Below are 72089 nucleotides of genomic sequence, written 5' to 3'. Positions count from 1 at the left end.
CAGCTTCCTGTGGCAATGGGCATGGTCCAAACTGCTTCTTGGTGTCTCAGTAGCTCACTTCTGGAAGGCCTTTTTGTATTGATAGCTGAACATGGTGAAAAGTAAGCATTTCAGGTGAGCAAAAAACCCAAACCCAAATCCCATCAAACCAAGTTCTTTTAAAACAGCAGGATACATCCCAGCCATAGGCTTACACATTTCTACTGTCCTGAAAATAAACTGGAAAATTGTACATGGTGCAGGACTAGCACGAGCCTGCCCGTTCTTGACAGTTAATCCAGCTGGCCTTTCAGACATTGACAGCATCATGCAAAGAAAATCAATTACCCAAGATAATCAAATCCACTGTCTTCATCTCAGCTCTCTCATTCATTTAATCTAATTCTTGAGTATTGACATTATTCCAGGCATAATGGGAGCAAAAGTGCTTCATTAAAGGCAGTGCCTGGACATATTCAATAGTGTAGCAAGAGCTAACAAAGCTCTGACAAATGCAGCTGTGCTGTTGTGAATAAACTGACAAGTGGTAAAACTAAAAATATGTGCTTCTCAAAACAACCTCTAAAGAAACAGTGGTTTCAGGTGAAGGTGCCTTGCTCCCAGGAAGGTTTCATCCCAAAGTGCTTTATCACCACACGGGAAGATAAAGGTTAGCAGTGCCTTGAGCACAGTCTGAGCTGAAGATGTTCAGGTTAAAGGTGCAGCCTGGCTGCTGTAACAAACAGCGATTCTTGAGGTAACACAGCCAGAGTGCTCAGATTGAGGTAGGGTAGGAGACCCCGGTTTCAACAAGAATATGCTTTGATTTTGGCATGAGTAATCCTACAAGATATCAGATGAACATTAAAATAATTAATTAATGATAAAAGCAGCAAGTAGTGAAATAAGAAAGGAAGTTCACTTGACAAGTAAAGGCTTATCAAGAGGTGAAAAAATTTCAGTCCAAGATGGATCTAAACCAAAACCAAAACATGAAATACTTAATAAAAAATGATTATGTTTTATGTGTGACTCCTGATACAGGTAATGTTTAAAGGCTTTGTTGTGCGACTGCACACCAAAATACAAAAAGGAAAGGTATGAACCTTAAATTTGAGCCGTTTTATATCCTCATTATTTTCCACTCAAATAATCTGTAAGAGCTGCAGAGTATGTAGCCCCCAGGTCACTGAGTATTATTATCATAATTTAAAATGCAACTATTCATTCAGTATAAGAATGCAGACTTTCAATGAAAAACTTTTCTATTAGAAAGTAGACCTTGTATTAGAATGCTAATTGATTCATCATCTACTTCACACATAATTTATAATAATCAGAAAGCTTTATTTCCTAAAGAATTCTAAAGGTGGAACACATTTTATAGTGTTAGTATCACTCTTTCCATTACATCCTCTGGGACACAGAACACTGAAATAGAATTGTTATTTAATTTCAAATCAATGCTCTACTATTAGTGGATTTTGAAAGTCCTAGACAATAGTGTTACCTGTTACCTCATTAAAATGGGAACATTTAAATAAGTATGATAGAGCTGTGGGTGTTTCCTCACTCTTCCTTTGCATTTTGCTTAGATATATATTGTATTATTTGGTCTAATTTTCAGGTCCTCACTCAATACTGCATTTATTCAGTACTCATTTGGTCAGCATTCCAAGCATTTTCAATTACTTTAATACGTCCAAAATAATATCCACTAAGTGTCAATGTAGTCAAGTTAAAAATGGGGACATTTTGATTTATGAGGCATTCCATTTTATGTATCAATATAATATTTAGGTGGTAGTGCTAATTTTGGCTTATTTATAAGGGTTATGTGTTATTGGACAAGCAATTCAAGCATCAAAAAAATCTCACACCCGGACTGAGGACCAGAATTTAATGTACGTCCAGGAATCTCTGGAATACCAAAAGCTCAATGTGTTTTGTATTATGCTTGGCATCACAGTTGCTGAAAGCCATTACAGATTCCAATGTTTTTTAATCAGTGCTGTGAATGTTACAACCACCCCCTGAGGTTACAAACTGTGAGGAAAATCTACTAAAAACCCCCAACTTACCCAACATGGGCTCCAATATGGATGCAGAGGACTAAGCGCACAGAGGAGTTAAGTGATTTCCTACTGTGGGCATCTAGATTTTTATGTTCAAGGAGTCTTTTCTGCAAGCTGTTCTCTGAAACAATTTCATTACTCTTTACCAGCCTGAGGATGAAGTCAGCTGATTTTCCCAGCTGATGAATAGCTCTATTCAAAGACCCAAGCTTTGGGTTAATAATTGAGCTGTCCCCTTCTGGGAGTAGCTTAAGGGCAGGAGGTGGGTTTGGTGCCTCAGAGGTCCCACTGTGCCGGGAGCACAAAGGGGACAAGGGCTTCCAGGAGCTGACTCTTGAGGTGACAGGGCAGGTTTGTGCATGGGGACAGACATACCAGCCAGTTGCTCCTGAACTGGAACACCCCTCGATGAGGCTGCAACAGCACCAGCAGAAAATTAATAAACAGAGAACCATAGGCACTCTGAAGGACCAGTATGAGCTTTACAACAAACCAGCATAAGTTTTAGTTTTATATTAATAGGTTTTGCTGACAGCCTTAATATTACAGGCCACAGCAATTAATTTTGAGTGCTGTCATTGACTTGCTTGTCTCCAGCAGCCACAAACCAGGTGCTGCTTCAGGTGATCTGAAATCCCAGTGACCACTTCTGCTCAGGGCTCTGGTATGAAGAATGTGCCCTGCCCCAGACTTTCAAATGCATCACAGCTGCCTTAGAACCTTAAAATGCAGACAGGTGCTGAAAAATTATGCCTTAAAGTGGGAATTTAGAGTTTTTCAGTTGGGCACTGTGAACTGAAACAGGCAACAGCACATTGATGCTTTGAGTTTTCAAACAGAATATTTTCATTCTATTTAAATTATGACTTGCAATTAGTGAGAACTTGAAATAGGTTTTTAAGAAGTAGGTAGAAAGAGATCCCTAGAAATTTGAGGATTTCTGATATAGTGCATTAGATAAACTTGTGCTTGGAGTTCCACTGAGAATAGCAATCAGCATTGGTTCTATGCCAGTTGCTTATAGAATTGTCTTTAAAGCTGTTTTCTTAGTTCTATTGCTATGAAAGGCCACATGAGACCAAACTTGCTGATTCTCCCACTTACAGCTGTTCTGCAATAGAAACAGCCAGGGATTTTTTTTTCCACTGGGTTTCAAGATTCTTTCTGCTTGACCGATGAATGAAAGATAAACACTACATACTTTATGCAGTTAGACAGACTGTTCAAATGAGATATGAGGGGAAGTATGCCAGAGCAGGCACACTCAGCACATATTCTTGACTTATAATTGGATCAACATTCAACATGTGCGGGAAAGAATGGTTTTTACATTTCTTTAATTTCCCCTGCCTACAGATGCAGTACCAACTAAGAGCTTTAGCAATAACAATAGAAAGGCAAACAGCAGTAGAGAAATCTGCTCCATTTTTTGCCATGGAGAGATGTGTTTTTCCTCTCCTAGTCTGAGTATCAGATCTTCCCGTCTTCTATAACCTGGGGGGAGCTTCCAATGTAGTCACAGCAGGTACATGGTATCAAATAACCTCTTAGGACAACACGTCTGTAACTAGGTTTAAGATAAAGTTAAGAAAAAGGGGTAAAGGTTTTTAACTAAAAGGAAGTTGATTCAGGCTAAAGATAAAGAAGACATTTTTGTGGAAGTAGTGATACACGGGCACAGGTTGCCCAGATGCAGTGGATGCCCTATCCGTGGAAGTGTTCAAGGTCAGGCTGGATGGGGCTCTGAGCAGCCAGATACAGCAGATGGTGTCCCTGCCCAGGGCATGGGGTTGGACTTGATGATGTTTAAAGGTCTTTCCCAACCAAAAGAATTCTATAATTCTGTGAAAAAGCAAAAACATATGCTTACTTCTGACATGAACTGAAACTAGAATCTTCTAAGAAGAAAACCTGCTAGAAGATACAGGATTGAGACCTTTCAGCCTTTACCTTCCTCAAAAGTTATCAACTTTTTAATCCCAAAAAACAACACCAAGAGTTGAAACTGAAATAGTCAAAATCATCTTCTTTCTCCTCCTTCACAGCTTGCACCAGTACTACCATATTTTACTACTGGTGGCAGCATCACAGGTGTGTTCCTGTGTATCCCCCCATCCACAATATTCTAGCCACAGGAAATAATTTCTGACAGCAGATCTTAAATTTTGTCTGAAGCTGTTTTTCCTAACACGACCTTTGTTGGTAATCACATTGCCTAAGTGGTTTCCTTTATCTTTTGTGGAATGGTGCTTTCCCATAGAAAGTGGCACTTTCTTCTCTCTGAAAACTGCCAACAGCTCCTGAAGCAAGAGGTCAGACAGGAAAGCAACATCTGCAAAACTACCACTTTTCATTTCTGGAAAGGCTTGAACAATGTTACCTACAGGCACCCATAACATTTCCACATCAAGTAGAGAACAAGGATGGAAGCTTCTACCCGGGGTATCTGGGATATGACAATTGCAAGAAGGGAAAAACAGAGGCAATCAGCAGAAAGTTTCATGCAAGCTCTGTTACAGGGGCATGGCAGAAAAAGAAGCCATGGGAAGTGTTGCCCCGACTTTCGCCTGTCAGGGATCCCTCGCCACTTCTCTGTCTGGCATCCATTTCCCCGAACACGCTTGAAACTGAAAAAGGGTGTAAGCGAGATTAAGCAAAGGAGGAGTGGCAAGGAAGGGGTAACGCTTAAAGGCTCCTATGGGGGCTTAAGCGAGCAATAACAGGGGGACATCTCTCTCCCTGTGCCGCCCACGCCCGGCCGTGGGCGGGCTCGAACCCGCGGCGCGGCGGGCGCAGAGCTCGGCCGGCTGCCAGGCTGCTCGGAGCTGCCTCCGCCGCGGGGCCGCGGCTCCAGGTAAGGCGCGCCGGCCTCGGGCATCGCGGCACCCTCCCGCCGGGACTGGCCCTGCACCGCTCTCTCCCTCCCTTCTCATCCCTCCCCCTCCGCTCTGCTGTCTTCGTAATTAAAAAAAAAAAAAACAACAAACCATTAGTATTTCCTCTCTGGGGTATCATTATTCTGCTGGATTAAAATAACCCAGAATAACTCAAATTTCAATTAATAAATCAAAGCGAAGAGGTGAGTGCCTCCCCTCAAAGGCTGCAAAACCTTGCTTTTAAAAGCAGTGAGTGGCAGATGGAGAAACTTCTCAAAGAAAGATAATGTAAGAGCCAGCTCCCATTTTTCCCTCCAATTCCCCATCAAATCTGCATCTCACCTCAAATGAATACATAGATGAACAATGTGCTAGTACTTAAAACAGTATACAAAATTTAAAGTAAATCACATTGATTAAACCTGTTGTTGAGCACTGAGTAATGAAGAAAGGGAATATTTGAATTTAATGAAAGCATATTATTTCTCTAGGAAGCTCTTTTTTCCTAACTCTTAAAACAAAACCAAATTCCTATATACTCACTTTCAATGTCTATTCAAACTTCGTAAACAGGATTCTTAAAGGTTGCTTGCCATCATGAACACTCCAGGTAATTCTAATGACCTGTCATAGAAAAAAGCTAAAGCAGTTTGTGCTGAAGGAAAAGGAAGATCCTGCAGCAGGCACGCACTTACAGATTTAACTAATCTTCCCAGGCGGTAACTGTGGAAAAAATTGGAAACACATATTTTATTGGAAAAATGCCTCTTGCTTTCAAAGCCCCTCTTGTGATTTCCCTCAGAACAAATTCCTGATGACTTTGAGCTGAGCTCCACATCTCAGTTGGAATAACTCCTCTGACTTCAACCTTAGCAGGTACAAAAGCTTGCAGCTGAGCCCAGGACACTCAACTTGGACAACATTCACATTTTTGTATGGTTGTACAATTAAATGCATTTTATCCTGTGATTATTATTTGCTAAAATATGTAATTCTACTGAGTACTTTTAAGTGTATTGATTTCTACAGTTAATTTCGAATACAAAAGCTTTGTAGATTTTTAAAAAACCTGAAGTGCTTTGAAAACCGATTTTCTCCCAGTCTTCATCCTGTTGCGCTGCTCAGAATGGTTAGTTTGTAAATCTCCTGGTTATGGGACACTTAGCAATTCACTGAGGAATTTGAGTCTAAGACCTTGGACCCAAACTGAGAAGTAGATATTTGGTGACGAAGATGAATGAAGTCTTCTCTGGAAGGTTTCAGATATGCGTAAGAATAATCAAACCCAGAAAGGTCTATGATTCAAATTCATAACTTGAATTGAAAAAAAGGTGCATCTCTGGGGTATATTCCCTTCCTTCTTCCCCTTTGCCCCCAAACTAACAAGAATTTGCAACTGGAAACAAAATTAATTGCACACCAAGGGGCTGTTCTCTGTCATAAATCTCAAAGGCACGTTGCACAAAATTCAGCAGGGAGAGAAGATGGATATGGCTGACCCTAATCTGCTACTGCAGGGCTCTTATTTCTCCCTCACAGCCTCCAAGGTCTGTTCAGTGACTGAGTGAGATGACCCTCATTCTCCCAGGCCGGAGGCTGCATGAGGGAAGCTGTAGGAACATTAGCTGGGTCCTGGATAGGCTCTACAACGTGAGAATGCTGAGCAAACCTCACAGTCACCAGGGTCTATGTGGGGAGACTCTCCTCCAGGTTAAGGGCTAGAAGATTCTAGATCTGCTAACTTTGATAAGGAACAGGAGTTTAAACTGGCATAACAAAGGCAGGATTTCATTTGTCTTTCCAAATCAAGTTGTTATTTTCTTAATCTGAACCAGCATATCCTGTCCAACTTTCTGGATTTTCAACTATTTAGCTTAATCATATCTAGTCTGATAGTGCCCAAACAAAACTGTCTCCATTTTGCTGTAGGTGATAAAATCACATTATCCTGGTCTGTGTGAGTAGTGGAGGTATCAGTGCTGCAGGAGCACTCTGTCTTCCTTCAGCCTACATTTGTGGGTGCCCTTTGGAAATCTGGTGACCTGAAGTGCTCCCCCAGGCATCCATCAGGTCTCACATGACCGATGGGAGACCACCCAAGCCATCAGTGTTTGCCACACTACGGCTGTGTGCACCTTCCTGCACAGTCAAGACCTTTGCAAAGGTGCCTTTGGGGGTTCATTCATCACCTGCAGCCTCTGAAAGTTCCCTGCCCCTCTGACCCAACTCAAACTCATTCATTCTTTAAATTGCACAAAACCTGAGCCTCGTGCCCTCTTGAAGCCAGGTGGGCGGGCTGTGAATTGTGACTGTAAAACTGGTGTGGCAGAAGGTAATCCATTTGAGAAACCTGTATTTTGGTACAAGAGGACCCAAACATTTGCAGATTTATGTAGAGGTCCAGCTGCCCAGATAGCAGAACTGTGGTGTACAGAGCAAAAAATTTAAAAAGAGTCTGTATGCACATAAACCCAACCATTCACAACCCCATAAACCTCTGATTTGTTTGGGTAATTACAAATGGCAGTAATCATCAGCCATGACTCAAACACCACTAATATGCCAGACTACTGAGTGTCAGCTATCTAAAATCATATTTAGGAACAAGGGGAAGATAAGTTACTTAATTGTCTACCTTTCAAAACTAGGAAATAGCCTGTGTGGCATATTTTCTGTGGGTTTCCCAGTAGATATAAGCAGAGCTTGTAATGGGCACTACATTTAAGCAGTCACATGAACATATTAATTTCTTAAAACCTGTTCTCTGAATGTTTATTACTACAACCATTTCTGTGCATTGTTGAAACCTTTCAGTTCAGTGTTGTGCTGGTTGGAAGCAGGACATCTGGCACTTGCTCCATGAAGTTAACTCCTAGAATTGTATTGTCATCCTAAGCACCCATTTGTTAGAAATCTGAGATTAATTTTCCAGGAAAACTGTATAATGCTAACAGCATCTCTGCCGGTTATTTCCCAGTTAATCCACAATATGTACTGTATTTAAAGTGCACAGAGTGAAAACAACAGATAAATGTATAAAATAATCCTATCATAGGTTATGTAACTTACTCTAAGGCTTTGAGGTTCATAAAATTGATAATACAGGGAACTTGGTGAGAAATAATTTGGTGCCCTCAATCCAGGGCACCAAATGTCTCTCATGTACTTAATTATGTAAGTATTAGCAACATACTGCTAGTCCCTACTCCTTTGGTGTCTAGAAGTGCTGATACTGAAAAAAATTTTAAAGGCTGCAACAATAGATTTGTTTGACTTCAATTCCAACCTTCCGTGTATTTTGAGGACAGTGATTTTACATGTTAACTTGTCCATTATTTGGGACATTGAAGTAAATCCCTGAGTTGTTGCTGATACAGTCTGAAATCATGCATGCTATGCTCATTTTTTAAAAAATAAATGTATTTGTCATACAGATTTATTTGGCATAACTTTAAAGATTCTCATGTAATGCCTATACCTATATAAACAATTTCCAATTATGAAGTTTCAATTACAGCTCATTTTGCAGAGAAGCAATTTTCATTTTTGGTGAATCTTAAGTTCATTCTACTTTTTTAAGAGTATGACCTTATGTTATTGAAAGATATCTTTGACAAAAACAATTCAGAGTACAGAACTTGAGAAGATGCTCTCAGACTGGAGCAACTTCCCAAGCTTTTCATTGAGAAAAATGACACTTCTCTTACCTGGCACACGTGACAACTGTATTGATCAGATCATTGCATAACTGGAATCCAGTGTTTCACTTTGAACTGTTGACAGATACAGCAGCAGTAGAGACCTAACAGCCATTCAATTGCTGACATAATACTGTCATAACAGATGGCCCCTGTACTGCCTGTCTGCAGAGAAAACATGAGAAGACAGCTACTCTCTATGGACCAAGTAAATCTAACTTTGATTACTTGCCCGGGGAGACTTGCAAGGTTTATGCTTATGCTAGGCAGATCAGATGTGCCTAGGGTTTAGAAACAAGCTAGCTGGTATGCCAAAAGCCACTTTGCCAGCCAAGTAAGAGGGTGCCCCTTATAACAGGATGCAGACACATGCATTTGTCCACTTTCATCCATCAGTTCCCCAGTTAAACCTGAATTTTTGCTGCCACTGGGTTTTATTCCTTCTTTCTAGTTTGCCCCATTAAAAAAATCCCTCAATACTTTTCACTCGAGCAGTACTCTGCAGAATTAATCCTAACATGAAAAAATATTTGAATGTGTGAAAATTTTGCATTTCTTTCTCTTTCAGGAAGTGTTACAAAGTATCATGAAAGTACAGCTATTACAGACAGGCATCCAGATTAACACAAATACAGATATCATGGCACTTTATTCCACAAACTGCTTTGTCTTTGACTACTGTCAATCTGTTTTATGCATTTGACTTTTCCCAGCTGTGGTGGTTTTGGCTGAAGTAGAGTAAATTTTCTTCACAATGGCTGTGTTTTGGATTTGTGCTGTGAACACAAGTGTTGATATTTTAGGGATGTTTTAGTTACTGCTGAGCAGAGCTTGAACAGAGTCAAGGCCTTTTGTGCTTTTTGTACTACCCCACCAGCGAGGAGGCTGGGGTTGCAAAAGAATCTGGGAGGCGACACAGCTGGGACAGCTGATCCAAGGGGTATATCCCCTCCACTTCCCAAACTTGTGACTGTCTTCCATCTACACACTCCCTTTCTCCCACCAAGTCCTTAGTGTTTCCAGCTTTCCATCGTTTCTCCTCCAGTTGGTTCATTTCAATCTAACAAACAGAGGATTAAGTCAAGAACAGATGAGCTCACTGGTTACTTTGCAATTCTAGTGGACAATGCCAGCAGAGAATCCAGAGCAGGGGAGGCAGCTGTATGTCTCTGGCACTCTGGGTGAATCCCTCCTGAGTTTCCAGCTGCTTTTCAGTCAAGCACTTAAAGGCACTGTCATTCAACAGTTTGGACGTGGAATTAAAATGCAACTGTGATGCTAATTCAGTTTATATTCTAAAACTCACCATCTGCTTTTTATTTTAAGATAATTCTGCACACAGTTTTAGATGCCTGCAGTAGTAGCCATGGGAATTCAGGCATATGGCCACTGCCATATGACAAAGTGTATTATCTAATAATTTCTAGTCTTCCCCATGCATCCACTTGTGCATAAGGTACTTCAACATAATAGGCATCTCATCCTTTAATTCATTCACACAAAATTCACTTGCAGTGAAATCTTCAGATATTGCTACTACCTCTGCCAGCTGTCTGCCTCACCCCATTTCAGCCTCAAATGTTTGTGAAACTTGCATAATTCACTTTTCCTGTCATGCTGAAGATAATAAATAACCGAATTCCCATGAGAAATGTCAAAACATTGGATGGCACTTTACAGTCCTAATCTGATCTGAATAAAAGTAGGAAAATGTTGCCTCATCATATGAGAAACTGGGGCAGATTTGTTACCTTCACCTCAATTAAATGTTTAGAACAAGATGTATCAATATACGCACAATGATTTGGACAGCATGTAGCCTGTCTAGTTAAACCAAAAGGCTCAATATTCTATGCAGAAAACAGGTTATGCTTATTTTTCTAGGGTGAGAGGAAAATGTTATGAGTTCAGCTGAACTAGTTTTAAAAAGCAGTAGTTCCCTAGGTACATGCATGCAGGAAGGAATCCTGCTGTGAATGTGCAGTATTTGATAAAGAAATGCGTGACAGGAAAGGTCCAGATGTGCAAACATACCAAGAAGCAGGCTTTTCAGCAGAACAAACCAGCTCAGTAAGCCCCATAAAAAAGGGGCAGCAGAGAAAATGTGTGTGTGCATGCAAGCATGTACACACATGCAGCAGAGATTTATATATCCAGCTTAAGTATTATCTGTGAAACCGCTTAAGACTCCAGTAGTTACCCAGTTCTGATCCTTGGCTGGCATGCAGCTTCCCTTTGCAGTGATGGCAAGCCAGTTGACATGGCAATTAGATCTCTTGATTAGTATTTCTTATACAGAAGTAGAAGATCTTCTCCCTTATGAAAGTATATGTACCGTAGGATGGATTTGATCTTTCACGTGTTAAAGACCAAAATTCTCCACCCCAGCCTCCCATAAAATTGCTACCTTGGATATTCGTGAAGAACTGAAGGTAAACCAGTTGCCTTAGAAAGAAATCAGTAATAAGCCCACTCCATCTTCAGTAAAAACTGAACCCAAACAAGTACAGAAATATCCATAGGTTTCCTTAATCTGTTTATAAAGGATCTTCAGTCATATTAGGAGCTCATAGTAGCAATTCAAAAGCTAAATATAAAAGCAGCTTTGTGAAGTACTTATAAAGTCAGTAAGAGGCTTTTTATTTTTAGCGTATTTTCCTGTGAGATAAAGATAATGAATGTAGAAAGCATCCAAACCCAAAATGAGATACGCAAAAGAGATCCCACGATCTGCACCAGGGGTGTTACAGAATCAGCGTGTAGAGAGCAATGTTCTGACAACACCATCTGCTCCTTTGTGCTGTTTTGCCCTTTTACCAGCTCTCTTAATGTCTCATGCATGATTTTCTGTGGAAGTCGGGAGGAGTGTATGATTTATTTTGACATTAATATTTACCAGGCTGGTGTATGCTTAAGGTAGCCCGGATGTTGAGAATGTTTGCTTGTTTAAAAAGCCATTAAAATGGCTTTCCTTTTTCTTTGGAGACATTAACAACTTATTTTGTCACTTCACTGTTGCATAAAAGTCATACCCCACTCACATGGCAATTATTTAGGTAAATACCACTAGTTTTGCTCTTACTAGAACTGTAGACTGAAAGAAAAATTACTTTGGTTTTTAAAAAGCTTGCTGGCATTTTACATTGGTCGCTAAAGAACAGTGAAACAAAGTTTCAGGTTGTGAAACTTCAAATTCTTTACTATAAGCAATTTAGTGGGAAATTAAAATGCAAAATACTCCTGCAAAACCCATTCTGGACACTGAAAATATTATGTTTGATTGCCCCTTCCTGAAACCTAAAACAAGTATTTCATTTGCCTTTATTAACATTTAACAGCTGTCTTGCAGATCCTGGGTAGGTAGCATTTCTGACATGTAGGGTTTTTTAGTTTTGAAGCAAGTCTTACAAATAAGGTTTCTATTCTCTGATGAAATACAGCAAAAGTGTGCACAGCCTGTGCATTTCAGATCTGTTGCATGGCTGCATTACACTACAGATTGATACTCTTCTCATCCAGAAATGGATTACAGAGCTGACAGATTCCTTAAAATAACCATGATGGATGTGAATCATACTGACAAAAGCAAAGTCCCATTCAGAAAAGACATCTTGCCTCAGCCAAACATTTTCATGAATGTGGATGGTTATATATGATTTATATACAAAGGATTTTTTTTTCAATAGCTATAGATAGAAGCCTATAATTTCATTTTTTCTCATTACCAAAAAGATTACCAGAGTTACTTATCAGAGGTGTTGATCTACTTGTGTACCAGAGAGGTTGTGTTTAAACAGCTCTGTGTTCTAAGATGGGGTCATGTGTTGTTCCTTAAGAAGAGATGCTGATATGCCAGAGATGCACTTACTCACAAGCATGAATAGCAAAGACAAAACTCAGTGTTTGCAATTCTCCTGCACAAGAATACATTATTTTTTCACAGCAATTACTTTTCCTAGTATTTAAAGGACAGTGACAAAAATGAAAGAGCTGTAGTACACTGGAATGCAGCTTCTGCTGGTAAGTTAAATTAATCCTGGTGCCATCTCTTTTCTCAAGTTTTGAGATTTTCTAATCAATGTAGATATTTCCTAATACATTTATAGTAGAAGTTATTCAAGACACAACATCTTTAGTGTTGGAAATTCATGTGTTTAAAATGCATATGTGCTGTAAAACATTACCTCTGCACTTTTTGTTTTTTAGGAGCTACAAGAACTTCTGAAAGAGCTTGTGAAAATGTGCAGTCTTAAGTGCTGCAGTCTCAGAGCCCTTTTCCTATTGCTGCTCTATAGGTAAGAAGTATTTGCTAAAAATATAATTTCTTCAATATATTATTATATCAGTTGGTTTATAATAAACTTACTTATAGTTAGAAACTTATCTGACCTGGTAACAAAGTAAAATACTCTTGACATTTGAATCTTGCCTCTTACAAAAATGAAAGAACCTGGGTATTAATAACAGAAATGGAAGACTGAGCTTCATGAATCTCAGCTGCCTTGATTAACAGATTTTTTTAGTTGGAAAGATTGATGAGGAAGAAAAAGAATGGAATTTATGAAACACGTGAACCCTCAAATGAAGGATTACTGGGTACAGAGTGAGTACTGTATCAGATGCTTAAAAAATTCAGGCAGGCACGCAGTCCTTGCCTGGAGCACAGTGCCTTGCCCAAGGACAGAAGCACACAGTCCACCTAGATTTACTACAATCTTGAGATAGTAAAATCATTGTTGTACACTGAAAGGAGAGTATCTTAAGAAGAATTACCTATTTGAAACACTGTTTCCTTATTCTCCATTACGAAATCATGAAGTCTTTAGGAAATCTGAGTTGGTTAAACTGGAAAGTGAAAATTATCCCCTCTGGCTACAAGTAACCCTTCTAACAGTGCAGCTGCCATGACAAAAAACATAGAAATGGAGTACTTAAAATATATTCCTTCTATAAAAACGGGGAAAAATATTCTTTAAGTAATTCTAATAAGAAAATGTAAGCATGGACAGGTTAAGCATCGTCACCACTACCTTCAACTGAAGTATTTAAAATCTGTGAGCAAATTCTCTATCTAGAATTGCCTAACCTGCTTCATCTCACAGTAAATTCCTCACAATAAGATTTTGTCTGAGCTTTAATTCAAGTGGGTGTGCAAACACACATTTAGATAAAGCCTTCTCTTAGTAGTGGGGACAGGTGGAACAGTCCCCTGAAAGTGAGTTTAAAGCATCCACCTCCCCCACCTTCTCCAGTCCTATAAAGAGATCTTTGTCCAAAAAAAACATTTGCTCTAATTCCACCTTCCTTCCTCATCAGCTGTGACTTGCCACACTGCAATAAGTGGATGACTCATGGCTTAGCAATAATAAAACACTGCTAAGAGACCAACAATTTCAGAAGCACTTAAGCAACAAGGAGGCAAAATTCCCCCAGGAGCTCAGCCTGTGGTACACAGTTCATTATTATCAGGCAGACTTTGTGACTCCTCTTAGAGCTTCATCTGGCTGCGAGTGTCCAGAAGCACAGGCAGTTCATTCCTGAGTAGCATCCATGGGGGTTATGTGCACACAGAGCTCCTGTACAAGTGCTTGGATACAAGTGCACATTGAACTGATGTGGTCCTGTTTCACCCAAATCCAGAGACAGGCTGAGAAGCAGCTCTGGCCCTTGGTTCTCACAGATAAGATGATGCTTGGGTACAAAAATTCATTTTTCCAGTGCACAAATCAGGAGGGGTTTGTGAAAACTGTTTAAAACAACAACTATCCTGCTTGGCACTGAAACAGGGAAATATTTCTAAGCAAAACCCAAGGGCTGAGGTGCACCCAAAGCAAGGGCCATGATTTCTTGCCAAGTGGTCCCTTAGACATTCACTTGGATAAGCCCTGCCCAGCATGTGAAGGGAGTTTCTTCTACTGAATAATTTACAATCAATAATGTTGTGAGGTTGTTTTTTTTCTTTTCTATCTCTCCCTGCCTGATGACAGTTCTTCACTTTACTTAACACTAAATTTCATTACAATCACATATCTGGGGAGTTGCCTGGATGATTCCCTTCCCAGAAGTTTGTTGGTTTTATTTTTTTAAATAGTAATGACAAAATTGAGGCAAATTTATCATTACCAGGAATCAGCTTAAGTAAATGTGTGCTATTTGGTCTGCAGAAGGGTTCCCACTTGTTTCAGATAGGGTGTTTTTAACATAAAGAATGCTAGCCTGGGTTTAAGGCATTAGAGACAGAAAATTCTGTGGAATGTGTTTGTTTTGGTTTTTTTGCTGAGCTTAAGAGCACTTAGAGCACTCCCCAGTTTGTTCTTGTATCTGGTAACATAATGCTACAGTTTCAACCTCGCCATTTAACAAAAAAATGGTGACAGTACTGTGTTTCAGAGCAGAGAATTAATCAGTGATGTAGTAGGTTTTGCTACAGTTTATCTGCAAAGACCATATAAAACCCTGTATCATTGAGCACAAGTATGAAACCAGAAATAACACCTTTATTTGCATCTGTAAGCCCGCCGCCCGCCAGTGAATTGCCTGAAAAAACCCTTTTTTTATTCTTGTTTTCCTGAGGGGAGTGTTTCAAGAGCTTGTTCAGACTGCATCTGGCATTTTGTTTATCTTCTCGCAGTTCTAAGGTGTTCCTGTCTCTTTCATGATACATAACTTATGACAAAAAATAGCCAGAAAAAATATTCTCCTATATGTGTATAGACTGTACTATTGCTTAAATCAGTGATATATGCTACTGTTTAGGGCAAATGTTCCTTTTTTCCCCCCCAGTTACCCCATTCTGTTTAGACAATAACTTGAAAGTACCTTAAATAACAAGCGGTTGTTGTACCTTTCAAGTTTAGCCAAGCCCACAAAAGTTCTCCATTTTTGAGCCACAAGAATGACTTAGGAAAAGAAATAATTATAATTCAGCTTTTATAAAAGCAACCAGAGGGCATTGAACCTGATGAGTTAAAGCATTTATTATATGTTGACAGCCCAGATCAGATAGATATTCTCAGCTGAAAAATAATTATATACTCACAGTCTTGTTCTGTAAAAGCCAATTCACTCCTCAGTTGGAACACCTGTTGCAAGGCAATTCCATGCTTAGATGCATGCCAAGGTATTTTGCACACATCAGGAAATGTGTATTAACATACAGCTTCCTTTAACTGTAAAACATATATTTAACACAAATATAGGTTAAAAGAGATGTTTTGATGCATTGATGAGAAGATGCAGATGCATAAGTGGAATGAGTCTCAGCTTTTACTTTATCCTTTGCACATGTGTGCAGCTGTGAGCTCATGGTGGCTGAGCTGTGAGTGGAGCATGTGAATCAAAGAGCACTTTAAAGGAAACAGGGCATCATCCCTTAAAACACAGAAACCCCAAACCACTCAAGGCACAGAAGCTCTGTAGGTTCCTTATCTTTCAACATTGACAAGCTGCCTCTGAGGATCCCCCAAAGTTAGCAGGGTGGTAACACCATTCACTCATGTTTAGGAGGCCTCAGGTTCCTCTCACTTATTGCCTTGCTATGATAGGCCTTCTCCGAGGTTTTGTGGCCAAACAGCACACAGGGGATCATGCCTCATTAATTCACAGCCTCAATTACAGCACAACAGCTTTCCCAGGCTTACTTAACCATAAAACTCAAAAGACCAGTGATAAGAGGCTACACATCATGTGTTAATAAGGAAAATTATGAATTACCACAGGTCATTTAAGGGAAGGACTTCCATAAAACTTTTAAAGATACGTTTTAGAAAATAGGAGTTAATGATAATGAACCAGACCACTCTGCAATTGCATACTGATCAGCAGAACAATGTTATACCCTTGCAGTAGAAAAGAAACAAGTTTTCCTTTAACATTTAACAACATGTAAAACTTATTCAAGAACAATCCGGTAAAGCTGTGAAATTAAACTCATGCAGCTCACTGAACGCTTAGCTAAAATTTATATGTAATTAACAAAAGGAGAGATATCTATTCCAGGTCCAGTATTTAAGAAATTAATTACATTCAAATGCATTTCCAATTTTAAAACTTTAATGCAACATAAAACTGGCCTTCTTATTTATATTCACATCTCAACTCAACATGACTGTGTTTCTTTAGGAAAAAACTTACAGGATAAACTGTCTTTATTTCAATGCTGGCATTACTCAAGGGTATGCTTAAGTAACAACATCATTCTCTGGCAATATAGAAATAAAAACCAGGAAAAAATAAAGGAAAAAAACGGTTATTCAAATAGCTGAGATATTTGTGCTACAAGGCAGCTAATGAAAAACAGCTACTTCTGTGACAATAGGGTCTGGTGAATAAAAAAATTAACAGCAATAGCAGCTTTTGAAGCCAGTGGACACCACATCTAAAACCACAGTGTGATTTGGCCACGTGTATTCAGTGAGATCATGTTAGCATTTGAGCTTTGCCAGTTTAAGATACTGGATTATTCCAAGTGGATGGAAGTGTCAGTGTCCTGACAAAATGACTCAAGCTTTCTCAGAAACAGCAAAATTAAAATCAAAATATCAAGCTTTGGAAAGCTACAAGAGACCCAGAAATATAATGCAGAAAAGCAGAGTTTTCAGGACCAGCTCTAGAAAAAACAGAGACTAAGAAATTTGGTGAGGATTTAGCACTATAAGGAAAGACCACAAAACACTGGTAACCCTTTACCTAATGGTTTATTCTTAGGGCCTTCTGCTAGAAGCAAATCACCTCAGCTACATCTCTTGCACCTACTGTAGGAGAGCTAGTCACTCTTAGGGACCAGTCATGCCCAGAGCAAGGGGCAAAAGCCACAAACCCTTCTCCTGGTGATTTATGGGTGCCTGCTCTCCATCAGCAGAGACAGTGCCTCTGCCTGCAGCCAGCTGGGCTCCACTGAGTCAATCAGTTATGTACTTCTCACCTTCATAATTCATACCCCCCCTTTCTCAAATCATTGGGAACAAGTGGTTGGTACCATCTGTGCTTTAATTTCTGAAGAGCACACCCTGCTCACCTTCTTGGGGTGCTCACCTTCAAGGTTAGGCAGAGATGGGTTGTAATTATTTATATATGACTTCTATGGATTGTACTTGTAGTTGTTTCTGAGCAAAGGAACTACTCGAATTCTCATTTTGCTTCACTGATTTTGCCCAACTGGATTATTTCTGTAACCTGTTTAAACACAACCTGTGTTGTGAAAGCAGGATTTTAAGAGTGTTTTTATGCACTAGTCTCTGAGGTTGGTTTCTGTTTCTGAGACCTAAATATAATGTATTTCATTATGTGAAGGGAAGCTTAATTTTAAATGCTGAAAGAAACAATAAGCATGCCTTCCACATTCCTAGATTATAACCATAATGCCCAGTTTACAGATAAAGTATTAAAGAAGATTGTTTGTCAGATGGAGTGTTAAGAAATAATGGACTTTGAGGTATAAAAGTGATTTCTTTTCCAATGAGAGGCTAACACAGATTATGAAATCTGATATTTTATGGAATATTGTTCTTTTGACTATGTCCTTTTAAAACATCCTCCTTTTCAATTCTTTCTAGGTCAATGCAAATTCCTGAAACCGAAGGAAAAAGTGAAATTCTACCTCCAACAATACAAAAAATAATAAAAGGGTACAACAAGTATCTACGTCCATTTTTTGATAGTAAGTAGAAAAGCTCTTTCAATAAGACTGAGTCATAACAAAATGTGGTGTCTAAAATTCAGTAGTGAGAGCAAAAGTTCTTTTTCTGTACTTTTTTCCTCTGATTTCTGACAGCCACCAATCTCATGATACATGTTCTGCAATACAATAAGATAGAGTTTTACAGCTTTTGTGCCCTAAGGTGAAACTTGTATATTCCAGGTATTCTCAAGCTAAACTTCTGGATTCTGTTAGAAAACTTGACTACCATTGTACGTGTGCCCTCATGAAATAAGCTGTAACATCTTGCCTATTTAAAAGCATAATTTCCTCTAATTTCCTAAATAATAACTATAAAAAGCTTTGATTAAAGATTTGAAAGCTTTATATATCAAGCTGTTCGTAACAGCACAGGCAAATCATGTTACTATGCAAAGTCTTATGTGCATCAGCATGTAAGATTGCAAAATAATTATTTAATAAATGATTCTTGCCTTAGGTCTTAAAGGTCACTGAACAGATTTACTGAAAAATTATGGGGGGAAAATGAATTGAAAAGGGAAAACGAATCAAAAATGTCAGTTCCCTGCATCAGAAGGCAATGGTCACCAGAATGGAAGGCCCACACAGTCTACTGCATCAAGGCTGATTTTACTGCCCTGCAGTGCAGTCAGGCACCAGAAATCTCAGTGAAAAACATCTCCCTTGTCTGAGTCAGGCTAGTGCATGTATCAGAAATACTGAGGAGATACAAATGAAGATCTCTTCCTGGAGAAACTGCAGAACACTGAAGAAGAAAATATTCTGAATGTTGAAAAGAAGCTCAGCACTCTGTGTCTGCCAGAAAATAAACTCGAGGAATGAATGCTAGGCAATAGTTCTTAAGCTAGATGTTCAGAAATGTTAGAGGTATGAATGTCAAATGAAATATTTTACATCTCTTTATATCCTGCTTAAAAAATGATTGACTAATGAGTTTCTAAGACCATACTGTTACCTCTTGCCATTCAAATACCTGGTTCAATATGGATGCTCCACATCATGTGCTGTTTCCGAATTCATTTATAACAATTTTAAGATATACCTATATTTTAGGGTAAACAAAAAGGGGAAAACTATTTCATCTGTTAGTTTTTATTGTAGTTATCTTAGCTGATGATACAACTGCTATAAAATATTTAATGCTCTAAGGACATTTTCAACAAAATATAAGTAACTTTAATAAATAAACTAGCCCTTTCTCATTGGAGATGATGCATTATATAAAATAACTATGTGTTCAGTAGTCATTAATATATTTTATTCATTACCTCATGTTAGTACTAGAGATATGTTGGCACTGCCATGATGAATGTGCTTTGGTAGACAACAGAGTTTCATTTCAAAATCCTAAGAGAGCAATTAAGACCAATAGTAAAGCACATTTCACTTACAAAGCTCCCTTTTCTCCATCTTTTTTCCCCAGCTGTATCACAGCAATGCTATAGGTATTTTTTTGCCTGGATGTTTTTTTCAGAGGGATGCTAAGGCCTTTCTGTGTTTGCCTAGAAGTCCCAGAGGAGCTCAGGCACAGATCAAGTCTGTGTCACACACAAAGCCAGTCTTGCACCTCCAGACAGTGCCAGCATTGCTGCATATGCTCACTACAGCTCAGGCATGCAAACACTGCCTCAGTAATCTTTGATGGATCTTTATTAGCCCTAGTGCTGAAGGAATGAGATGGCACTCTGAAAAAAGTACATTTTATTGATGCCACTTCTAAATGCAGGGTTGGTGGTTTTGTGAGAAATTACTTTGTAGTAGTAATTCAGGTTAGGATAATTCAGGCAATGCTCCTCCTGATTTTTGAACCTGTAGCTTTTTGTGAGATCATTTGGGATCACTTTCCCTGTTATAGAGGAATGTGTGCTTGGGCTGGAGAGTGGTATCAGCCTAGTCCTGACCCTTCTCCGTTACTGATGGGCTACACTTTGCATGAGATTCAGGCCCAAGAGAAGCTGTTGCTCTTCTCAGAAGCACCTAAATCCTCAGCTTAACAAACCTGTGGAATATATTTATCTGTGTGACCACAGCTATGCTAGCTTGATTCCACGTAGTATTTTCCTGATTTATATGGTGTTTTTTTGCCTGCAGCTGGTGTACCTTGTGTCTGTTCTTGGTTAGAAAGATTTTGATACAACTGGCTTTACTCAGAATAACATCAGTGGCTGCAGCACAGCTGTTAAAGAAGCCAGAGTAGCAATTTAGTCATTGATACCTCTTCTGTGACTTCCCCCTGCACCATTCCCCCCAAATTCTGTTTCTTTGGGATGATATTTGCATGTTAATAGTGAGAGACAGACCACTTAGTTAAGGTCAAACAGCTGATTAGGCTCGAGTAGGCTGATGAACCAATGCATGTTAAAAACATAAACTGAGTATTCTGGTAGACATCATCAGCTACTGTAAAAGCCTGCACAGTCCTGATTGTGCAACCTATCAGTGCTGATGTACTCTGAGAAGGAAGCTTGTATTTCTAGAAACATGAACAGAAGAGGATGGATATGCACCTGATGATTTATGCTTGCTGTCTTGAATGAAAGGATTTGCATAAATGGGAACCTGGTATGTGTATGTTGATATCCAGAAATATCCTCCTAAAATGTGCCAAAGCCAGCCTTTTCAAGGTACTTGGCTTCCTTTTCTTTAGTTTTGGCCAATATTCCTTTGCTTTCAAAAAGATGTCTATTTCTGTTTATTGTGCAGTTAGATACACACATAAATATGCACAAAGTAATTTGTCATAAAATTAGATGGTATTATTTGTTGGCATCTACAGTGCTTTAAGCTTAATGTTAGTGAGTCATAATGGAACCCTGAAATGTGATTTTTATCAAGTGTGAGAGGGCCAGAGGTGAGCTTAAATTTTAGAATAATCTCATTTAAAATAATTTCCAAGTTACTTGTCCTTGAAAATTTTCTTCAGGCAGGAAATGGGGGTTTTTGAAGTGGTGATTGCTCCCAAAATACAATCATGCTCTTGCAAAATCAGTGAAAATGAACTCCTTAATATTTAGCAAAATGGGGTTTTATCCTGAAAGAAAGCATTAGGTATAAACAAACATTCATAAAATGACAGTTCCTTTCTCCTAAAGCCAGAAAAAACAGAAATATTTACTAGTCAAGTAAAATTTATGGCAGCTCATAAATTTTTAGTTTAATAAGCACTCCATTTGCTTATTAATTTGTGTTTGGTCCTCGTGGTAGGACTGGCAGATGACTGGAAATGTCCCAACCACATACCCCAACCTGGGTAGTGTCATTAACAAGGGGACTGTGAAGATCTTTTTCATTTGGGTCCAATGGCTGCATAACAACATAAAACCTGTCTTCTCCTCTCCTTGCATGGACTGAATCGACTGCTTTTCTAGATTTTCATTCTGAATTTATCTCACCTTACTTTAGCCATCTCCTCCCACACAGATAACCCCTCCAGACCCTTGCTGTGCAAATGCTGCCATTCATGCATAACACAAATTGTCATTCCCATCTCTAAGCACCTAAATCGGGAGCCCAAAGTCGGAGTAGTTGAAGCCAGTGTTAGTATGTCAGAGGCTTGCCCACAAGTTTGGCTGAGTGTTTCATGTTTGTCTGTGGAGGGTGGCACATACCAGTTGCCAAGTTGTGAGGGTACTTTACACACTGTTTAGCAGAGAGGAGTCTCAGCTGGACTGGTTATTTAGCTCTGACCTCATCTGAATGCTGCTATTAAGAATGTTCTCCTTCCTTATCTATAGCACTTTAATGTCCCTCTTTGAGCTGGTTCATCAAGCAAGTCTACATAAAATGAACAGATAGCTGCAATAAAGCTGCAATAAAAAAAGCCCCCTAATCTAGAATGATTTTAGCCATTCTTTGGACTGGAATATGAAATACTCCTATACTAATGTTAGTAGATATTAGTCCTCAATGCAATAATATCTATCCTACCCTTACAGATATATATGAAATTCTTCTACAGAAAAGCTGGCATAAGGGATTTAAAAATCAACACTTATTTCCCTTAAATGTGCTACATTACCCTGACACTTTATCTCAGCCATACAAGTAGATTTCCACCTTGGGTTTTCTGCTGGAACCATGTAGATCAATTTTATAGCTTTAGGTGCTGTGCCAAACTCTCTGAATTAATGAGCAGTTCCTGCAGACTTCAGTGAGCCTTGGACCAGGTTCATAGAGTTGTTAAGGGATGCATAAGATCTTGTAAATAATTTTATACAAATAGATTTTGTTCTGTGATTGAATGTGATAATTTAAGTGTTCTAATTAAAAAGAGACTAGGAAAAGGTCACAGCTAAGTACATTTGAATATGGAAGCTGCTTTCAAGTGGTACAGAAAAGTGTCATGTTTAAATCAGTTATTCTAAATCACATTTAAAAGATTATTTTCCTTAGCTTCATAATGAGTAATACATTTCATAGTCCTAAGTTTTAAATTAAAGCAAATCGATTTTTTGAGTCCAAACTTCTGTCTAAGACTAGTCGCCATGGTTTTTTTCCTCAAATGTTGTTTATATTAAGTTCTATATATTTAATTAGAAGAAGGCATTTTAGTCTTCAGAAGTGTACAAAAGAAACAAGGAGATATCAGAATGTTAGCTGTGTCTAACACCCTTTGGTTTAGTGAGGCAAACTCACAGGGTACATGTGAAAGCAATGCCAAATAACCATCATCTAAAGACTATTTTAAGTCCCAACAAGCCAACATCGAATCCTTTACAGAAAAAGCAAAAAGCCCAGAATAGGTAAACTTCAGCATACACATGGTAATGGAGATTTTCCCTTCTTTCCCAGGGAACTAAGAGACACTATGAGAATCCTATTGCCACGAAGCCCAGCTTCCTCCATGCAGGAGAGTTTGGGTTTTGGTTTGGGGTTCTCCCCTGCCTCTCCTACCCCTCCAAAGGCTTATCTCTAGAGACTCTAAATTATGAACAGTGATTATGTTCAGATAATAAGAAGATCAATTTATTTGAAATTTCCTGTTGTCTCCAGTCCCATAAACTGGGACCATGCTTTGCTTTGCCAAACCACATGAACAACTAACTGCTACACACATTTTCTGACACTGGACAAGTCACCTCTCTGAGTTCTTTTTGAGGAGCTGAGTAAACAATGCTTGATTTTTATGTTACAAGATTCGATATTAAGATTCCAGATTTTGTTGTCTTTTGGAATATTTCTCTTTCTGCCAACCCAACTGTGTCTGCTGTTTGCACATTTTTTTAAATGTGGAAAATAAATCTTGTCACAGTCATCTCATAACAGTCTTGCCAGTACAGAATAGATTGCAAGATACCTTAATTCTGTGCATTACTCCCCATTGAAATAGTGCTGCTGCCAAAGCATAAGATGGAGAGAGCATGTTAAAATGATTATCTGTGACAGCCTCTAAATCCTTCTCAAAGGCACTGCTTGCCAAGATAGTTTCCTATCCTGTATGTGCTGCCTGTCTTATTTGTCCCCACATTAATTGCTTGCATTTGGCTGTATGGAAATATGGGGGTTTTGACAAATAATTTAACAAGCTGTTATTAATATGGTCCCCACCAATTTTTGTCTTGTCCACAAACTGCACCAGCAAAGCAACATCACTGTCTAAAAATTATTGATGTGGACAGATAGGATTGAAACTGATTCATGCTAGAAATGGGTCTGTCTTCTGATGCCTTCAAATCAAGAATTACAGTTGAGATCTGTCAGAAGGCCTGTCTTAACCTGTCCACTTTCTTCGTGTAACTATTTGTCAAGAAAGATGTCTTGTGGAGGGAAGTTAAATGCACTGAAAAAATGTAAGCATAATGTATCATTATGTAAGAGTTCTGTAATACTCCAAAGCAAAGCTGGAAATCAGGGAGACAAAGTGAGGTTTTTAGGAAGCTATAATGAGCTATTCTAGTGATAATTTTGCTTTTAATTCTCTGTTTACTTGCAGTGTTTTATCCAGTATTGCTGAAAAGATGGGACATTCTTCCAAAAAGCCATTCCTTTTCAGGCCTTTCTGAATGCCAGAGTTATTTTGAGTTTTCTTAAACTAAATGGAAAAGGGCTCATTCTATCAGCTCAACACTGGAAGTTATTGATAGTGCTGATCCATTGCAGTAGGAGGTACACACATGACACTGTGGTGGTTTATTCTGCTGCTACAGACTGGGATCATTGCAGTGATCCAAACTTAATTTTTAGGTATGCTATCTGCCACTCTTCTGGCTGCTTTCTCATTTGGGATCACCATGAATATCTATAAAGGGTGTAGAGGAACAGTCTCTGTACAAAAATCTCAGTAAAATTAGAACGAGTGTTGCTTAGGCTGCCCAGCCACTTCTGTAACAAGGCACTCCCTTTGGCGATGCTCTGCCATGCTTTGAAGATTCCCTTCACTAATGCAGGACAGACGGACTCCAGTTTTCTTCTGAAGATCGGTAAATTTCTTCTGAAGTTGTCATTATATGTACAACTTCTGCCAAACATATGGAAATGTAGGAACTGACTGCTTCATCTGGTTTGCTGCCCAGTTTTTGACACTGTCAACAGGAGACCTTTCAGAGGAAGTTCAGAGGAAGCCCTGGTGAATAATTATGAGCAGACTCATTCTGTTATTAATACTTTACAATTTATGGTGCCTTACTAAATAAACATTTATCCTCACATGCAAAAAAGAAATCAGCATTTAACCATTAATTTTGTTCTGGTTTAATTAACTGTTGGAGCAAAGCTGTTCTCGGCATCTTGTATTGTGTTAATAAAGATCCTTTCCCTAACTGCTGTTTTCCTGCACACCTCCTGCCACACAGCACGTTGCTGTATCTGGAGTGATGTAATTTTCTACTGCATTTTGCTGGGCTGGACAGGCTGGGTGCACTTGGGCAGTGAGAGCTGTTGGCTGGGGCGAGTGGAGCAGGATGGCTTTGCCATGACTATGCTGCCAGTCCCGGGCACTTGAAACCCAAGGCAGGTCAGTGTTCAATCAGTTTGAGCTTGAAGCACATCTTAACCTGACCTAGGTGTCTTGTGGTGCTTGGGAGTCACCCAACACCAAAATGCTGTTGTGTTACTCAGTAATAGAAAAAGGGATCTACAATGTCCTGTTTGTCTGATTCCAGAGAAATTAACTCCTCCTCCAGTAATCTTTCTGGAAAGTCAGCTTTTCCCCTCATATGAGTAACAACCTAGCACTGATAAAAATGAATTGCTGCTCATGAACATTTTCCCCAACCTGCATCACCTTATTAGGCAAGGATCAGGTGCTGTTTCTACTAATAAATCTTGATATAATAGGAAGAGTCTGATTGTTCCCAGCCATGATTCCTGCTTAATCCTCTGAACACTGCATTGTCCTCTCCTTAGGATGGTTCATCAATAAACACGTGCCTTGCTGGATGAGGTTCTCCCCAAATTATCATGTGATAGTTGGCAATAATATGCTCTGTTACAGTCATACACGGGAATCTCTAGGAAGACATAAAAAAAAAATAAATCAGAAAATGGATTATAAATCACATTATTTAAAATTCAATGATTTTGAGGGTATGACATATCTTTTGAGTCTGGCAATATTGTACCTGCAATAGTACAATGGTAAGTGTAAGTATTAATTGTTGTACCCCAGGTAGCTGGGATGAGTTTCCTAAGGGTTGAGCTTTTCCTGGAGGGAGAAAAAGTAAATTTATTCTTGGAGCATCAAAACATGAAAAGACTGGAAAGAAGCAGAAGAAAAACCTGTAAATGATCTGAGAGCGTTTCAGTTAATTTTGTTCCAAAGTTAACTGCCAAAGTCTTCTTTCAGTATGTGAACACTTGCTTTTAAACCCAACATATAATTTAATAGTATATAATAAACACACATTTTGCCACCAGGGCATGCTGCAAACCTGCAGTCCTGCTTTAAGTTGGAGCTTCATATTTAAACTTTCAACCAGGTCCAGAACAAAGGACTTACAGATTTTTTCAGGGGTGACAGATGTTTAATGACTTTAACACATGTACTAGAAATAGAAAATATTTTGGAAAAAATAAAAATACTAATAAACCTTTATGTCTTAGCATGACACATTTTTTCTTTAGTGTTACTTGATGCGGGTAGAGCTGGTCTCCATGTTCTTCTGGATGCCATTTGGGGCCATATGGGAGATTTGTACAAAATGTATTGCAAGGAGCCAAGAGGGGCTTTCAGCTGTGTACCTGTGAGATAGGGGCACTGCCAGCTACAGAGATCTTACCTAAAGTATTTCTGCATTTCTCAGTACTGTGTTCTCTTCTTCTCAATTGCTTGGAAAGATGCCTGATTTAATATTAATTACCTTGTACCATCACTCTGTTAATTATTCTGCACAAATTCAACCAGGAATAATGTCATGTTTCCATCAAAGCTCTGCACAAATTCTGCATTTTAAAATGCACAGCTGGTGATCTTCCTTCCAACAGTGTGAAACACACATTCACAAGGAGTTGGGAATCTGAGCATACTGACATTACAATAACAACTACTTAGGTAAGGTGTTTAACCACACTGAATAAGCCTTTAGCTTATGACAAGTTTTCCTTTATAAATGCAAGTATTTAAATCACAAGTTTCCTGCTAGAGGTCAAAAGCAATACATTAAATTGCAATGATACAATATCTACCATAAATTCTTAAATGGGCAGTAAATACAGTCACTCAGCTATGCCACCTGGGTATTAACCATGTGACATTGCCAGGTAAAACTTCCTACTTCACCAACATCTGATGGACCAGATGTTGCAGCTGGAAGAACTCTTTCCACTGCTCTGCACCTCAGAGCAGAAGAGTGTGAGGTACCATGGGGATTGTGCCTTCCACACCTTATTGCGTAACATTTTCCAACGCACTTTTTTTCTGGAGAAAAGAAATCTTATAAACCAGGAAGTGTTTAAGAAATAAAGCCTGTTTCTTAAAACCAGAAAAATTTTAGCTGAGAAGTATGACATTTTGGTTAGGAATGTTAAAATTTTTGCATAATCTATGTTTGAGGAATATTTAAGGTAGCTTCTAAACATTTAGAAAAAAAATTGAAAGATTTTTTAGCCAGTTCTCCTGAACAGTGAGTATTAAAGAATTATGAGCTACGTTCTGACTTTCTCTTTTCTTTTGCAGATGGTCCTGTGTCAGTTGGAATGAGTATGGATATTGCAAGCATTGATACAATATCAGAAATAAATATGGTATCATAGTTTTTGCAGTCTTTTTTTATCCTGCTTGTTGATAAGCTGATGTCTTGTGCTTACAGCTGCTGGCAATATGAGTTTGGGCCTGTCTCCTTGTGAAGTCAATATGGGTTAGGAGATGGATTTTCTTTTTCACTACACACAGTGTTTATAGCACTGTAATAAGCATAGAAATGCAGCTGCAAATCCCACCGCTCACAGATACTAACAGAAATTTGCTACTGAGTATTAATCTTAATGAGAAGCATGTGGATCAGTATTTATTTTTCAGCTGAAATATCTAAATCTTTATACATTTCAGAAAAATAAAGATATATTCATGTGCCTTTGAAGCCACTCTCTTTCCCTGTGATTAGACACAGCTGAACTCAGACTGTTTTTCTCTTCTATTGTTGCTGTCACGCAGTGATTTATTCCAGCTGTCTTTAATTTAATTTGTATCATTTGTTTTTGAACAAACTATGAAATGGAATGTACTCTTCTACTTAAAGACCCTCCATTGGTACATAGAAATAAAAAGAAAAAAATCACTAATCAGATACTCAATATGAGTGTATTAGTAATTAGTAATTATTGGTTACTATTTAGAAAGGGAAAATAAGGTCAGAACTTCATATGAATTTATAATACTGATAAAAACACACTATGTAATCAAAAGTTGTTTTAAAAGTGTTAAGAAATAGTGTCATCTTAATGTAGGACTGCAAGGCATATCTAAATTGAAGGGGAATTGGACTGAGTGCTATGTTCAAGGTCTCGATAAATTTGGTACCACTGTTTCCTTTGTGATGCTAAAAGGAGAAACTGCGCTAAAAGATTCCTTCTCTGTTTCCCTAACTTCTTTTGTCTATCTGAATTTATTCAACTTTTTCCCATGTGTTCTTAAAAAATTCTTTGTTTATTAGCTTATGTGAACAAAATGATGTTTGGAACCACTTACATAAATCATTCTAAAACTTAAAGGTTTACAGAGCCAGATTATCTGCTTACAAATCTCTGATGACTTCAGCTGATTTATAGCCCCAGACTTAGGCCATCAGCTTTTACTGTAAATGACCATAAGAACAAAATCTCCCAACCTCACATCGAGCGCTAGAAAATTTGGCAGTACAAGATTCAGTACAGCTGCTCCTGGAGTGCCAGGGACATGGAGAATCACGGTTTGTGCCCAGCAGCTGTTTCCATATACTTCTGTAAAAGAGAATACAACACATCCTCTCTTTGCATGATAATGTTGGTTTTTTCTCTTTCAGGACTATACAGCTACCATATTTCTAAGGCAGCGATGGACTGATGAGAGACTTTGTTTTGATGGTAATAAGAGTTTGAGCTTAGATGGTCGACTTGTGGAAATGCTTTGGGTACCAGATACCTTCATAGTTGATTCAAAAAGGTCTTTTCTTCATGATGTCACTGTTGAGAATCGTCTTATAAGGATATACCCTAATGGCACAGTTTTGTACGCTATAAGGTATGTAAATACCACATATCAGCATTTATGATTGCATCCAGTTACATTTTAAACTTTACAGGTTCTGCTTAAGAAAATGGTGCTGATTGTAAAAGTAGAATATGCATGGTCTCGTAGTTTTATGAATGTGTAATATTATTGACCAATATGAATAAATTCTTAAATTTAATGATAGATCTTCTTCCCTAAATAGACCCTTTTGCTTTCATGTAGACCAAACACGGGAACTGCATGTTGCCATTCCAGTTTGCAACGAAGATATCACAGGGGAAAGCAAGCTGTGATGATTGACTTGCATGATTTATTGTGGATTACCCTTTGTAAAATGTTTTGATAAATATAACAAAATCTTAAAATATATTGCAAATAACAAAGGAAAATGTGCACTGTAAATGAGAAGGGAGCAAAGGGTGGCCTTTTTAGACTGTCACTTAACTCAGTTGTTCTGGAGTGGCTTCTGTTTGGGATACTATTACTCTTGTACATTAGATACCAGTAAATAATAGATTCCCCCCTCCCCCCCTCCCCCAATAGATATTAGGCTGAAAATATTATTTCAAGCAGGATGCATGGAATTTTTTTATTTTTACTGATGAACAATTTTGTCCCATTAATAATTAGCAAACTGATTTTTTTTTCCCAAGGATCACCACAACTGTTTCATGCAGCATGGATCTGACTAAATATCCAATGGATAAGCAGACATGTACTTTGCAACTGGAAAGCTGTAAGACACTTAATCCTTATCATTTTTATACAATTAGAAAAATAGGTGTGATCTTTTTCTGCTAGATATTACCAGACTGGCTGGAATTTTCACAGAAGGCAAGGGACATTATGTGACCAGTCCCTGTTGAATTACAGTTGGATCTGTGTGCAAAGATGTGTGCACACATGTGCACATGACATCACTGAAAATAGCGTGGCAGTACTGAAATGCTGCAGTGCTAATTAATGATTAAGCACAATCCCGGGAGATTCTCACAGGCTTGGGTTTGCAGTGCATCCTGCAGTTACTCTCTTGGTCTTCAGAGGGAGTTCTGTGAGCAGGCATTTTCTAGCACAGATGAGATTATTTTTTTTTCCCCTTTCAGACAGTATGTAATTTTTCCCCCTGAGATAAAATTCCTTTAGGAAAGAAAGAAATTAAAATAATGCTTATTTGTAAGGCATATACTTCATATTTAATAATTTACTGTTTTCATACTGAAAAAAATTATTGCATGGACGGTTCTGAGATGGATAGTAACAGATCTTGCTCTGACTTGTTTAATTGTCTCTGTGTCAGTGCCCCGGGAAAAAAAGTCATCAGTTGATGGACAAGAGTAAATAACCTTTTTCATTTTATCAAACAATATCCTCATATTTCCTTTGAAATAGGTTCTCTAATACTTTGTAGACATGATTACTTTGCAAACACCCAAACATGCATTTTTATAGTTAAATGTTTGCTATTATTCAGATGACAAGACTCTAGAAAAGGATTTTTGCATGGGATAACATAGAAAGATAATTGATTCTGTAAGACGAAAATAGATATTTAAAATATATGTCAATACCTGCTCAAAATATTTTGGAAGGCTTTTCAGTACTTGTAAAGTTTTTTTCTGTATCTTTTTAGAAGTGTGTGTGTGTGTGTGTGTGTTCTTTACCTCTTGTTGGTAATGACCAATTAGATTGCCACAAAATTTCATTTTAGACAGAAACACAAAGGAAATGAACCCAAAACCTTCTTCACACAGGCATCCCTCTAGAATAAGCAGTTTTATGAGATCCATTTAACAAACAGTTTAACAGTGATTTGAATTGGAATTGGGATTTATCTTTATTTTCCTTTGGAAGATCACATTGGTAAATCAATGCGTATGGATTTAAATCAACAGTACTGCCTAATGAGTCATTTAGTATTTTCTCTAGTTCCAGAATGAAATACATATCCCCTAGGAATTTACAATTTATTTGACAGGATTAAAAAAATTAAAAGGAGAATTCCCCATATAATTAAAACCAAGCATTTTTCAGATTGATTCCATCTGCTTTTTCAACAGCACACAAGTGTCTCCTGTCCAAGGGGAAAACACAGTCGTGTCACAACAAATGCTCCCATTACTTTGGTGTTTAGTTTGAGGAAAACAGATAGAAGCAACAAATACAAAAAGGAAAGAGTGTGCCCTGGGCTGTGGCCTTTTTTTGTCAGTGCACTGCAATCCTTTCTTTTGGGTAGGCTGGAAATGTTTTTTTTTTTCCCTGATGTGATAATCTGTGTTAATTTACAGATGAATAATGTCATCATCCTAGCATACTGCTTGCCAAGACCATCACCTGGGTTTAAAAATTGTGAATGCAGACATGCACACACATCTGCACAAATATTGATGTTTATAAATAAAATGTAAAATCTATAGCAAATATTTGAGCTGAAACAAAGTGTTAGGCTTTTATTAAGAGATTATTTATATAAAGACAAATATGTCATGATATTATGAAGTAATGGCTTTACACTGAAGAATCCCCAGTGACCTTTACAACATACTATTCTGCTATTGCTAGTTAGTAACTTTAATTATACTTTCTACATGGCAAAACGCATTTTGGCCAACATGCCTGTTGGTTTTTTGCCTGTTATTGCAACCCTTTAGAAGGTAATGCTGGCATATGTCAGGAAACAGAGAATTGCCACTCTGAGTCTCTGTTGATATGGGTGCTGTGACATTTGGGAAACTGGAGGGTTCCTGTCTTGGTTGGTGCTGCTTGAGAGGGGGTTCCTGCCCTCTGCCATGTGGCAGGGAACACCACCACACATCCTTGCTAGGCTGAAGGGCTTGTCCTCATTTTTCCCCCACACAGACCTCCAGATCAAATACATATTCACGTCTTGGGCCCATCTCTGGAATTTTATTTCCTTTTTGAACTTGTCCTTTACCATTTATTCAGTGAAGAGCCATGTGAAGGTACTTAACTTGTGCTTGACAATCAGTGAAAATTAAAATTAGCAACAGAAAGGTAAAGAAACTAATTTGTATTAGGCATTATGAATGTTTAATCCCAAATTTACTATTCCTGTAGTTAACCCTGTTGATATTAGCAGCTCATACTGTATCAACAATGTACAGGAATGAGACATTCTGGGCTTGAGGAATTAGTTAGGATAAAAACTCAGTGTCACATAAAGAGAATAGAGATTACTTGTAAAAGCTGAATAACATGGGCTTAAGGATTTTGTCTCTATAAACTTTTGAAATGTTTTATAATTAGTAAAATATTAATTCCCCGAATAAAGAACAACTTTGCACAGAGGGAGCACTGTGCTATTTAACTTTACTGACTATTGGGAAGGCTCTCTGAATAAAAATTCTTTTTAAGAGTTTTGGAATTATTATTCCCAAAGAATTTTCATAGGAAGTATCACCAAAACCTACTAATTGTTCAGCTAATGAGAATATTTTGGAACAAAAGCAACATAACCTCTGTTTCAAGATATGCTTGTTATCATTCATGTGGGCACCAAAAACTTCTCCTGTCTCATGCAACTTGGAAGGCTGAATATCTTATAAAAACAAAAAGGAATTTACTGTGGTACTTTCTAGTTCTTTGGACTTTTTAAATGTCTGCAGTTCATTTATACTGAAAGGAAGTAAAAGGAATCCATGTCTGGAGTCATGCATAAAAACTGGTTCTATGAGCCTCCTTGTTTTGACTAAGGACAATGCAATCGTTTGTTTATAGAGACTGTTACTTCTATTTTACATCTCACAAATCTGGGAAATTTCCCAGCATGTGGTTTTAGGGGATTGAAAACTTAGCTTGGATGCATATGCTTTTGGCTTAGTCTTTTGACACAAAATATTTTCGGCTTTAATTGCTATAAATGTGATAATGTGAGCAAAGACTCCAAGCCATGATACCTTTTTATATAACTGCCAGTGACAGTGAAAACAAAATATACATTTAAAGAATGAGCAGAGAAAGAATTTTCAGGTGAAATTATCATTTTAATAGGTAACCAGCCCAGTGTTTCCTTATAATAAAATTTCTGAAATCCTGTTTTTCCTACATGAGACGGCTGGAGAAATCAGTTCTGTTTTTATAATTGCAAGAAAAAGCCCCCAAAACTTAAAAATATTAAAAGGCAGTTTAAAAAAAAATTGAATACATCTCTTTTTTCTGCAATTCTAGAGCTTGCTTTGTTTTGCAGCGTATACCCTTGTGCAACGTATTGCATTATTGTCTCACTTGTAATTTACTTACAGTTGACTGAAGTCTAAAAATAATCATCTGCTCATGTTTCTGTTCCCTAAGCTGAGCTATTAACTTGCACAATATAAATCTGTCAAATACAAGAATGATTGATCTAAGTAAGCTAAAGAAAAAAGATGTTCAAATGCTCCCTGTTAACATGTAAATTACATTAACATAATCTTGAATTAATCATATACACTAGTCTGTAAAGTGGCTGCCTTTTATATAATGGGGAAAAGCTGCAGAGGTATTTTAGTTATGATTGTGCTGCACATTGACAAGTGTGTGCAAAATACAGTTGCCTTCTGATAGATGATTCATCCAGCTCCTAATTACTACTTGAAGGTTAAGAGGAAACCTCCTGGGGCCCCTGAAGCATGCCATGCTGTTGAGCCTGCAGAAACATCAGCTTCTAAGCTGGTGTCCTTGGCAAGCATCTGAGCTCCTAAGCCAAAACCTTGTCCCAAGTGATCATTCAGGCTCAGGTCGGAGCACAGCACCAGTGAGCAGCAGCTCTGCTTCTCTCCTCATCCCTTCATCTCTATGGGAATGGGGACCAAATGCACTGCACCGAGAAACAGCATCTTGGGATGCAACTCATGGCACATTTCATGTGTAGTCAAAATGCTGGCAAGTGCTGTAATTCATAAAAGCTCTGTTTTCTTAGAGCCTGGTAGATTTTGCCTTTAGCATACCAGGTGGTACTAATCTATTTTATTAGTTGTCATCTGTACTGAAATAGAAGATATGGAAAGACCAGCTCCAGTAACGTGAGCTTTTAACTTACAAGACAGCATGTTCTTGGACATTTTGTCATGAACAAGCATTACAGTCTGCTGAAACCCATCATTGTTTATGTCTAATTGTACTTTCAGGCACAAAAATAAGAAATAGCTGAACCGTGTGCCCAACACAAATCAATTATTGTGTAAAATAAACACTTTCGTTGGCTTGTGTGTCACTACAGGGGGTTATAACATCAACGATGTCACATTTTACTGGACCAGAGGAAATGATTCAGTTCGAGGTTTGGACACACTCCAGCTGGCACAGTACACAGTAGAAGACCACTTTACCTCTGTATCTGAAGCTGTGTATGAGACAGGTAAAAACACCCTTTTAACACTTTCTAGGTGCAGTTTGGACTATGGCTTTGGAAACAGAGCAGCATCAGGGAACTGAGCACACTGCTTTCTGTTAGGATTACAGTTTTGATGTTCTAATAATTACATTCTTGAAGCCATAAATACTTTTCCAGATGTTACTAGCAGAGACCCAGCTAATGTAAAGACTGAGCATTTTCTTGGAGGCTACACATTATCTAAACAATTATAAACATTAAACTACTGCTCCTTCCACATAATGTCAGGGAGAGCTCTTGTGAAGGAAGAGGAGCATATAATTGGGTATTTAAATTGGACACAGACCGGGGACGTCAGGAAACCCAGCTCACATCAGCCATTCTTTATAAGTCATTCTGGCTTTATAAGGCACATCACAAGCCTCTATTCATCTGTGGAAATTCCAAGAATATGCTGGGTGCTTTAACAGCTGCAGGAAGTTGAGTTTCATGGCTACTGCTTGTAGGAGTTTCTGTGGCAGCCTCTGCCCAGCCTGGTGGGCAGCAGGGAGCAGAGTGCCCGACCTGAGGTTCCTCTGCCCAGGGAAGGGTCAGGAGTGTTTCCACAGACCTGCTCGTGTGCCGAGCTTAGGAAACTGCTGCAGAAAGTTTCCTCTAACTGCAGGACCTAACCTCAGGAAACAGTGTGCTCCTGTTTGTTTTCCAGAGATTTTGAAAGGGATTTCAGAGAGTTCAAGACCTGCCAAACCTTTATGTTGTTTCAGTTGCTCTTAGGTCCTTCCTTGCTGCTCTTTAGTGTGTACCTGGTTTCTCTTCTGCCCAAGTCAGCACACCCACTCAAGGGGTGATCTTTAAATCAAGACACACACATCCTTCAAAACTGCAGTTTCCCAGAGGATATGTTTCCAATTCTGAAACACAGAAATATAGTTTCTCTATTTCATTATCGGGTATTTCTGCTTTAATAACACAACACAGAGAAACTTATGATCTAATTTCTGATGGTAATTCAGGCTAAAAAAATTAAAGTTCTCTAAATGGATGTAAAAGTAGAAATTAAATACATACCAGCAAGCTCTAGGGTCACAAAGTTTCTTGCTACTTACATAAGTGACATCTGCTTGCCCTGCTCCTCTTTACAGCTTCTGGGTAAGCAGCATCAGGTTCAATCAAAGAAGAAAAATCCTTTACTGCTGTTCTGCCCAGAAGGATATTAGGACCTGTTCACCATACAGGAAAGTGGAAGAAGAACTTGGTTAATTCATATCACATTCTATCACAGAATCAGGACTTTAAAGACAAAAAAAATTTGGTTGTTTTGTTTGGTTTCTTTGTTTGTTTTGGTTGGTTTTTAGTTTTGTTTTACCTGAACAGACCAATTGCCAATTAGAGTTGAAGAGGCATGATCAGATGAACTGTACTCTTCTTCCAGTAAGTGATGCTGTCTTCCTCCCTTTGTGTTGGCAGGAATCATATGTGTGAAGTCAAAAGCCATTTTTTGTTTAAATTACACATTTTAACACATGCAACTTAATTCGATTAAAATTTCTCCCACCTGCTTGTTTCAGTTCTCCTGTTCAAGAAAGCCATGTTATCAAGTGCTGTGCAGTACTTCTAAAATTAAATCTCTTAATCCTCTTAATTTTCTACCGAGTCATTCTGAACTAGGTGCTATTTTCTACAGATTTTTTTGGAAAGCAGTGCCTACTGTAGGCCATATTAAAAGAGAAAACAACCAGATTATGGAGCTGTGTAATCAATTTTGAAATGAAAAACTATGCTTTGCATTTCCTCAGCACCATTAATAGATATGAGAGTATTTTATAAATAACAATTACATGATAAATAACAGCTATTTATAACCACTACAATTCAAAGGGCTAAAGCTGAAGTTATGAGAGAAGAGCTGTGTGTAATATTTCCTAACACAGCAAAAAAAGCAATCAGGGTTTGATACTCTGTGAACTTGAACAGGCAGTACAGCTGCTGTGAAATATTGTACAGCAGTGCAAAACCCAAGTTCACGTACAGTCACTGACAGAGCCAAATTTAAAATGCAGTCAGCAAAATTCCTGCATAAGTAACTTCAGTAAATTTAAGAAAAGGACACTGTGGATTAATCTTGTTTGTAGAACAGCATGTATCACATAATAGTAATCACATTATTGTAATCACATAATAGTAAGTCACTTTGAATAATGTTAGCTAGACTGCTGGCTAGGGTTTGGTGTTGATTTTGTTTTGGTACAGAACAATTTCATTTTGGACATGGGTAATTTAATTGTGAGAACCATTCCCTACATGTCTTTAACTATAGTCCTCATTCTTCATACACTGATAAACTCTTGGACACCCAAACCATGTTATCTGCATCCGTGGCTGCTGGGTTTTTATTTTAGCTGTCCAGCCAACACCACCTGCATTCTCAGAGTAATCAATACTAATAGAAAAAGCTTGCTTTTCTTACTGGAAAAATATAAAAGCAATGAAGGACTGTTACTGTGTAGCTTTTTGTATAAATAATCATAGCAATAAGGCTGGAATACTCTTTAAAAATTCATTTAATCTATTCTCATGTCACAAGGCAAGGTCATCTGTATCTGCAGCCTACTTCCTGACAGATGTTTCTAGGAGTAAGTCAGACAAACCTCCAAAGTGTCTGCTTCACAGCCTTCCTAGATGATTTTTTTTCCTGGTTTTTATTATATGCATATTTTCCTCATGTCTAATCTTGATCTCCCTTGCTGCATTTCAAACCCATTATGTGGATATTGAAGAAAAATGTCCTGCTATTTTTCAGCAGTCTTTTCACAGTTTCAAGACTGTTTTATCTTTTCTTAGACCAACAATATTCCTCTTTTTAAATTCATATAAGCAATTTTCTAGATATACTGTCTTTGCTATTGTTTTCCCATTGAATTATCATCTCTTTGCTGATGAGCAGCACCCTAAAATGGGTACCCTGTTGCCATTAGATATCCCCTGAGGATGGAAGGGGTTACTTAATGTGTTCCATGAAATCTGTTCCTCTTTATCCATTCTAGGCTGATATTTGTCTTTCTTGCAGAAAATCATCATGCATTTTTGCCCGTCTTCAGCTAGTGATTCCTCCAAGTTCTCTGACTCCTTTATTGCCCTGTAACCACATATTCCCTGAGCTCTGGGAGCTGGTGATTCCTATCTGTGTGCAGGACCTCGTACTGGTTGAATTCCATTGTTTTACTTGGGTTAGGATAGTTGGTGAGATATTTTTGAACTCTAATCCTGTTCTCCAACATGCTAACATAACTCCACTCCTAACACACTCTTGCTATGTCATCATGTTAAGGAGCAGTTGTGAGCACAGAACAGACCCCATGTGTTCCCACTTGATAAATGCTTCTACTTTCACAGCAAGCAAAAGCTAATTAATCTCAATTTCTATTTTTAGTTGGAGAAAGAAGCAAAAATGTAATTTCAAACTTCGTGCTAATTGGCTGTTGATAGCTTTTTTTACAGCATCTTTCCTTAAGTCTTGCTCTCACTCCTCAGCCCTCCTGTCAAGTCCTCGGCAGCAGCAGGAATGAAGAGGCTCATCTTGCTCAGGTCTAATCTAATGCTGAGTCTTCAGCCCAGAAGGCAGGGAGAGACATGTCAGGCAGGCAGGGCTCTCAGTGCACATCCCCACTTTAAAAATTTCAAGTCAACAAATTGGCATATTCAAATGGTATTATTTTGGCAGAACAGAAGGAAAGAACAGACAGAAGCATAAGTTAAGTCTCTACTCCTTGATGCATAAAGACAAGATATTTGCTCTGTTAAAAAGACTGCAAAGGGAGCTGGCTGCTGTTCTTGTCTGCAGTCACTGCCAGGGTTGTCATGTCTGTCTCAAATCCTGCTTTAGCCTCCTTGGGCTAGAGGCCTGTCAGCCCTTGTGTGGCTGTGCAGTGCTGGGGCTCTGTGGTTCCCTGGCCACTGCAGGTTATCAGCTTCTCAGGGGGGATGTCACAGCTGAGCCAGTGAGGAGTTGTTCTCATTTATAATTATTGGTCTGAAATCAAAATGTATACAAACTGTACATAGATTACATAAAGTTTGTGTTAAGAGTGCATGTTCATCAGTTACAGTCTCTCTCTAAATAGAAGCACTGCCTTGCTTTGTCCTACAGGGTCGGTCATCTGCAATTTCCCAAGGTTCAGGAGATTATTTAGTTAATCATCAAGTTTTTCTAGGTTTTTCAGTACCTCTTCTCTTCAGGTATGGCACACTGAATAACTTTCCCTGTTCCTTTTATCAGTTCTTTTATAGTCTGCAATTGCTCTCCAATTGTTGTTTCTGAGAACATATTTTTTGCCATACAGGGCTCACAAAGAATCCCAGAACTGTATTCAGTAATAATCTTACCTGGTGAGTCTTCAGTCAGCCTCACCTAAGATTCAAACAATTACCTGTGGATATCTGTCTGCTACCATGTTATGTTCAATTTACCTGTCTGAGCTCGTAGCATCCCTCTGAGTTGATGCTGAAAAGTTTCCATCATGAGTTGTTTCTGAGATACTTCTGCAATGTAGAACATTTTAGAAAGAAAACAATTTCGGAAATTTTGAAATAATTACAGTAACATAAGCCTATATGGAAATGCAATGAGTGGAAAGAATATCAAGGATATTAGGAAGCAATCTTTATTAACTCCTTTGAAGTTTTTTATAAGCATAGACATAAATACACCTGAACACTTGGAAAACTTTCTGTGGCATAATTTTTTTCTGTTTGTTTTGTTTGGGGGAGGTTTTTTGTTCATTTTTAATTTGTTTTTGGGGTTTTTTTTTGTTTGTTTGGTTTTTTTTTTTTTGCTTGGTTGGTTTTTTTAGTAGGTAAGCTAAGTGGATAAATATATGTGCACACATGCACTACACGAAAGGGTTTGTTTCATTCTTAAGAAATCTGAATTTCACGTTTATTTTTTGTGAAGCATTTCCATGAAGATGAAACACATGTTGAGAAGCCTGGCCTGAGCTTTCATTTCCTTTAGTTCACCTCTGAAAAGCAAGTAAGAAAAGAGGTAGTTTATAAGATCTAGACAGAAGGACAGAAGACTGTTTTTTCTCTGAGGGAGGGACAAAGGAGCTGTAATAACATATTAGCAATATATATTGGCATCCTTAGCATCCTGCAACAGTTGGAGAATTGCACAACTTACTTATTGTGTAAAAGTGGGGACATACTGATTTCTCACTGCCTATGTTTGTTATAACCAAGCAATAAAAAAATTTTATACTGAAAACTGTATTTTCAGTGTATAGTTAAACCAGTAAAATCTATTTTAGGCTCTCCTATCCTCTGCCCTTAAAAGACACAAGAAGAGAAGAAAATGATGCATTGGTAGAGTTACACTGACGTGCTTGTGTGAGTTGTACATCACACATTTTAGCAGACACCCAAGGGGTCAGCATAAATAATTCATGAGAGAGAAAAGGATGCTCTTTGTGCCTGGCTGCACACCCCTGTGCAGGACACCAAAGTGCTTCTTACATAAAGAGTGATGTGGAGCAGTCTTTTACTGGAGTAGAGTTCAGCAGAAATGGTTGTGGGGAAGATGGTCCCATCCCAAAACACCTGGAGTGGAAATTAGGAACTGCTGACAGTATTTACAGAGAATTAGTCCTTCCTTAGGTGCCTCTGCTGGGACCATTCACTGGCCAGAGATGCTGCAGGAAAGCAGAGATGCAGCATTCTGCCACCAGCTGGAAACAGATGCTATAGAAAAATGGGATAATCAGAAAATGAATGACCTAGGGTGAAAAGGAAGCTTATTTAGGCATATCTATTTCTCAAGAAGTGCAGCAATAGTCATTGCTGATAGAATCACCAGTGGCAAGTCTATACGAAGTGTTTGAAAATCAGAACTGTAAATTGGAATATTATTTTAAAAGTCAAACTTCAATGGCAGGTTATAAAATGAGATAAACTAGTTTTTATTGGCTTCAGAAAGATCTGACAGACCTAGACCTAGACCTGCTCAGCTACTGAGAAAGAGCCTGTGCTGGTATAATTTTTATGGCACTGTAATAAAAGTGGTCAGCTGGACATTTTTCTACTTTTTAGGGTACTTAGCAGTAGAGAGGGTTACAGTAGGTATGGAGACAGTCATCTGCTCTCTGGGCTTGTTCTTCATCTACAAGGTAGAGCTACTGTCTGTACTTCTGCCCTCTGGTAAATTCTATAAAGCCCAAATTACTCAGCTTAATGTTCCTTTGCTGTGCAGTTAGTTAAGTAGAATACCTCACCTCTCTATTTTGGCGTGTTTAGACTGTATATATTGACAGTCATTTAAGTTCAGGTTCATCTGAGAAACTGTTACACAGAGTAATTCAATACTTTGGTAAGTGCTAATGCTGTGCTTTTGCTGCAGTTAGCTATCTGCACAGAAATTATTTCCATCACATTAGCAAATTTAAATCAGAGTAGTCTCACACTGAGGTAACACTCATCATGGGCCAGAAACTTGAATGAAGAAATATACATTCATTTAAATGCAAGTGTTTTGTTGTCAAGCAAGGAGCAAACTTGACAGTTTTGAGGAGTTAATTTGAGCTGTACTTGAGTTAACCCTAGTAAAGTCAGGACTAGGAGTACATGAACCTGTTTCAATTTTGATCTGGCTGATAGCACCATGGTCTCAGATGTGCCAGTCAAAGGCATTGAGATCCAGCATTACCCTGTCTTATGCAGCTCACGCAACAGGAGCAGCAAATCTGTTCATTTTACAGATGATAACTTTTGGTACATGTGTGGTGTAGATAAAAAAGGGACTGCAATATTTCCCTATCTTCATTTTATCCCATTGCTCATTCCTTTAGCATGATAAGTATGCACTGAAGACTTTTTCTCGACTACTGCTTCTTTCAGTTTATTACAGGAGGAGCTCTGATGAATTCTATATATAGGTTGCTTCAAAATTTCCATTATAAAAGCTCTTCTGAACTCTTTAGAGAAATGCTGACACTATTATTATCATGTCCATGATGTGTCTTTTGATTCTGGCAAGAAGAAAGCCTTAAGGTTAGAAAAATGCCTCCTTGTTGTTCCCCAAAAAGCCACTCAGCTATAAGCCGTTACATCTCTATTTCTCTTTGTTCACAATACTTCAGAAATTTCTGGCATCAGAAAAAATAACAACACCAGAATATTCAAAGGATTTTTCTACGCTTGGAAATTGAAGCAAAGTGGCAAACTGTGGTTTTAAGTTTGGTATTTTGAGCTAACTTCCCATGTACACACTTGACTTTTATACTGAGGTAAATAGAGATACAGTTGTAGGGCACTAACAAGGAGAGGGTGTTATTGCATGGCTGTTTGGCTGTTTTAGAGTTTTCCTTCTAACAGCTGGTTCTTCTGAGGCTGAACCGCAGGAAATCGCAGTGCCTGTGGCACTCTGCAGGAAGGGAGTTCTGGTCTCTTCACTCCCCTTTGCTGGGTATGTGGCTACACATGCTTCCCTATGGTCAGCACAAAAGCACAACACAAACAGCTTTTGTGGAGTATCTGTTTCTCTTTCCCTAAGCATGTTGCTGTTGTCTGCAGGGATGCCGTGAAGAACGACACAGAACCCAAGTCCAGGGTAAAATGGGATTATTTAATTAATTAAAAACTCCTTTATATAACTTGATTTGCAAGAATGGCTAAGGCTATTGGTCACTTGACCATTCACCTCTCAGATTGATTGGCTGAATGCTACGACACCCATTCAAAATACTATTCTCAGTGAACCAAAACAACATCCACAGTATTTCCACAACAACCTGCACCTGCAAAGTAGTTTACCAAACAGCAAACCATTTCTCAGCTAGTTTGTGTGAGAACGGAGATTTTCACAGGGGGCCGTGAAAAACTGGAAAATTTTCACTGCTAGCCTTTCTCAGCATCCATATAAACATGCTTTGTGCTGTAGCTTTTTGTTGTACAGACTCAGTGCTTTTCCATAGCACTGTGCTCATTTCAGAGCATGGGTGAGTGCAGGCAGAGGCAGTAAGGTTGCACAGTCATCTGTAAGTTTTTCACTCCCTAACTTTTGAGTGCTTTACTTTGGTCTGCCTACACTTAAAATCAGTTTTGGTGAGCAAAATGACATTCATTGAAACAACTATATTGGTAAAAGTCACAGCCTTGGCAGAGGTACACAGGTGTAAGGTCCCTCTTTTCACATAAAAGTGATGATAATGGTGTAAAACATCTTTGTACTTCTTGCCTCATGGAGCTAGTTTAAGTGCAATGTTGGTACCCTTTCTTTCAGTCAGACACTTGATGATCTCAATATACTGAACTTACAGAGAGTTCACAAAGGACCCTAAATACAGTGTATTTTTACTTTTGGAAGGAGAAAGAACTGACTATGAGAGGACTATTTGGTTCAGTGGGGAAGAGATGGTCAAAGTGGCAGAAAACTGAAAACAAGTTAATATTAGAAATTAGGCATTAATTCTTAGCAAACAGAATTATTTACTGAGAGAAATGGTGGATGCTGTATGTCTGGATATCCTCAGACTAAGCCTTCATGTCTGTGTGAAAGGTGGGCTCTATTCCAGCCAAAATGATTGAGTTCAAAGCAAGGGATAATTAAGGAAATTTAGAGGCTTGTGATTAGGGTCAGACTACATAATCTTGCAATTCTTTCTGGTTTTACAAATCCTTTTATTGTTCTCTTGATGCAGTGTATAAAATGTTTTTAAAAATGGCAATTTAGCCATACATTTTCTCATCTGGGAGCAATAAGACATTTCTTGGCATCCATTGCTTGTACTTGAAGGTTTTAAAAGTGCTCCTCTTTGTGTCTCACAGCACACCTGAAGGATGCACAAATAGCCTGTCTGTGCCTATATTGTTGTTGCTAAAGTGAATTCACTGTTCTGTAGTTCTGCCCTGACTCGCAGCAAACAGCATTGGAAGCAAACATTGGTGCCAGAGAACAGGTTTTGTACTAAAAAAGCTGAAGCCAGAGCTGTCTCAACACAGAGCATTAGTCTCTCACTGATATTTCACTGGCATGCAAATGTTGTTAAAATGATTTCATAAAAACTTAAGAACACTTAATTTGGAACCTGGAACTTCAGTACAAGAAGTCTTTTCTGCCCATTTAAAAAGCAATATTTTGCTTTCCTGTAATGCATTGAACTGGTAACAATTTCAGATCCTGTGCTTCAACTCAGCCAAATTTTGCTCAGTTGAACTGGATAACAAATTCAGGCTTTGCTTACAAGTATGCTCTCCCCTCATGAAACACAATTCTGTATTTGACTCTGAGATCCCAAAAGTTTATCTTCTGGAAATCACTCACTTAGAAGCAAACCATTTGTGCCACAACAGTGAGACTTCTCAGAGCAACACAAACAGAGTAGTGCACTAATACGAAGGAAAAACAGATAGGGAGGATGCAAAGATACTGCTTGGTTTTAAGTGGAATATAAGAGGTAGGTCAGCAATATCAGAGCAGGTAGCTTCAATCCACATCTTGAGCAATAGTAAATGAAAAGAAAAGCAAAATAAACTGGATATGTGAGATAGTTGAAAGTAAGAACCCATGCCAACTTCATGAAATGACAATCCTTACTACCCTAGTTCATGTAGTAGCTCATTCATTGCTATGAATAACGACAGCTGAATCCATATGTGATTTCAAATTTCCTTGCCTAGTGTTGTATAATGAAACATGCTCTTCATGCATTGATGGATTTATTTTTTCCTTCACTAATCCTAATTTAATTTCCAATTCAAGGTGCCTTTAATAAAACTCTGGATATGGTGACTGAGTGTTACATATTGGATTGTTTGCTTCAGTTCAGAGTCTTCAATCTGAATTTTTCAGTGCTGTGTTTAATTTTTACAAGCTTGTTTGTTAAGCTTCTACTGCATTGTAGTGCACAAAATTAATACAGGTTATTTCAACGATCTTTTCATGAATTGCACCTTCACAATGTTTTTTCCCCCTGCTTCTTCCACAGGACATTACCCAAAACTTGTGTTTCACTTTGAACTCAAGAGAAACATCTTGTATTTCATATTAGAGACATATGTACCATCAATCCTACTGGTTGTGCTCTCCTGGGTGTCGTTTTGGATAAGCCAGTCATCAGTTCCAGCCAGAATCTGCATAGGTGAGAAGAATAAACCAACCCAAACCAAGAGTTGAATCATTAAGATGCCTTCTTTATTGTATGTACTTGGCATCCATTTCCTGAAGTTGCAAACACTTCTTATTTTTATGGAATTACTTTTTGGATTTGCCATATTCAGCACACCACATGGATTCCCCTCAAAGCCTTGCTATTCTTTAACTAAGAAAAATGCCTTTGGCAGCCACAGGAAGGAGACTTATAGGCAGGGGAGGCTGCTGAAAGCAAAGCAAAAAACTGTAATTTTGGAAATAATTTAAACATATTCAAATACACAGCATGCACAGACAGAATTGTGAGGCTTTTGTGAGGTCTAATGATACATACTAATTAACACATGAATAATAAGAGAATTATAAGAGATTAAATATAATTAATTTCAAATAAAGGATATTCTGAGAGGGAAAGAATGCAAATCAGGTTTGATCATGCTGCAGGTGGGATGGAAAAAACACTCCTACAGAATAGGGAATAAAGAAGGATTTCACATTGAATGAGGCCAGTGGGCAACTACACTGAGCAAAGTGATATCTGGGTATTTTAAAGGGAGCTTTTGCATAGATTTGCAATAATAATGTGTTAATCATAAATATATATTCCATGACACCAAAATCTCTCTCATTTTAATTTTCAGTCTTCTCAGCTTTGCTAACATTTTCCATTACTGTATTTAAGCATTTAACTTTAGAATCACAAGTTTGTTTGAAAGTCTTTTTTCTAAAACATGACCCGTTAAATGCTATGGCATCCTAGAAGTTTCAGGTTCAGGGCAAACTCTCCTGCAGTAGGGCCCTTGGAGTAGAGGCCCTCATTGCCATCTGTGTTATAGTAGAACATGTATTTTTGCATTCCACAGGTGTCACCACAGTCCTTACGATGACAACACTGATGATGGGAGCCAGGACTTCACTCCCAAACGCTAATTGCTTTATCAAGGCAATAGATGTATACCTTGGTATCTGCTTCAGCTTCATCTTTGGAGCACTGTTAGAGTATGCTGTGACTCATTTCTGCACTCTGCATCAACTCAGCTCGAAGGAAATTCCAAAGGTATTTTAATTATTTGGCTGTTGTCCTACAAACTGGATTTAAATTATACCTGCTAAAAAGAATGAATTCTCTTAGCACTAATGGTAGATGTATTTAAGGAAGTTTCTTTTTTAGAATTAGGACAGGGAAACATAATAATCTTGAGAAAAAAAAAGTTTGTATACCTGGAGCTTATTTGGAAGAGATCAAACAAACCGAAGCCCCCTTCCTTCTCTCTTTTGGCATGGACTTTATGGCCATTTATCAATGTGCTGGATGTATCACAGAAATCACAGGCACTTCTTGTCTCCCAGGCAATGGCACATACTCACACAGTTCAAAAATTAGGCTGAGCTTGGTGACTTGATCCTATTGCGACATGGAAAAAAAAAAGAAAAGAATTGATCACATTCCATTTATGAAACCTGCACATGCATGGAACATGAGCCAGGCTCCTGGCAGACGGCTTCATGTGCTGGGTGTATCAGGTCCCTGTAGCCTTCTGCTCACGCCTTCTCTTTCAACAGCTGCACCTGAAGTCAGACTGGGATCCATTTTCCCTTCTGCTTCATTATTATAGCAGCCCTTTTTGTGGCTCTAAAGAGTTTCTCACACCTCTGAAATACTGTGAAATATACTTAAAATAAAAATGGATGGAATCGACATAGGTATTTTTGAGTCTGGTGGTTGCTGAATTGATCAGGACAGGTTTATGAAGAAGTTTTGTCACATATTCCATCTCCAGTGTATAGCAGTGCTTTCATAAGCAAGAAAAAAGAACTCACAAGGAAGCTGGAAAATGATTGTCTTGCAGCTTTTAATTACAGAACTGAATCTAATATGCATGATAGAAAAGAAAATTTTAAGCAGCCTATGAAATTTCTGGATTAATAGAAAAAAGTAAAACATGGAAAATGAGAATAACAGGAAGAAAAAAAAAAGGCAGAAAGAAGTTTGGTTGAGTGCTGTAGGGATAAATGTGCAGAAGAAGAAAGATTGTTAACTGTTTAAGCCAAATTAGAACAGAGTATCACAAATGCCTAAGCAAAGCTCCTCAATAGACCCAAGAAACAGGATACTGAGCTCAAGAGGAGGAGCTTCAAAACCTTTTGAAGATCAGGCAATATGGGGCGGGGGGGGGGGGGGGGGGTGTTTATGTCTAGACAGTTCATCAATTAATACAAGATTTTGGCTGTTTGGAGGAAAGATAGGTCCTGTAAATACACAGGAATATGTTAAAAGATGTTGTTGGGTCTAGGTGTGTGAGGAAAGACTGCAAAATGGACACAAAGCTGAACCACCCAGTGGGTTTTATGAGATAACATCTGTCAGGGGATTGTCTGCAAATGGGCAAACACTCATTTCGAATGAGGATTTGAGTGGAAAGCCTGGAAGTAATTTTTGTTGGCAAGGGAATGTCAGTGACAATTCCCTGTGAGCATATCCATCTTGTGAAGTAAGTGGTTGTCATTTTGCTCATAGAGTAGGAAAAAAAAGCTTGGAGGTTTGGGTAAGGAAGTAGAGTGTTTCAGTGCTTGGATGATTAAGCATCTTTGTGTCTGTGAAGGGCACTTATTCTGTCCTTGCCTTCACCTGCCTGTGTCAGATTCCCTTTCTTCTGGAGCATGTACTAGTGCTTGCAGATGGGGTGGACATGGGAACTTTTAGACTTCAAATATGTGCATGGAAGTGAGGTACAGCCGTAAAATGAGAAAGAAAAGTTTTGTGATGAACTTAATGACCAAAAGGAATAGTCTTTCGCTTCAGGCATGATTTCTGCCTTCTCCTGGGCATCAGGAGTGAGCAAGCAAGACAAACTCACTTCTTGCCCACACAAAGATAGAGGGATATAAGGGAAGGAACAGTTGTTTAGTCCGGTATCATCTTGATACTCTGTAGAATAAGGAAAATGCCTGTCATGTCCTTTTCCTACTGTAGCCAAGGGCAAGCACCATTTACTGAGCAGGGTGTCATGGAGAGTACATCTGACTTGTACTTCTCATTTCTCATTGTAAAAACAAAAACATCACAAGGACAAAAGTACCAGCTAAAATCTCATGCCACTGTCTAGCAGGTACTTAGCAATTTATGTGCAAGTATCGTCACTCTGAATGTGTTGTCCTCATTATCGTATCCTCTTGTGGACACAGGTTAATTGGAAATCTCACTTCCCAGTTTGTTATTCCCATATGTGAGCTGATAGAAAATTCGCACTCAGAATTATGTAAATAAACGTAGGAGGTGAAATGGAAATGTCACCCTCTCTCTTGTATAGGAATTAGTTGTACTCGCTTTCTGCTTTGCTCTTTAACAAAGTTGGGCACCAGCATATCAAACCCTTCTGAAGCCCCTGAGATCTCCAGTTTAGAACACAAACAGGTGAAAGAGCTCATCACATCCGTGCTTTTGCAATGTGTCACATCATGTGAAACAGGACCCATGGAGACAGCTTCAAAACTAATGGCAAAGGCAGAGGAACCACCTGCTGCAAGGAAAGTCAGGCAGAATGTGCCATTCACATCAGCTCCAGAGCCACAAGCTGCTTAAAAGGAGAGGTTGCCTCTACTGAGTTTCTTCTCTTTTGTACAAAGACAATAATTGTGCCCTCTTATAAAGCAGAGAAATCTTCCTTGGGCTTCCTCTGTCTTTTACCTAAACCTCCACCTGTAAGGCAGGACGGAGAACAGTTTGAAAACTGAAAATAATTTTGCAGGTGTGGTGTTCAGCCTCTGTGGTATTTCTGTGCATGCTTCATGCAGTCTTTATGAGCACCACATAAGCTCCAGGTGTGCAACACTAGGTTGAAATATTTTTAAACTTGAGCAGCTTTCTTATCCAGTAAAAGTGACAACTTTTCTCAATTCTGCTGGCTCTTGGATGTCAGCAAATACTTCACTTAGTATAAGCAGCAGCCACAGTAGCAGGTGCCATATACAGTGCTTTTTGTGTGATGTACAGCACCTTTCCTGGATGGTACTGATTTGGTATCCAAACTGAGCCCTTTGTGCCAGCTGCCATTTCCTCTTTGACAGCTGGCATCCCGAAAAAACTTAGTATGACATTTAAAATTGGAGTCAGAGCTGAACATTCAAAACACAATTTCTTTTTTTGATATAATGTAAACCAGCTTAGTCTTTCCTCATGCTCAGTTCTCCATAACAATCTGGAAAAGTCCCTTGATAAACCCACCCTATAAGACTGCAGTTTTTTTATAAACTAGAAGGTATGGTTCTCTTCTAGACTAGCTCTCTCCTTTCTCCTTTTCAAGCAGTGTGATACAGCACTTTTGTAAGTGTTTTGCAAGAGCCCTGCCTTGTTGCACTGCAAACAGAATCCTGTACATATGCACCGCTTACGGTATTTTCTGCTTAAGTAAGAGCTGCCCCTCAGGGAGCTGAAAGGAGTCAAGAACAGCCTAATAACACATCAGCCTTCTGGGAACCGCTCACATGCAGTTGTGAGGAAGGAAAAATGGCACGTACACAATGTCCTTTCATGCTCTGAAATAAAACTAATTCTGAACAACTTGTAGCCAGCCCTACCTGAGAGAAAAATAGACTCTTATAGTGAGCAATGCCCCAAATCCTGATGGTTTTGAAGTACAGATGTTTCTCTGCTCCCCCTCCCCCCTATCCCCCCTTCTGAAAAATGAAAGGAGGGGAAAAAAGTCAGGACTCTTCTATCAGGTTCCTTTATTTTATTTACTTTCGAAGTGCAGAGTGCATTCATTAGGCTGTTGCTCTGGTGCCTCATTTCGAGTGCCAGGGTCTGCTGACAAAGGCTCCTCTGCCATCCCCAGAAGTCCCCTCAGCTGCCTGAACTTTTTGAAGCAGAAGAGAGATATTTATAACAGAGTCAGGCCCCAAGTTAAAACTCGAGGTTTGAATTTTAGTACTACCCTGGGGATTATTTAAAGTTTAGACTGAAGTTTTATGGATTGATTGTCTTAATGCTTTATAGGCAGATTTTTTCCCAGCCTTTTGCACAGAGGTGTGGGAGACCAGGTGGAGGATGACAAGGTTTTTTGGTCAGTGTATTTTTAGGATAATATGTTGTGTTGAGCTACATTTATCTCTGTCAAATAAAATATCCCAGATTTTTTTTTTTTTTTGATTGAAAGGGGAAAGCTGTAATAATCCCTTTTCTAGCTCCATTTGTTCTGCTTCACTGATTCACAGCAGTTTGAGGACATTGTCCAGACTCCACTTTAATTTTCAAGAGTGTCAATAATTTTAGATGAAGGAAGACTCAAGGCTCGTGCTGTACACATGTATCCTGGGCAGAGGAGCAATTCTGTACCAGCATGGAGATCACTTAGGTGACTTAATGAGCTTTCTTTGACTTTAATAGCTGGGATATTTCTAAATGAGCTTTTTGTCTGGCTGCACATAAGGATGTACATCTTAACCTTTCAAAAGCTTGTCCTTGTGGAAACTGTTTCTCCTAATGATGCAAATGGAAAAAAGCAAGTTGGTCAGAAGAAAGTAATTCTGCATTCTACATTTCACAAATAATTTTTTTAGACTTGTCTTACATTTATGCCACCTACTGATTTGGGAGGTAATAAAATCATCAGGAGAAAATTAAAATTATATGTATGCCTACCTGAATTAAAATGACCCCTCATCCAAGTACGCATAATAAGGTTTAGTTCAGATACAAAATTGGAGCCAATCTCTGTAGCTTGTTTCTGCTGGTGTCTCTGCAATATCCCAAACCAAGCCAAATACCCCAGAAGTTCCAAGGAAGTTTTAGAGCTGAAGCTGCAACTGATGTCTAATCCTGTGTCCTCTGAGTCAGGAACAGAAAACCCGCTGACTTCAAAGGGTGAAGATTTCATACATGAACTTTATGGCTCTGAGCCATTTCTAATCAAAGAAACAAAACCCACCAGAAGGCTTATACAACATTCTCCAAAGACCTGTCTTGATGCAGTGAAGCACATAAAAATATTCTTAACCCTAGCATAACTTTGAACTTAAAGCAGGGGTTTCAGGACTTGACAGAAAATATCACAAGCTATTTAGTATTAAATCAGCTGTGGGTGGGGCTTGTCCCTCTTTATTTTTAAAGTAACTTGATTTTCATCACAAAGCACCAGAATAAAGTAGCCAGTTGCGCACAAGGAGAGTGTCTTGTATGCTGGGGTGCTTGATTTGGGGTGCAATCAGCTCAACTGGCTGGTCTGGCAGCTCCCCCACCTTCTCCATCTCCAGGCTGGGGCTTTGCTTTCACACTTTCTGGTCACTAACTTTTGCCAGTATTTGCCCCAAGCAGAAGACAGTTTACTGTTGTGCATATCAGGGATTTGCTGCTATCTTAGGTAAAGTTCCTTGTCCTTATTTACAACAAATCCAAATTTACTTGCGAGTCCTTCAAAAGCTTTTGCTGTATGGTGTTGCTTAAGCCAATGTTTTCCCCATAAATGGAGGTTTTGAAAGCTGAAAGGAGCTGTCTGGTGCATGTACGTGCTTGTCCTTGAAGCTGAGGAGTGAGATTGAGGAGGAGTCATAAGAAAAATCCCATTTGCTGCAGCTCTAAAGTAAACAGGTGATGAAACATGCACTTAAGTACCTGCTGTTTTGTTCCCTATCAGATTGTTGATGATGATGCTGAAGAAGAGAAGAATGGAGTCCTGGCAGCAGTGACAAACAGTTGCAGTGCCCCTGATAATACGAACAAGACCAATTCAAACAAAAGCAGACAAACCAGCACTGACAGACAAAGGGAGAGAAGTCAACACAGTGTGTGTAGTTCAGCAATGTCAGTAATGAAAAGACTTTTCTGTATCTTTGATTGCTTCCATGTTAAAAATCCTTACCACATAGACAACTATGCCAGATTCTCTTTCCCGTTATCATTCATCATAATTAATGTACTTTATTGGGTGTATTATTTGTATTTATAAATAGTTTATTTTGTAAAACTGGTTTAAAGTTTAGAAAGTGGACATGGGAGGGCAAGTTGCAGAAAAATGGAGAAGTTACATTTGGATAAAGGGATATGAAAGGACATGCCATCTTTTCAAGTGTGTTTGAAAATTTTGTTAAGTCACTATTCTGCTTTTAAATGTCTGTCATCCAAAACTGGCTTCCTATTAGCATGCATGTCCTATACAAAACTACTTATCAAAGGCCAATTAAGTCCTTTATTTAATATTTAATGGTCAACTTTGTAAAATAAGAGTTATATTATACTTGTTTCTGAACTGCATTGAATAAATGTAAAAATAAAATGAAATATTGTTTCCCTTTTCTGCTTTCTGTACTCAGTTCCTTCTAGTTTTGTCAACAATGTATAAATTTTCCAGATTATATAAGAAAATGTTTAATTGCAGATCAAAGTGGTTTTGCTACGTAGCAAGAAACAGTTTTGAAGACGTGAGCTACCAACACAAACCAAGCAATCTGCTCCTCTTTGTAAGGTCACAAATACATGTTGAGACTCCTCTTCATCTTTAGACAGAACTCCCAGAGACATCAATGGCTTTTCTCAGTAAATGCAGAGCATACTATAGAAATGGACTGGAGCCAAAGGTTTACATCCAGAGGGATGTATTTCCCTTAGTGAGGACTTGCTTAGGTGTTCGCCAGTCCTTAGTGGAATATGGCAATTTATCCTGATGTTTGTACTCTGTACACTGCTCAGTCACAACTGCCTGGGTAACTATTATGCAGAGGAAAAATTTGATATGCTTAATTTTCAGCTTAGTAAATTCCTCTTGAATCCCATACCATTAAAAACATTTCACATAAAGGTGAAAAACTTCTTGAACAGAAAAGAAAACCCTGGATTTGTGATAGCTCTTGATAAAATAGGAAAAGTTTTACACAGATAAAATGATGACCCCCATGAGAGATTGGTTACAGGTGATTAAAAACCTTAACAGTCTTTCCAAGTGGTTACTTCACTGACACATATTACAAGCCTGTCTCCTATACTGCAGCATGGAAGTTTAAAGGCACTTATTATTATACCTTTTTCCTGACCATAATATATGTGTCTGTTGCATATATAGGTATTAACGTGTGCTTCTGCTTTTATACGCTGTGTATCTTGGCATTTCTGTTGCTCAGACTCGCTGCACACATAGAAATGCATTGAAAAAGCTCCCCCAACATGGACAGTCTTGGACACACCTTTTCACCTCGGTGCTGCCTGTGGAGAGCACCATTACGTAAGAAGGAGGAAAGTGCAAAATACCAGCATGAGACAGATATGCCCTTGTTCACATCTAAATCCCTAAAAATCATTGCACACTGGTAGACAATTATTAGGTCACTAAAATCCCCTCAGTATTTTTATTTTCTAAAGGTTGACTGCTGAAAATTTGTTTCTCTGCTGTTCTTAGTAATGTTTTTTGCAAGGCTTATTGAGGCAAAGCAACTTCAAGAACAGTCTAGTGGCTCTTTGTGCCTTGTGGCTATTCTGACTCTCACAGTAAATACAGAGTATTTACTAGCCATAGTAAATACATTCAAAAAAATCAAGCCAAGACTGCCTGTGTTAATGAGAAGCCAAAAAAAAACCAACAACTATTTTTTGAATTTAACATTCTGCTATTGAATATTTAACCCTAACCCCTTTATTCAGGAACAGGTTGTATGACACCTTATTTGGAGGTGTGAAACTGGACTCACAGATTTCTTTCCAATCTACTCCCATTAAATTTTCAGAAGACAAATGTTAAATCTCTGTACTTGGTTTCTTAATTTGAAGTTTACATTGTTCCTGAATCTTTTCAAATAGGTACCTTTCTTGTTAACACTAAATTTGGGATTTACATTTACAGCAACCATAAAGTAAGCATTTAGAGTTTTGTAGCTTCCAATTAATTTGGACACAATTCACCTTAAATATTATTTTTAAAAGCTATTGAAGGTCTAAGCAACTTTATTTACAGTGCACTAGCTGAAAACAGGTTCTATTTTCCCACTGATGTGCTAATTGTAAGCAGCATTAGACACTGAAGTCCCCCATGTTTACACAAAAGAATTGACTGCACAGCCAGATTATTTATTATTCTGCTTTGCACAATTCTGAATTAATTGCTAATTTCAAAAATAAAATTTGGTTCAATGTGAATTCGTTGTAAAAGATGTTCCCAACAGATTTCCAGTGTAGTGTATGAAGAGAAGAACAGCATTAGAATTATCCTGCTCAAACATAGTTTCTGTCCCTAGAAACTCCCAAATCCCTTGGAGTTAGTTGGAAAGGCTCCCATAAGTACATGGCATTCACAAACAATTCACTGAATGCTACACTCAGAGGAAAATCAGAGAGGGGGACGTCTCTTTCAGTGATAAGAGCAGGGGCCAAAGTTGAGGCTGAGGGAATGAAAATGTATTTGGTTTCATATCTGATGAAAAGACCTTAGACTTTTGGCAACCATTTTCTGGTTGATAGTTGAGTTCCTTGCTTCTATTTCAATGTTTTCTACTCAGAGACCTTCTCAGACTCATAATTCAGAAATGCAGCGTTGTATTTTGAGATTACTTGAGGCAGATGTACAACGAGGGACCTGAGGCAGGTGAAGGGTGTTACAACAGGAACTGATGATGCATCCTCATGTAGTTTGCTTTGCTGATAGCAGGATGTGCCCTGCTTTCCACAGATCTGAGGGCAGCAGTCAGCCTGAGGAATAACTTTCCTTCCTTTATGGAATGTCTCCAAGCCTGGTCTTTTGCTTGATTCAGCAGCCAACTCATAGGTGTTTAAGCATTGTGCAGACTAGAAAAACATCTCTGACCATAGCAAGATCTTTGACATAGTTTTCTTTCTTAATGGAAAAGTATTACTAAAATAAAATCCTGTGCTAAGATATTTAATCAGACATAATATTTTATTCTTGTTTTTTAGATTTTAGACATACAAAGGTATTAATCCTTGCTACCTTTCCACTTAGTCAATTATCTGGTGTTCTTCTGACTCAGCTATGCTTTAGGTATCTCCTGCAGCCTGTTTACTGTGATGCCAGTTGAGATACTTCGAGAGTATTTGAAATATTCCACCTAAATCAAGAGGGAAATACTAAGGAAGGTGATGTTTTAGAACACCTTATTCATTAACCTTCTCATAAACAAAGAAGGCAATTTAGATCACTATCATATAATTTCTCTTAAGACATAAACAACTAAATATCCCATCTGAATACTCCAGTAAACACGTATGGCAAGCATAAGGTAAGGACATACATCCATTGGTCTGAGTACCCATCTTCAGCACAGTGGCCTTGTCTATTAAGAGTGCAGCAGTAAGTTTAATAAAATTTCCTGCTTTGTAAGCCTCTTCGTTTTTTTGTGCTAATTATTTCAACAGAACTGTTATGCCTTTTTGCATGGGAAAATATATTCAAAAAAAAAAAAAGAAAGAAAGATGCCCCACATTGTCACCCTGCAATTCAAAATGAAATTACCTAAAAGATTATAGATTAAAGAAAACCCATGTAACAGTAAAGCTGATGACAGAAAACCAGAACAAGAAACAGAAAGAGGTGAATGTTCTGCCAGGAGCCCTTGCCTGTGGCGTGGCGCAGCAGAGTGCCTGGAGCACCTCTCCCAGTGCAGCCTGGGGAGGTACTGGGGAGCTGGCGCTGCTGGTACAATTCACTCCGTGCAGCAGTAGATGGAGCTCATTAACTGCTCTTCATCATTGAATGAGCAAAAGTAAATGGCAAATGCTAGTTAAGGAGGACTCAAGGGAAAAGCTATTACAAGCTGACATTTGTACTGTGGTAACCAGGTCATGTTTGTACTGACAGATTAATTAAAGTCAGGCAGGACAGCATTGTCAGGTGGACTGTTTTTATGGTGAAGTTCAGGCTTCTCCAACCCTGATGTTGTTTTCACCATTTTAGCCACTGAAATTGAACGTATTCTGCCAGTCCACAAAGTAATTTCATGACTGCAATACCTTGTGTTTTAAGCATGAATTTTCTATCCTTATGTCAAGGTTTTCTCCTGCAGGTTATAATGTTTCAAATCAAAGTATTACAGCACCTCAGTATTTCAAAGCAGGCAGAATAGTGGCTCTATTAACAGTTTCCCTATAAAGATGGATGAATCCTAAATAAATTTTCCCAGGTAATTCACTGGCATACTGCTAAAAGTTGTCACAAAGATCAAGATAATTTTAAAAGCCAGTGTCAATCTTTTGGAAAATTTCCCTTGAAAGAGGGCTGGTTGAAAAGATGGGGAGGTGAGCTGTGAGAGTATTCTGGGCTGATTAACAGGTCCCTGCAAGAACAAGCCATCTCAACCTGAGAGCTGAAAACTGGAGTGGATTCTTCTTATTTTAAATAGTGGGTGCTTGGCAGTGTTTAAAGCAGATAAGCTGGGCATAAATTCAAACTCTGTAATGGATTTGCCATCACTCGTTCTTTAACTTTATAATTAAATCAGGGGTCCACTTCAATAATCTTGCCAAATTCAGCTTTTCATCATTTTCCATCTGGAGACATCTTTCTTCCCCAGTCCCATCTGACTGTCAAACTTTCCATCCTCAGAAAGAGAAGGATAAGGGGTCATTTCAGTCTCATGATGTGAGTGTACTCATGTAATTTGGGTTCTCGGTTTCTTTCCAAATTGGAATGGATCCTGTTTTCCTATTCCAGATCAAACACAGACAAAACTTCAGAAGGCAAGAAACCCCAGAAGATTTTAACACCATCACATGTGTGCAAAAAGCATGACCCTGGCTCATTTTGAAATTCTGCTCTGAATTTAAATTTAATCCAGATTTAACCGCTGGATAACTTAATCTGCAAAAACACACAAATATCTCCACTACGGTTGCTTTCCTTGCTGTAGCAGGTAACTTTGGAACCTAGGCAGTGAAAAGGTTTGATGCCAGGTTTATTTGATTTCTCCTAAAGGCAAGGAATTTAATCTTTCTGCTTTGAAGTCAGATCAGGAATGGATTCAGAATAGCAGCTCTGGTTCTGGGTGGGGCTTGGCCACTTTGGACACAGAACAAGATGACAAAATCAGAAAAAAATTAACATGAGAGTATAAAATGGAATTCAAACCTGAATTACATATTGACATGCTCAGCTTGTCAGTGTCCCTGGTCCTCCTGTTAAAGTTAATGATGTTGCCTCTCAGAAACAGCAACAAACCTGTGAGATTGGTCACCGTGGGCAAAGCTGGCACTGCAAGCACTCATATATTCTTGGAAAAGAGACAAGGGATTGTCTCCTCCTTTTCCATGTCCCAGTTTTGTCAGAAGCCAGTTCATTTTGGTCCAGCTCCAGTCTTGGTTTATCAAGCACCTGCTTTGAATGAGTGCCAGTACAAGGTGGCCAAAACCCCTGCATTTGTCTCTTCTACAGGAACCATCTGTTCATTATATGCATTTGAATGCTGATCCATTAGACTCATATGCTGAGCTATGTTGTGCATGTTGCTAGGTCAGTGCTGATCAAAGTACTTTCCATTCACAGCAATATATTTTAGATGATATCTAATGAATACGACTGTCATTTTTGTGGTTTTTTTTTTTTTGGTGGTATTTCCATGCTTGTGAAGAAAAGATTTATAGGTAAAGCTTCTACCCTGTGCTCAGTATACGAATTGGCTGAAGGGATCCAATCCAATCCTTGTTTACTTTGATGACCCTTTAGTGCATTTCAGAGAACAGAACTGACAGTGTTGACCTCAAAGTAATAATGTAGCAGATTAAGTTGGAAGAAACTTTATAACTTGGTAAATATAAATCAAACCTTGCTCTCCATGTCTTTACCAGAAAGATAAGAGATTGAGCACTGTTTTATCTTTCCCCTTTATTCTTTATCATCTTTGTATAAGTACTGTGCTCAAGTATCATTACTTTTTGAGGTACTTTCATAATGAATGATTCTGAGAGATTTGTAATTTTTTGCATTAAAAGAAAAAAAAAGGATGATGTGCAAGTAACCAGAAACTTTGAAGTCTGAGGCTTCGAATGCCCCAGGATAATTTTAATTCTAGTGAACAACTTTTTCAGGTAGTGCTGGTCTATATTTTGTGAAGCCTGATAATAAGAACTGATAACTCTGGAGATTTCCATAATTTCTGTAGAGGACCCCTTAGGGATGCCAACTACTTGGCTGAGCCTGCACCTTTTCAAACCTATATATTCTTACATGTGCTACAGTTCTTATTCCACGTGTAACAAATGGCCAGACCCAAAAATGCAAACTCCTCCTTCTGTTACTGTCCTTTCCAGCACATTCCAGTTGCTGGGCAATGGTAAAGATTTTCTGTGGTTGATCGTTCCTTCTATACAGTTCCAACTGAATATTCGATCATCTTTCAGGCCTCCTTCATAGAAGCTGTTCTATGATTCTGTGATTCTGTAAACACCCAAAAGGAAGAGAGCCAATTCCTTTATTTCTACTGCAATAACCTAAAATCCTGATTTCTAAATTACCACCTCTGGGCCAGTAACTCAAAGTTGCATTTGCCTTGGGTTGCCATATATTACCTACTACGGAGACTTGGACAGTGCCTGACCCTTTGTTTCCACAGCCCAGCTGTAGGTTCCTGTTTCTGTAAGCAAGTGCACACAACGGCCTGAGATGGAGTTCACTCCTCTCAGATACCTTGAACTACAGCACAGCTCTTTTCCAGCAGGATCAAAAGCTGTTCCTGGATGTTTTACATCTCTGCATATGCCTGTCTTCCAGCTCCAGCATTTCCCTTCCCAGAAGACTCTACATTGTTCTGTGATAATGTCAGGTCTGCAGATGCACTGCCATGCTGAACTAGAGATGACAGACGAACAAGCCAAAATCATCAATTTTTATGATGTTTCAGCATCATCCTGGTTCTGTGTCATTCCTGTGTATAACTCAGCCATCAATCTATGTTTGTTTAAAGTGGTTCATGCCAGCACCTTAAATGTAGAGAAAGCTGAAGAGGCCAATTTATTGTATTTTGACAAGGACAAGTCTCATCTGGCAATCCAGTGTGGCTGAGTGCATCTGGGTCTTTCTCAGATCCAAATTACTCCTTTAGTTTTCATGACCTTCTTATCTCTGTGCTGTCTCTGTCCACCCTGGTTTCCTTATCACATAATAGGATTGTGTCTATATCTCCCAGTTTAATTTCTATTGGTTTCCAATCTGTGTGGTACTGGGAGTGCATGCTGGTACAACAGACTCTCCTGCTGAGACATGGGATCACTCATCCCAAAATTCCTCATCTGCACTGCAGGATGCCCTGGCTGATCACTCCCTTTACCTCTTTGGGCTTCACTTCTGATTTGAATCACTCCCTACACCAAGGGGAACTGCTCCCCACACCTCTGCCTATCAAGGGCTCTCTAGTGAAAATCTTCAGAGGCTTAATTAGGGTTAGATGTATCAATATATATATCTGCTCACTAGTCCATGCTATCTAATTTTTTGAACCCATTGTTGTACTTTTAAGAAATATGATAACAGAGCAGAAATCTCAGAGACAGGGTGTTCCTACAAGATTTATGTAAATAGATGTCCAGGTAAGAGAGATGTCTGAGAGGTACCAACTGAGAAAAACGCTACAGCATGAGCTGGAGTCTTTTTAAATCCCAGAGAATACACACTGAAGAGGGCAGATCTAAATGCCTCAAATGCAGAACAAGCTTCAGTCACAATTTACATCTTCCAGACATGAGAGTCAATCAACACTGAACCAAAAATCTGGAGAAAATCAAGCTTCATTAGCTCTAATATTCATGAGTTACTTCTCTTCTCCAGTCCTCAGAGACTAAAAGTGAAGTACAAGGTCAGAGGCACTGCTCTCTTTCCTTTTTGTTCCTCCGAATTACAGTGGGAGTTAAAATTTACATCTTCAGCTTGGTCTCTGAGAGAATACTGTAAAAATGACACTGCTATAGCTATAGAAAAATATTTATGTTCCTAATATTCCTCTTGCTCTTATTCTTCCCCCATCCTCTGCTCCTTCTTTCATCTTTGTAAATCTTTGTAAACACACTTTTTTAGAATCAGATTGGCTTTTTTTTTTTTTTCCCACCTGAATTTAAATCTCTCTTGGTGGTATGAATTAAATGAAAAATCAGCCTGTCCCCTGCACCTCTGGCCCTGGGCAGCCTTTTGGAAATCAAACTGGAACATACAAGGGGGAAGAGTTACTGGAAGACCTGGCTTAATGTTTGCAGTAAAAAAAAAAAACAAAAAGAGCAACTAAAGTAAAAAAATGAGTTTGTAGCCGAAATAAATTTATTGTATTCATCTCCCAAGCAGATTATGTATTTGTGATTCTGGTAAAGCGCAGGTCACTGGAATTTTACAACATATGCAGAAGATATTTTACCTAGAATTTGAAGAACAAAATAATGATCAGAAGAGGGTGCTCTCAGCTCATGTTCTTTTGGTTTTGTTTTGAACATTTTGGTGGAATTCTGCAGAATTTTCTTCTCTCTTTGTTGAGATTAATAAAAAGTCTCTTTGTAATTTATTTTCTGGGATTTTTCACTAAATAGATGGCTCCTCTTACTGCACCATGTACAAAATACAGGCTCAAGTTTTTGATTCTAGATTTTTCTATAGGCTTTAGAAAGCTTTCTGTAATATTAGCAGCAGTCATTTCACAATGAACTTTGTGTCTGGGCTCTCACTATTTTATATGTTATGTTGATGTTCTCATGCAGTTGTACTCTGTTGAAATTAGTATTTACAGGAACTGATTTCCTAGCACCCATGACTGAGTGCTGTGGAAAACTCTAAAAATTGCAAGAGCAGCAATTCATTCCAATACCAGTTGCATTTTTAACTAAGCATGAAAAAGAAACAATAATATATAGCTTCAGAGATCAATTTCCAATTATTGAAATATCCCACATACCTAAGTATTCACCAAAAAAATTCATTAATTGATCTTTAGAGAAGAATTTAATAAAAACTTGGTGCTGCCAATGAGATTTTTAGCAAAGCATTTGATCACAGAGTTCACTTCAGGTAGCATAATATATTAGAAAATACTTGACATTTGTGAAGTTTTATTAAAGCAGTGTTGATGTCATGGATAAAAGTAAGTATTTTAAAAGTTAGTTGATATATGTGTGCACTTTTTCAATTTTTTTGGATAATCAGTCTTCTAAGGTGATGAAATTGTGCTGTGCATACAGCACTAGAACACAGGAATAAGTGATGACTATAATCCTAGATGTTTGCAGACTCTCTCTCCTTCTCTGAAGTGGTAGAGCACAGAGTAAATTCAGGCAGAAGGAAGGCACTCTCTTTTAGTTGGTGCAATGCAGCATTTAGCTCTGGTCCAGCCTGCTCATGGAATAAATCTTTCTGACTCTGATGCCCCACTATTTCACTTTTTCTAGCAATACTAGTACTTAAATGAAGTACTGTGTAGCCATCTTTTACAGGCACATACAAAAACTGCCTGGAGGGGGAGAGTCGTGCTTCTTGTACTGAACAGCAGTGACTGGAATGGATTGTAAAAGGATTCTCACTCTTTGTGCCCACGTGTATGCATCTATGTATGTCTAATGTGCTTGTGTACATATACCTGTGTATGTCTATAAATCTGTACGAATGTGTCTTGAAAAGGCACAGTTTTATTAATTGGTTCCTTCTGCACTTTAGACACTGCTTTTCAATTATGTGCATCAATGGCCAAGTCAAAAATCAAACCGAGTAATAAACAGGGCTCCTGCAGGTCCACGTGCAGAGAGGGGCTCCTCATCAGAGTGGCCTTTTGGAAAAAAGTTAATAAACTGAGCAGAGGGAAAAACAGCATCCCTGCCTCACCATGTCTGTTTACATTTGGGGAAAAATGGCTGATGTTTGCCAGGACTCTGATTCAGGAAAACTAGTCTTTCACAATTTTAGACATAGGTTTACACTTCCATTTTTTTACAGATGAAAGGGAAGAAATCGAAGTGAGAAAACACACAATAAAGATCAGTTTTCTTATGTAAAGTTCATGTGAAAGCACCGTATTACAAGGAGGTAACCAGTCACTGCTATTCTAATGATTTCTATTCAGGTTCCTGCTGTCCCTGCACTCCTCAACATGACAGGGGAAAAATGAAGGAGCCCTGTAGCTGGGCAGCACTGTCCCAGCTGTCAGGAGAGAATCTCATTTCCAGCCTCATATGGTTTAGTTATAAAGTGGGAACTGAAGGCATATCAGAGAATAAAACATGAATTATTTGATATCCACAACATACTGAAGAAGTGAAGTCAGAGACCACAGGTCACCCTTGCAGCTACTTAGGTTGGGAGAGTGTCTGGGGGGTCAGCAATGAGTGTGCATTAAGGAGTCATAGGAAAAAGCAGGAACAGAGCCATAAGGTCAGCAACAAGCCAGCACAGACAGAAAGGCCACACACACCCTCTAATCACACTGACTGTGAAAGAGACACTGAAATGTGGAAAGAAATTGCAGAGGGATGTTCACAAAATCACAGCTGACCTCTCTGAGACTTGGACAGGGAGCATAGATACAAATGATCTGCACTGCAGCTAAAACACTGCATTGCAGGAGAACAGAGTTTTGCCCTTAAGATCTAGCAAGTATTACAAATACAAATGTGTATATAGCATGACCTAAGAGCTGGTAACATGCTGCTTCCTTTGCTGCTTGGCAAATTCAGTCAGATTTGGCTGAGGGAAAAAATGATGTTAGCAACAATCACTCAGTTTCTAAGTGCTTGGAAGAAAACCGGCAGAAGTGTAATGAGAGCCCCAGAAAACGACACTTTGAAAAGTATCAATCTATTTCACCTATTTCCAAGAGAACTTTCTACCCAAAATGGGGCTACTATAGTAAGAAAGGGGATAGACAATCCCTTCCCAGAACACCACAATTTCCTTGTCTGATTGCCTTTGCATTTGTTGAGGTATAGGCTGAACAAAAGAGAAGTCTGAAGGTTTGATTTTCAATAGATTTTACTTCCTACTGGCAAACCAGCATAAGGAGCACTGTAGTGTCACAGAGCACCGGCTTGAGATTTTCTGAGATAGTCCCAGCTCTGTTGGTGTCCTTTACAGCTGGAAACTCCCCTCTTACTAACATTTCACATAGAAGTCCTCTGTCTAATAAAACGAACTATTTTCAGCACTCACATGTTACTCTTAAAATAAGAGAACAGATTTTTGAGTAGGACTTTGGGCATCCTACTCGTCTGGGCTACAGAAAATGGAGGAGCACTGGATTTTGGGATACCTTTTAGTCCTCATTTCTTTTTCTCTGTGATGGCCTTTATTGTCAGGGCAAGTGCCGGCACAAAGACATGATAAATCATATAGTGAAGATAACTGCTTGGATTTGAAATATTTCTTTATAAAAACCAGTGTGAATCAAATGCAGACTCAGTTTATACTTATGAGCTCTGAATCACAGCTGCTTTGGATGTGTAAGGCCAACAAATGTGAGTATATTCTATGTAAAACAATTATCTGCAAACTATTTTGCAATGAAAAACTACCTTGTTTTTAAGGCAAATGTAAATAAAATGTTCCAAAACCTCTAGTTTTTCTACTTCAGTGGAAAGAGATGGTTGCTTTTCACAAGAAGTCATCTTAGCATTTCTCTGTTTGATGCCTCAGCCTACAAAGAGTGGTCTGAATTATTTCACTACTGAAAATATCAAAGAGCAATGGGTTGTTTTTTTATAGGTTACAACAAAGAATTCATATTCAGTATTTCTGTCTTGGTTTATCTTTAACTTCACCAGCACATTCAGAGCTAGCAAATGAACTGTGAATAGTTGCTCCTCTAGCTCTACTCTCTGAGGGAGCAACAAGCTGTAAATTGCTATGGCTGTGCATATTTTTAAATATTCTCTTCTTTTTTTCTTGTATTCTTATTTTGGCTGTCCCTGAAAACCTGACCTGATTACAGGTACAATGAGGATCTTTATGTGTTGGCAATTGCTATTCAGCTAATGATTTAACCTCATGAAATTTTTGAGTAGCTTTTACTGTTTACTACTAAATATTTTTGCCATTCATAAAGAGCCAGGCTCTGAAAGCTGTCGCTAAGCCAACTTGCCTCCATTGATTGGCAATGATTTTACATTAAAAAATGAGCACTACTATATTTATTTCCTGGATTCTACTTTTCGATCAATTCTTAATCACCTGCTCCTGAGTGACTACACTTCACTGCAGGGGGGGTATCAACACCACAGCTAGAACATCTCCTGCTCATTTGAATAGCCAGCATGAGGGCTTACCAGGGGCACTTCGGACCTCTGAGGAAAACATAAGCAAGACAAATATAGAAATCCTTGAATAGACTTCAGAATATCATATATGTTAAAAAAAATCAGGATGGATTTCTGCAATAAAACTAAAGCAAAGGATATATGACTGATTATGCACCTTTTACCCCTTGTTGGTAAAGTCTGTGGGGATCCATCTCAGATTTTTTAAATGGGAGAAAATGAAACTGTAAAAACAGCAGCAGTTGGGTTTTGATTTAAAACAGGCATTTGTAAAAGTTGATTTTAATTTCTCCAATGACAACAAAAAATACAACGAATGTTCTATAGTTAAAGTTCATTTATGTATAAAGAACCACAAAGTTATTTCCTCATTGCAATGACTGTAATTGTATTGCTTCAGATAACCCACAGACATTTCTATAGGACAGAGAACTATTCAGTACCATGTGAATTCAATCCTTTTCAGAATTATCACAGCTGGTGGATAGGGAATAAATGACTGAATGAAGGTTTGCAAAATCCTGACCTACACTGACACAGAGATTTCAGCTATTCATGGGATTGTTTTGGGGATCTCTTCATCAGTAAGGTATTTAGTCTGTAAAAACTTTCCGACAGTCCCGTATTTAACAGTACATATGTCCTTCTTTTCCACATTTGAAGTCTGTTTAAGGTCCATGTCTTTAATGTTGACTTTCCAAAGACTTAAAAACCTCTATGTGATGCACTTTGGGGAATTTGGTCTAAGTGGAGGATTGAAGGCAGATTCCTGTGCTTAGACACTTTGTTCGAAGATGAACAGTAATGCAGGTTTAAAATGTACTTCCCGCCCACGTGCAAATATTTCTCCTGAAATCCTGCCAGTGAGAGAACCGGGCCTGAGTCTATTGCCAGGTGGAAGAAGTAAAGTGCTACTTGCTGGTTTAGTTTGCTAATAAAACCAGTATCTAATACTGATAATGCCTCTGGAAGTATGGAGTTAAAATTTAGAGAGTTTGAAAAGAAGCCATTCAGCAGTTATTACTGTTCAACACCCTACAGAATTAAGATTATTGAGCTATACTTAATCTTTGCACAAATGGCAAAAAGATTTTTCCTTACATTTGTGTATTGGCTACCAGTCTACAGATCCTTTCCCCCCCTTTCTTCAGCCCTGATACACAAGTTGCATGTGAATTGGATGCTTTGGAAAATGAACCATTAGAATAAAGGATGGTGGTTTTTTACAATTTTATTTTTATCAAGGGACTATATTTCTGTAATCAGGTGTGAAGCAGGGCCTTCTAGCTAACAATTGAGAAAAGGTCTATGAAAAGATATTGAAGGGATACCTGTGGTCTGTGACTGAATTGCATATTCCCTTTCTTTCCTGGAAGCTTTGCCTAGCTGGATAAAGCAAAGGAGCAGGGGGATAACACAGAATGAAGAGATGAAGAAGTATTGAGCCAAGATCTATATATATGTGTGTGTATGAACAGTACTTTAGAAAGGAGAAAAACGTATCTGAACTTTTAGTTGGAATAACTGTATTTTGTTTATTTGTGTTGCAGCATTTTATGTTAGTTCTCTGGCAGATATCTCACAACTGTAAGTCCTGGAAAAAGGCTGACAGAAAGATGATGCTGTGGGGATTTCAGTGTTACTGATTTATAATTTTGGTTATGCTGCTAGGTTAGTGGATCATGTGTTATTTCTTCCAAATGACAAGCTGCAGAAGCAGGTGATATTTTTCTCTGAATTTCAATATTGACTTGGAATGCCTGATGATTTAATATTTTTTGTTGTTAATGATTTAACGGACAATATTAAAACATAAATAAACTCCTACCAACAATAAACAACTGCAGATTGCATGTGATTGATCCTGTTTAGTGGGTTCCAGCTTGGAAATGCATGCATGCTACACCGGAGATAACCAGGTGGTCAGGAAAAGGGCTGCAAAAGGCAACTAGCCTGGTCATCTAGGACAGATATTTCCCAAGAATTCTACCTCTGTCTCTCTCTGTGCTGGTGTCTAGACGGCAAACAGCTCTGACAGGGACAAGTAGAGGTATATTCTTCTTTGCTATGCAGAGGATTTCTTACACTGACAAGCACAAATTAAATTTTGCTCTTCTCAGGACAGAATGCAGTGTTGTTTTGCATTAAACTCATCAATGACTTTATCTTCTTTTTCTGGGTATTTCTTGTTTCTGAGGATGGCATTATAGGCTCAGTTGTCCCTTGAACCTGAGCTCAGCTTGGCACTGCAGAGTGGGTAAGGATTGATTGGATTGGCATGGTTGTTTGGTGTTCTTCTGCCAATGAAGGATCTGTGGAGCAGAGATTTGTTGTCGTAAACCTCAGATGTCCATTCTTCTTCCCTCCAGCCCTCCTGGGCCATACGTGGCTTAGGACATGGTTCCACCAACACTTCATGAATGAAGTTGCCAAATACCAATGAGCCATTAAATGTTAGAATTTCATTCTTTTTGTTGGGTTACTGGGTGCAGGAATTGTCTTGGTTTTTTGGGTGGGGAGAAATGGTGAAGTGCCTGGCAGGTCACACAAGGAGCTGAGGAGGAGAAAGGGTAGATTTGCAGCAATGTTTGCTTAAGGAAGAGTTTGGATCACTGATCTATGCCGCTGTTCTTATTTGCTTGTGTGTATGTATTTGGTGTGTCCTAAGACAGGTTCTTAAATCTCTGCAACCCATTTTGGTGTTAAGAGGACCCTTTCTATAGGATGTTCATGGTATTCTATTTAAATAATCCCCTAACATATGTGACTCAGTGCATTTACTGAGCTGGTATAGATCATACTCTTAATTGAAAACCACTGAGCTCAATAACATTCCAGAAAAATGTCAATAGTCTGGCTTATTATATCACAACCTTTTCAAATATTGTTTCCCATACAAGTAATTTAAAAGCTAGTCACAGAACATGGTAAATAGCAATTTGAAGAAAAATATGACTGATTATGTCTAGATCCATGTTATTTGCAGACCAAGTACCTGATTAATTTTCCAGTGGAGGTAATGAAAATTTTTGTTTGACTTCAATTGAAGTTTTGTCAGACTCTCAAGCCTCCAGGCAAATTAACCAATGTGGAAGGAGTGTGTTAATGTGAATGAGCAAACTCTCCCTTAAACTTCTTAAGATCTGAGACATGTCTGCAACAAACGGATGTTACTAAATATGTCTGATAGACTGATCAGGATTTACTTGTTTTCCAGAGGGATAATAGTGATTTGAGAAGAACTTCCTTCAGTATAAGGACAGATATTTTTTTCCACTACCTGTGATTTGCTTATTGAGTTCCAAATGATGGAAATCAGGAGTAAGAGTAGCAAAATATTTTCCTGAGCTAAAACCTCTTTTCATAGTAACTAGGTTTGTAAAACAAGACTAGGCATGCGAGGATTGCTTACTAATTGCATCTAAACACAACTGAGGAAGGTGGGGTTAGCACCCTTTTTGCCCATGTGCAGGCTGACATGAGGACAGCCATACTGTAAAGCATTCTGCATGCCCTGAAGACTTCCATGCTTGGCTTGCTCTAAATTTATTCCCCCAATGCACCATTGAATGTGAAATGTTCCCAACAGAAAGCTTCACAGACCTTGGTTTATCACTTTTTAATTATGCCACACAAATCTGTTGACATTGAGAGTGAGTGCTACACATCCCACTGGTTCTGAAATTCTTGTCTTGTCTATCTTCTACCGAATTTTATTAGTAGTGGTTGAAATACTGCTTACCATTCTTATGTACTCAGGTTCTCTGTCACTCTTTGCCTCTGTGCCAAAAGGAATAGCTGTTTTTTATCCCAACACTGTGTTCCACTGCTGAATGTCTCTGTTAGTCTCCAAATGCTAATTAACTCACTGAGGAAACCAAACCTTTTTTCAAATTTTTTCAATTTTGATAGACACTGAGAAGTAGCATTTGGGCAACTCTGCATGTATAACTTAATATAAAGCAAAAGCTTTGTAACTGAGCATCTAGAGGAAATGTGCCTGCTTGAGCTTTAAACATATGAAACCTTTTAATTTCTTTGATCTGCTCGGGCTGGCAGAAATATCATTAAGGCAAAGTTTCACATTAATTCCTTGGATTTAGCCTTTGGAACTTGCAAAGGATGTGCAATAATGCAGTGACGTTTGCTGATGGATTGGAAAATCCAGGTAGCCTTGCATCAAGAGGTGAAGGGGTATGAGTTAAGGCACTCCTCCCAGAGTCTGCACATCCACAGGTTTAACACATTTTCTCTTCTGCAATTAGGCATGAACATCTAATTATAGCATGTTTTATAGATACATGATCCTCATGAAATAATCCAGACACTCTCAAAATTTTTGTTTCAGTATCTTGCCTTAATCAGAAATAAGAACTTGAAAGTTCAGCAGAATTTACTAACTTCTGGTTTTCCTAAATTATCAGTATCTTGACGGCTGTAGGTGGTGTGGGTATTAATCATGTTTGTGATGTCATTTAATTTAATGGGACATTACCCCACTGGTCCGTGGGTTTTCACATGGCATTAGCACTCGACTTTCCTGCAAAGGAGTCTGCAATGGACGCTCTGTGAGCAACACAAGATCATTGGTTACAAAGGCTGGAGGGAATCTCGCTCAAAGATCAGCCCTCTAGTAATTCACTGGTGTAAGCATGTAAGAAGGACTCGAGCTGTTAGGTCACCTCTTTTTTCCTTTAGCTGGACTATTTCAGAGGGAAACAAGATGCAGACTAAAAGTACTATTTGCAACGTGCTTAAACACCATATTTCAGGTTGTGTGTGGTGTCTAACAGCAGGTACAATTGGTTCACACTGAAAAGTGAGATTTTAGCTTATAATGCTCATGATGAATTCATTACAGAATAATTGCAGACGTGTTCTTTTCTTTTTGCATTATTGAATCCCTAGCATGTTTGGTCAGAAACTTTATTGAGAAGACACCAGAATCTTCTATAGGTTTTCCCATTTCCAAGAAAGGCTATGATAGCAAATCACAGGATGTCCTTGGGCTACAGTGAGTAAATTCATAATCCCTAAAATGATTACTTTTATCTTTACTTTAAAGGGTAGAGTAAAAACAAGCTATGAAATCTATTTTCTATTTACATAAACAAGAGATTATCATACATAGGAATACTCATACCAGTACAGCCTAATGAATTTACAAAACCACTTTGCTTTTAAGTATACCACTGATAAATTTAAAAGATAAGGTTAATTTCAAGGCCTTGTATAAATTTGTTTTAATACTGAGATGTGACTTCAAATCCATAAATCTGGAACAAATTTACCTATTACTTGGTAACTATAATTTTCCACAAATTAGCTTACACAGGAGTATAGTTAATGTGGGTGGAAAGAAGACCTCTCAGAGTTTCTCTCCTTAAAAGGTTTCCCACTATCTCAAATAACCTTGTTTTTGCTACTGTCAAGGATATACCTGCAGTCACAGCAGAGCTGCTGACATTTATCTGTGCCCTGAGGCCCACAGAAAATGCACGATAAAGATAAGAATAACCCAAAATTTCTTCATGTTCAGTCTATCTCCTCATGTTGTTTTTCTTCCTCAATTCCATTCCCTTAACAAAAAAGACAAAGTCATGTATTTGATAAATCCATCAAAAGTCACTGCCCAGCTCCAAGACAACCTACAAACCACCCACCCCTCTGCACTGTCTGTTAATGCTCTTTGAGGACTTGCTGTCCATATACCCAAAGTTCAAGCTGTAGAAGCTCAGTTCAATTCCTGTAGAAAACACAGCAAATCTTTTACACAGTGAACTTCTTGTACATCATAGAGTTCCATGCTATTTTTATTTGGCAGGATTCTGTGGAGCTGTTGTTTCCTTGGTACTGGTCTCATTAACTATTCAATTAGGTGCCTGTTTTATTACACTATCCCTCTATCAAATATAAAAACATAAATTGTCCTGCATTAGTTGGTTTTTTTGCTTTTTTTTTTTAACTTTATCTTCAATACAAATTTCACAGTCAATATTAATATAATTGCACATACTAGAGAAGTATGTGTAATTCTGATAAAACAATAATTCTCTTAATTTCAAGGAAAATATTTATTATATTTTTATTTAATTACAACAGGCATATAAAAATATTTGTAGGAATTGAGTATAAAACATAAATGGCATAAATATTTTGTCTTGCAATGGGATCTTGTCACTTGATACCATTAGATATTTGAAACAGCATGTTTTTCAGAGGTAGCAAACATTCAGCTACATCCCTGCCCCTAGAACCTTGCAGACCAAAGCCAGAGCTCCTGCACCCCTCCATGGCACAGGGCTGTCTGACACAGCCTGGTGTGACCTGTCTGCTCCCACCTCTCTCCCTGCTGGCTGTGCTGTGAGCAGCCAGAATCAGAGCAACAGGGAGATACTTCCTACTATTTTTATCCTATTTTAATCGAGGTTAGAAGCTGAAAACCAAAAATCCAACCCCAGGTGACCAAAGTATTTTCATGAACCTCCAGGAGGAGTTCTTGGGCCACTGGTGATTCACAGCCGTAGCTGCGAATGCCTCATGAAGGACACCTATCAGTCATGGTTCTGCTTCCTTGGCTTGCATTGCTCCATGGTCGTGTTCTGTCTTGGTCTTGTTTTAATGAATGATAAATTTAGTAAAGATTTGTCTTGCAATAGTTCTGAGCCTAGGTATTTGCAATGAGCTTCCTTGGTCCGAGCATCCCCACGCTCAGCGTACACCACAGAGTCCCTGCTGAGAAATGACTCATGTTATTGAGTTCAGCCTCAGCAGACTTTATTAGGGTTTTACTTGCCTTGCTCAGATACAAGTACTTTTTCCCTCTGAATTACTATTACCATTCTTCACACTTATAGGTCGAATGCAGACTAGGTACCTTGCACTACAGGTTGAGGGGCAAGTAGTAAAATCCCACAGCATAGAACTATCTTTATAGTCAATGCAACAAGGATTTCCACATAAATTCCTATTCCCAAAGAACATACAGACTAATTCTGGTCAGAGTGCAGCAGCACGGGAAGTTAATGCAGACCAAAACTTAGATCAGAGTGGTCTAATTAAGACATTTGTTCATGTGCTTATGTCAATTAAAGGAAATCTTGCAAAACAAATCTGCAACAAATCTGTTTTGTGAATTATGCTGATAAGGAACGAGACCATGAGGGCTGGGAGGAAAAGTGTATGTGTTTCATAGATGGAAGGCTAGAAAGAAAATAAAAAGTCCCTTGCTGGATTAAGTTTCCAATGGCTAACATTTTTATATCCGGAGCCAGATTATCAAGTGAGATCTCAGTCCTTGGAGAGTTTCTGCCCACAAAGCCCACCCACTCACATGAACTATTTAATATGTAAAATCCAGCTGAAGTCTCTGACTGTTGCTGGTACACAGAGCAACCTGTAGGTCTTCCTGTCATCTGCGATTTTAATCTGCAACATAATATCAACCCCTCAGCTGAACCCCTGCGCTCGGAATATCACTTTGTCAGACAGCGCTGTGTTACAGCATGGGCAGAAATTAAACAAGCCTAGAGGTTATTTCACTACTTTCTCCATCTAGAAATAACAGACCATTATTTTGTTTTAAGTACAGAAACAGTACCCTGGATTTCATATTTATTATAAAATCATAAATACTTTTCTGGAAGGGGCTTGAAAAGAGTTTATCTTTAAGAGATTATAGGACAGCTCTGTTCTTCTTCAAAAGGAGACAGAATAATAAACAGACATAACTCCTCTTTCACAAACACACTCACTATAATTTCTAAGCTCTGTTGCTGGAACAATTCCTATTCTATTTCCAGCATCCCAAAGAGCAATGACACACAGCACTCACTACAATGCTCCTTACATCAGAAATAAAAGGAACAAGGGCAAAATAAAAGTGAACATGGACAGACTTTCCATTACTCCCATTTTCTAAAGTAAAACATTTTTCTCTCTTATGATCTGCCCCTGCACATAGCTGGTAGATGAATGCTTCCCCTTACTTTAGCTGAACCATCTGTGTCAGTAAGGCTTGCAAGAGAGAGCTCTATTCAGCAACTAAGAACTACTGCTGGCTAAGAAATAGAAGTGGCTTTCACAAACTATTATAAAAAAATTGTGTTATTTTCATTATCTTTTGGAGCCATACATATTTTACTCCATACACTGTAAAAATTACTTTCACTCTTGTCAGCCCTAAGAATTATTGAAGGTGAATTGTCAAACACCCAGCTTTGAACAAGGTGATAGAGTGTCAACACTTTTGAATTTCCTGTACTCTGCAGGGCTTCTGGAAGAATTAGAAATTTTATGTTAAAATTCTAAATATTCTGGTTTGGCCTAGGCATCACTGTTTTATGCTACATGATTTCACTGTATCCAGATAATTTGCTATATTTTCAATGTGCATTGTTTTTGCAGAAGATTTTAAGACTCAAGCAGTAAAGCGATAATTAGATTGTTCCTTATAGTGCACTA

At 38.5% G+C, this 72089-nt stretch overlaps 1 protein-coding gene across 1 annotated transcript; it reads left to right on the top strand.

Annotated features, from left to right (window-relative positions):
• Positions 1-12633: 12633 nt before the first annotated feature.
• LOC309575415 (gamma-aminobutyric acid receptor subunit pi-like) lies at positions 12634-51366 on the top strand (the record flags this gene model as incomplete). Its single annotated transcript, XM_082285830.1, has 10 exons — positions 12634-12648; positions 12835-12923; positions 18183-18286; positions 27420-27487; positions 28744-28961; positions 29606-29688; positions 34168-34305; positions 44259-44411; positions 45286-45479; positions 51055-51366. 10 exons carry the CDS (start codon positions 12634-12636, stop codon positions 51364-51366), a joined length of 1374 nt encoding a protein of 457 aa, XP_082141956.1.
• Between the last annotated feature and the right edge of the window lie 20723 nt (positions 51367-72089).

Source organism: Coloeus monedula (genome assembly GCF_965178545.1).
Source record: "Coloeus monedula genome assembly, chromosome: 8".
NCBI classification, from domain to species: Eukaryota; Metazoa; Chordata; class Aves; order Passeriformes; family Corvidae; genus Coloeus; species Coloeus monedula.
The sequence above is the reverse complement of the archived record's forward strand: the minus strand, read 5'-3'. Positions and strand labels throughout refer to the sequence as shown.